The sequence below is a fragment of the Vicia villosa genome, unplaced genomic scaffold (genome assembly GCF_029867415.1).
Source record: "Vicia villosa cultivar HV-30 ecotype Madison, WI unplaced genomic scaffold, Vvil1.0 ctg.004926F_1_1, whole genome shotgun sequence".
Classification (NCBI taxonomy): Eukaryota; Viridiplantae; Streptophyta; class Magnoliopsida; order Fabales; family Fabaceae; genus Vicia; species Vicia villosa.
Window position 1 is genome coordinate 15,517 of NW_026706543.1, and position 72,089 is coordinate 87,605.

At 34.8% G+C, this 72,089-nt stretch overlaps 1 protein-coding gene and 1 long non-coding RNA gene across 2 annotated transcripts; both read left to right on the plus strand.

Annotated features, from left to right (window-relative positions):
- The first annotated feature begins 23,836 nt into the window (after positions 1-23,836).
- LOC131642397 (putative lipid-transfer protein DIR1) lies at positions 23,837-24,160 on the plus strand. Its single transcript, XM_058912648.1, has one exon. The coding sequence runs from the start codon at positions 23,837-23,839 to the stop codon at positions 24,158-24,160; it is 324 nt and encodes a 107-aa protein (XP_058768631.1).
- A 6,093-nt stretch (positions 24,161-30,253) lies between these two features.
- On the plus strand, positions 30,254-32,731 carry LOC131642398 (uncharacterized). The gene is made up of 3 exons (XR_009295873.1): positions 30,254-30,366; positions 31,702-31,844; positions 32,454-32,731. It is a non-coding gene; the product is annotated as an uncharacterized LOC131642398 (long non-coding RNA).
- The last annotated feature ends 39,358 nt before the right edge of the window (positions 32,732-72,089 follow it).

Sequence of the window (72,089 nt, forward strand, 5' to 3'; positions counted from 1 at the left end):
CCATTTCCTATGCACCAGAAACCAGTACTCAACATAGGTTTCATGACCCTACAGATGGCCTTCCAAAGGCTAGAATCGTTGCTTCTGCTACACGGAAAGTTCTGCACTGTAACCTCTCCATATAGACCTTTTAAGACTTCACACCACTGATCCTTAGAGTTGTTCATCAAGTTCCAGTTCAGCTTCATCAAACAAGCTTTGTTCATAACTTCTATATTCCTCAAACCTAGCCCACCTAGCTTCTTTGGCATCTGCAGTGTATCCCACTTGACAGCATGAAACCTTTTTTTGTCGACTATATCGCCCCATATGAAATTTCTTTTCATTTGGTGAATTTCCTCAATACACGCTTTAGGAATCAGATCTGTCATCATGGGATAGATGGGGATGGATGCAATGACGCTTTTTGTTAACGTAACCCGACCTGCAAAAGACAAAACGTTAGTTTTCCAAGTCGCAAGCCTCGACGAGACTTGCTCCACCAAATACTGATAATCTATTCGCTTCAGTTTCTTTCCACTTAACGGAACACCGAGATATTTTCCAAATTGCGATGTCTCCCTAAACCCAGATGTTTGCAGCAATTTCACTTTAATACTTTTAGGCACATTGTTTGAAAACATCATACTTGTTTTCTCAATACTCACCTCCTGCCCAGATAAATGATAGAACCTCTGGAGCACTTGCATAACGCTTCGCATTTGGCTTTCCGTAGCTTCTCCAAACAAAAGTAAATCGTCCGCGAACATTAGGTGCGATATACTAGGCCCTTGCTTTCCCATTTTGATACCTTTCCACTTATTCTCCAACACCTCTTGCTCGATCAGGTGGGATAACTCATCCATACAGAGCACAAAGAGATATGGAGATAAGGGATCTCCTTGACGAATACCTCTCAGAGGTCTAAAAAATTGACTCCCGTTACCATTCCACATAACATTCGTCTCCACACTGCTAACGGCGTGCATAATTAAGTCAAACATATTCTCTGGTAACTTTAATTCCTTTAAAATATGCGCAATGAAGTCCCAGTTAAGCTTATCATAAGCTTTTGAGAGATCAATTTTGATTGCAAATAGTCCTTTCTTTCCCTTCTTCTTCTGTAGGATGTTCATGGCTTCTTTAGCAATAATAACATTTTCATGAATTGTTCTCCCTGGCACAAATCCGGTCTGGAAAGGAGACACCCACGCGGGCATGCACTCCTTCAACCTTTCCACTAAAACCTTACTAACAATCTTGTATATCGTATTGCACAGCGAGATAGGCCGAAATTGAGCTACCGTTTGAGGATGGCACACCTTTGGAATCAAACAAATATCAGTCTTGTTCACCTCCGCAATACTCCCCGGATTATTCCAAGTCTGCTTCACAAAATCACACACCTTCTTCCCAACAATACTCCAGGATTTTTGATAAAACCCAGCTGGGAATCCATCAGGTCCTGGTGCCTTCCTAGGCTTCATAGCAAAAAGAGCTTGTTTCACCTCTTCATCTTTGATAGAATCATCGAGCCTTTGCATAACCGAATCTTGCATACAAGGGAACGTGACCTTTGTTAGCTCCGCAGTGCTCCAATTGACTTTGATCTTGAACAACTTTTTGTAGAAATTGTTAACCAACTCTTTCAACTCATCCTTATCTTCAATCCATGCACCACTATCATTCTTAAGCATGGTAATTTTATTTTTCCTTCTTCTATTTATGGTCTTCAAATGATAGTATTTCGTATTCCGGTCACTGTCCACTAACCATTCTGCCCTAGATCGTTGGTACCACATAAGTTCTTCCTGTTTGAGAATAACATTAAGGTCTGCCTGCAACTTTTTTCCAGCTTTATTAACCTTAGAACATACCTTCTTTGCAAACAACTTTGAATACCTTTATATATAGTTACATTTGTCCTTAAACATAAGATTATTTGAATACATTACAAAAATCAAAAATATTGATTATAGTATTAAATTTGTTGACAATTAATATAATTTTACAAAGGTAAATTCTTTGATATTCATAAACTTAAATTGGATACCGATAATTTGTGTTAAAATTTTAATTTATTTTAAATTAAAATAAAAAAATGGCATGGCATTGAATCATATTATTGATTGGATGATTAGTACTCAACTAAATTCAAAGATACAGAGTGTTTATCTTTTATAAATTTATATTTAAAAAGAAAATAATTAATTTTTTTATAAATATTTTCCTATACATTATAAAAAAACATAATTAATCATATTAGTGATAAAATAATATTTAATCTATTTGAGTGATTGGAGAGGGACGGCAGTTCCAACTTCTAAAGTGAATGAACCAGTTATTTCTAACAATATTTGACCATACACTCAAATATTATTAAATTATCAATATATAAAGCCAATGAAAAGTTTTTTTTACTCTGTATTTGTGCACATAATTATTCATTGCGTAACGCAGCCTTCCGCCATCATAAATTGTTTTTCTAAAAAGTAATGGGGTGGTCGTGGCCTTCCCCGGTCACCCTTGGCTCCACCACTGCGTACAACACGTGTCAAATCCTAATAAGTGATGGAAAAGTCAGACAAATGTCACTAAAAAATTGTCTTTTTCTTTGCTTTGACACTCTTTGAATTAATGTCTTACACCCATATAACACTCATACAACACTTGCCGGACAATTCAGACAAGTATTTTTAAAAAATTTGTTATTTTTCTTTGCATCAACACACCTTATGTATTGTTTGAATAAATCTCATACACATATAAAAGGGTTAAATATGTATTAAAGTAATATTATCCATCAAGAATTGAACACATTAATTTTGATTAGAATATTTATAAGTCTCTTAAAAGATAAATGGATAATCAAAGATAAAAGTAAAACAAAACCATACATAATCAAAAGTAAAACAAAACCATACATAATCAAAAGATAAAAGTAAATTAGCAGACTAATAGAAATTTTCTATAGCTGCAATTGTGAAGACATATGTCCTATTACATTATACATCTTCTACACAAACATAATTCAACACAGCAGTCCTTGCTCTCCTAATGATTCTTTAAATGTCAGGCTGTTTTATGATTCTCTGCAGCACAACAGTCCTTGCTCTCCTAATGTCCCTGCTACAAACATCAACCTGAAAGATTTAAAAGATAGACATTAAAACATCAACCTCTCAAGGTCCTGAGTTCGAATCCTGCTAGGTGCTATCAATCCTTGAGTGGGCCAGTCCATACAGAACTTTGTTCTAGCTTTAAACGGGGCCCCCGCTATTGGACGGTGGGATTGGTCCCTCTTGGATTAGTCGGTCGCAAGGCCGGATACCAAGATTTCCAAAAAAAAAGTTCTTGCATAACATTTATCTCCTAGTTCGGATTCTTCCTCGAACCGCTGAATCGCTATGAGAATAAGCAATTGACAATCCCTAGCTCTTTTTAAACACTTTTCCAATCCAGTGTATGTAAACTATTTTCGAAATATTCATCCACTAAATCAAACAGTTCCTAACATTTCCATATATCTTTGTTGCACTCCAAGATAACTCTGACAACTTCTTTAATCATCTCAAGAAGACTTTCTATAATTTGTTTAAGCAATTCGAATGAAAGAGTTCGAACTTTGAAGAAGAAAGTGTGTTGATCTCTTGATTAAAGTGAGGTATCAAATGCCTGCAAATGCATATAGCTTTGTAGGATCTGAGTTCCTTTTGATAGTGCGCTTTGTAGGATCTGAGTTCCTTTTAATAATGCAATTTCGTTGTTGTGAATTGATCAGTAGATAATGCTTTTTTAATCTTTTATTCATATAACTCCCTATTGCAACTTCAAGTAACAACAAAAAAACAAAACGATAAGGAACAACAGAAAACAAAAGACATGAGATTATATACGAAAACAAGTTTAAACCTTTGAAAGAAACGGAATACTGTAATGAATGGCTGTAATGTTTTTTCTAAAAAGGTAAAATTGGATAATGTATTTTTTATTTTTCTTCAAGATTCTGATTTCATTTTCTCTGCACTAGACATGTCAGCATTTTTAAATGAAAAATTTAAAAAAAAGAGCAAATTGTTTGTAAGAATTTTAAAAGTTATTAAAAAAATATGATGAATACTAGTAAGAAACCCGTGCTATCGCACGGGTCCTGTCTGGCTTTACATCACATGTCTACTAAACTATCATTTATAAAGTTTGAATTTATGATTATCTAACTAATTATATAAAATAATTAGTTAGAAAGATTTAAAAGATAGACATTAAAATGAACACTCTACAGTAGGTATCTATGTTTTAAGGACCTTCAATACAATGAACAATCTATAGCTGTTATATTGAAAAATAATGAGAAATAAAAATAGATCGTATCTATGGTAAAAAAAATGAATTATGTACTGAATTAATATAAAACAACATCAAAATAAAGATTTAAAAGATAGAAATTAAAATGGGGCGACCTGGGCGTCCGAAGAAAACGGTGCCCCCGCCGCCGGCATCTGGTAATCTAATTGTATCTTCTTCGAACTCTAAGGATGATTCGATTTCTTAGGGTCGTTCGACATCTCAGGTGTCTCTGACTGTAGCTAGCTCGAGCAAAGAGGTTGAATAAGTTGTTGTAGAGAGTCCTAAACCTATTGAAGTTGCTAAGACTGCAGAAACCCTAATTCCCAAATCTGATGAAGATAGGAAATTATGGGTTGATGTTTTGAATGATAATAGGAATCCTGCAAAGGGGAGGACTATGTCTTTCATAGCTCCAAAAATAGTGAATGGGGCGATTGAGGTAGAGATATAAGTTGAAGATATCTCTTGTGAACTCAAATTCTGGGAATCGTCGCTTGTCTTATATGCTCTGGGTGGATAACTTAGCATGAATGATGTCAAAAACTTTATGGATAAGAGTTGGAACTTTGTTCATCTTCCAGATATGTATTACCATGAAGAAGGGTATTTCATCCTTCGATTTAAGTCCTTTCGAGATCGTGATGAGGTACTTATGAGAGGTCCTTATACTATTTGGAGTATGCCTCTTCTAATTCGTGAATGGCGGCTGGATTTCAATCTTAAAGATGATTTACTGAGAACTCTTCCCATCTGGGTTAAACTTCCTCTCTTGACTTTGTATCTCTAGGGGGAAAGAATTCTTAAAAAGATTGGGAGTGCGCTTGGAAACCCAATTGTCACAAATGAATGCATAGCCAATCGTCTTCGGGTTTCTTACGCCAAAATATTAGTGGAAATGGATATTACAAAAGACTTGCCTCAAACCATCACCATTAGATATAAAATGGAGACAAGATGTTGCAGCCAATAGAGTATGAATGGAGACCTCTTTTATGTAGTTCTTGTTAAAAAGTTAGTCACAACTTGATAAACCTAAGTCAAAAGGGATGCAGTGGAAGCCAAAGTCTAAACCTGTTGAGGTGGATAAAGCTAGAAGTTCTGTAGTGGTTCCAGCACCAGCCATACCAACTGTGGTTCCCAGCTCTGTGAAGGAAGCTGTTACAAATACAACTTCTGCCCAAGGCCTTGAGATAGTCAAAGATTCTGAGAAGTGGATTGAAGTCACCAAGAGTGGGAAGGATAGAGGTAAGAAACTGATTCAGGAAGGTAATTCTAATATGTCTGGAAAGTTATCATTTGGAAATGGGTTTGATGCTCTCGGGATTTTGAATGATCTACTTGAGCTTCAAAAATATGGTCAATGATAATAGCTTGGAATATTAGGGGCTTGAATAAATCCACTAAGATTAAGGAGATTAACTCCCGTCTCCGATACCTTAGTGCTGATATTAACATTTTGATTGAAACTAGGGTGAAAGCTTGTAAGGCCATTACTATTAGAAATAAGTTACAATTAGGTGACAGCTATATTGATAACTACTTATCCCATGGAAATGGTAGAATTTGGATTCAATGGAATAATAAGAGTATTATTGTGAAAGCTATTAGTCAAACCAGCCAGATGATCCATTGTTCTATCTATGACATCAATGGGAATTTTAAGTTTTGGTTGGCTGCTATATATGCTTTGAATAAACTGGAACAGAGGAAAATACAGTGGAATGATCTTCTAGCCTTAATATTCAGGGGCCTTGGTGCATCCTCAGAGACTTTAATAATGTTCTTAAATCCCAAGACAGAAATGGTGGGAATGCAGATTGGTTTCAAAATCATCTGAATAGTACTCTTCACATTCTTCCTCCCCATACATCTGACCATGCTTAGCTCCATATTACTAATCAGAAGCCTTTTTACAGGAAAACTAGAAGATTCAAATTTATAAACTCTGTTTCTAAGGTTCCTAGTTTTTTGGATGTAGTTAAGAAGAGTTGGAATGTGAATTTTGATGGCAGACCCATGGAGATTCTTTGGTACAAGTTAGAGAGACTTCAACCTATTCTTCATAAGTTTCACTCTCCTCTCCTGCAGGCTAAGACCCACATTATAAATGCAAGAGCTAATCTTGACCAGGCTCAGCGGGATTTACAAGTGGATAGGTTGAATAGAGATCTGATTGAGAAGGTTAAGAACTGTATTGATGAGCTTCTTTATTGGCATTCCATTGATGAAGATATCCTAAAGCAGAGATCGAAAATTGATTGGCTTATGTTGGGGGATAGTAATAGCAGTTTTTTTCATGCTTTATTTGAAGGTAATGGGACTTGCATTAATACCCCTGCTGACATTGAAGATACTGTTCTGAATTATTATAAGAAGCTAATGGGTACTAGGTTATCTCTTCTGCCTAGTATCAATGTACCAGGTATAAGATATGGTAAACAGATGAATGTGGCCTAAAGAGCTAGCCTGATCAGTCCTGTTAACGATACTAAAATTTATGAAGCCTGGAAGGAGATTAATGATCTATCTGCTCCAGGTTTCGATGGCTACAATTCTTTCTTTTTCAAATGCACTTGGGACATAATAAAAAGTGATTTGATTGCTGCTGTTCATGAATTTTTTGATAGCTCTTGTCTGCTCAATTTTTACTGATTCCTAAAAGTTCTTTTACAAAGAATATTGAGGAGTATCGGCCAATTGCTGTTTGCTCTACGTTCTACATAATTATCTCGAAGATTATGACTAAAAGGCTAGGTGTGGTTGACTGGTTAGCATTGGAGCATATTATGCAGGAAGTGAGTATTCCTAAGAGATTCATTGACTGGATTATGGTTTCTCTTAGCACTGTCACCTCAGGTTCAACTTAAATCGTAACGTCCACATCCACACGTGGATCTATGCTTACATCTTTTCTTATAAGCAAACATTTTGATATTTCCTTACGAAATGCTTCTAAGTCTTGTCAACTACGAAATGCTAAAAATAGAATGTAGATCAAATTATACAACATAACAACAATGTTATAGTCATTAAAATGACCAGTCAATAGTTGGTATCTCATATCCGTTCACATCTACCTGTCAATTCAGATGAGTTAACAAATATCTCAAATACATTCACATCTACCCGTCAATTTAGATGATTTAAAAAACCCCAGTTGAATTCAAATGAGTTAATTCTAAAAATTTATTAAACCTATTTGAGATATTAAACCATTTTTACAAGCATAAAATGTATGACAACTCTCCTTAAAAGTTTCTAAGTTTAATGTATATTATTATAATAATTACAATCATTACAATTAATGTATACTATTTTCTATGTTCTTATAAGTAGACAAAACTTACTTTTGATGCGGTGATAAAACATTATGTTATGTGTACTAATTAAATAAAATGATACTATATAATTGTAGAAATGTAAAAAGAATGATAAATTTATCTTTTTCATAACAAATTTATGTATTTTCCTATCATAATTGTCGCATGTTCTTTTATCGTACACAAATATTTATAACATTTTCTAGTAGTTTTGATTATAATTTTAATTAGTAGTTCTTCTATCATTATATTTTTTTGATAAATTGAAATTTTAATATAATCTGTTATATTTTAATAGTAATTTTAATTATAGTTAATATATTACTAAATTTTACTAAAAAATAATTAAATAAAACTTTAGTAAATCACTAAAATATTATTTTAGTAATAAAGTATAGGTACAAACATCATAAACGGATTGATTTGCATAAAAAAACATAACGCATGAAATTTAATTTATTGTACCATCATAAATCATAATATGATTTAATTTATTATACCATCATAAATCATAACATGATTTAGTTTCCAATTCAATAATAAGGATTTAATACATTGGTATTCCAATATCCAATTGGTTATGGCTTTCTCTAATTATGGAATAAAAATATATTTTAATTGAAGAAAAATTATTGGCACATACAAATTTAAAATAAACGCTATCATTTAATCTAAGGTGCTATTTATAAATATTATTTTTTATGCTATTTATACATACATTCGGGTAACATGTTGACCCAAATTCTAAATCTAAAATTACACTATTTTGACTTTTTTTTTCATTAAAAAATATAATTTCTTTAAAAATATAATTATCTAAAATGTTAAAATGTTGATTAAGCTTAAATCTATCTTAAAATTATTTTTATCAAAACTAAAATAAACATAATAAAAAAACAATTCAATAAAATTTAAATATAGTATTATTACAATTTTCAATAATATATTCCTTTAAAAGTGCTTTGAACTTGTGTGACAATTTATAAAGCAATTTTTAATTAATTCATGTTAAAAATAATTGTTTAATACTTTCCAGTACCATGCATTAAAAGACTTTCCAAAAGATATTTTTATATATTTTTTAAATTATAACATTATTTAATTTATTCTTTATTATTATTATTATTATTATTATTATTATTATTATTATTATTATTATTTCAATTATTATTTCTCAATCCCTTTTAAAACTTTAGAATGGAAATCATCTAAAAAAATTACTTACAAAAAAAATAAATAATTCTTTTTGACTTCAGAAATTCTGAAATTAAGAAATAAATAATAATTATGAAAAATTATTTAGTTTTCAATTCAATAATAATTATTTCATTCACTAATAACATTTCGTAAGGTCATTAACCGATAATTTGACTATTATTATTGTAATTGTCATTTAATTGTCTTTAAGATTTAAGAAAATAATATTTTTTAATTGAAATTTCAAAAAATTGGGTTTCGAGACTTTTCAAAAGAAATTTATTTTTTATAAATTCTAACATTATTTAATTTATTCTTTATTCTTTTATTTTTTTTCAATTATTATTTCTCAATTCCTTTTAAAACTTTAAAATGCAAATCATCTAAAGAAATTATTTAAAAAAAAAGACTTTTGACTTTCAAAATTATGAAATTAAGAAATAAATAATAATTATGAGGTGTTATTTAGTTTTCAATTCAATAATTATACCATTATTATTGTAATTAATATTTAATTACCTCTAAGATCTAAGAAAATGAAAAAATTTGAAAACCCAAGACTTCACATCTCCCCTTGAATTTGCATTGAAAAGTGAAAAAAAAAGAGTTTTAATAGTTTTTAACATGAATTAATAATATAGCATTTTCATTGTTAAAAAATGCTATATTATTAATATAGAACTAAAAGTTAGAAAAAACAAATAAAATAGTCACCCGTAATTTATGTCATCCACTAAATTAAACAGTTTCATATATTTTTCTTGCACTCCAAAATAACTCTGGAAACTTCTTTATTCATCTAAAGAAGACCGTCTATAATCTATTTCAGCAATTTGAAAAGAGCTCGAACTTCGAAGCCACCAGAAGAAAGTGTGTTGATCACTTGATTTGTTATTGTTTGAAGTGATGTATCAAATGCCTACAAATATGAATCGGTTTTACAGATAGCTTTGTAGGATCTGAGTTCCTTTTTAGAGTGCATTTTCATCGTTGTGAAATTATCAACAGATAATTTTTTTCAAATCTTTTTACTCATATAACTTTCCATTGTAATTTCAAGTAATAACAAAAATCAAAATGGTAAGGAACAAAAAAAAAAAAAACAAAAGACGTGAGATTATATATGAAAACAAACTAGTGAAACATGTGACAATAAAAATATAAGAAAAGTTAAAACCTTTGAAAGAGATGGAATATGGTAATGAGTGACAACTACGATGATGAAGGTAATGCTAATGTGTGCTCTAAAGGCACATGTTAAGAACTAAATGTAGAAATGTTTTTCTTGGAAATTGTGCACTGCTTTTATTAAATATTTAAAATTTATTTGTTTATTTATTTTTTCAATACAAAATTTCTATTTGTAAGTTTCTTAACATATGCCCTTAGGGCACATGTTAGCATTACCCGATGAAGGTAATGCTAATGTGTGCCCTAAAGGCACATGTTAAGAACTAAATGTAGAAATGTTTTTCTTGGAAATTGTGCACTGCTTTTATTAAATATTTAAAATTTATTTGTTTATTTATTTTTTCAATACAAAATTTCTATTTGTAAGTTTCTTAACATATGCCCTTAGGGTACATGTTAGCATTACCCTAAAAATAAAGCTGATATCAACATGTATGAATTGAGTTTAATGACTATATCTATCTAAGGATTTTAAAAGTAAATATGTTAAAAAGAAAATCAAATCTTAGAAAATCAAATGTTCGAAAATCCACACTAAATCAAATCTTTATTGATAAATATTAATTTAGTGTTTATCTTGTAAGTTCCAAAAGATTATTGGGTAATGCTAACGAGTGCCCAGGGGCACTGGTTAAGAGATTAAAAAGATAAGTTAAATATTATTTAATAAAGTAAAAAAATATATTTTTACCTAAAATATATGTATTAAACGAACTGAAAATATAAATGATTAACTTTTTAAAGAAAATTAGGTGTATTCAATGCATTGAATCTAAATTATTTTCTTAATTTGGAATGCTTAACCAGTGCCCCTGGGGCACTCGTTAGCATGACCCAAGATTATTTTAGTAATTACTTACCAAAATCATGTATACAAATGACCGTTAATGTATCTTATAAAAAATGAAATAATATATTATAAACTAATATTGAATTTTACTAAATGATTAGAGACTATATATTGTATATGAATAGTATGTTTAGATATTTCTTAAGCGACAATTTTTCAAAAAAAAAAATTCACAAAAGATTAAATAATTATATTCTTATGCAGTAGTTTTTTAAAATATGGAATTCCTGCGTAACTCCCAACTAAATTGGTTTAATAGGACCAACAAAATTAAATTATAATAATTACTAAAATATGCATCATTTGTCAGCCAAATTTTAAATATGAAAAAACTATATCATTTTTTTTTTAAACAAAGAGGGCCGAAGCCCAAACAACAAAGAAAAGACTACACACACCAATCTGACAGACGAACGACCTCGTCTGTCATCCTCTAACACACTCACAATACTAGTTGGAGCTGTCGAAAAAACAATATAATCTGGCCTAATACTACAACCAATATTAGCTAACAAATGCGCACATCTATTCTCCTCCTTGTACGAATGACACAAACAATAATCCTCTAGGTTCTCCAATAAACTCCTTATTTGATTAATGATTGTCAAACTTTCCCGCATATTCGAGTACCCCCTCTCAATAGCCTGCACCACCAGAATAGAGTCCACATGAATTTCCACCTTAAGGTATCCCAAAGATACAATAAGCTTGTTTCCCTCAAACAGACCCCAAAGCTCTGCTATAAAACAATTACAATCTCCAAGAAATCTAGCGAAACCTCCCACCCAAACGCTATGTTCGTTCCTAATAACTCCGCCACAACCTGCAACATTATTGTCTTTCATAGCTCCATCTACATTTAACTTAACCCAATCTCTCTTCGGAGGCGACCAAGCAATCACCTTAGTTTCCATATTCCTCCCCATAACAATTTTATTCATACTGATAGCTTCCGCATACTCCTTAACTTTCTGAAAAACAAAAGTTCCTGGATCAAACGGACGGATATAAGCCGCAACATGCTGCTCTTTATTACGCCACATCCAAAGGAAATAGCACCCGAAGGCCCAGATATTCTTCCAATCTCTCCCATTTCTACTCCTTATGTTGATATTAAGAGAACTCCAAGCATCATAATCCAAAATAAAAAAGTTGCTCACGATTTCGTTTGGCACTATCGTATTCCACAACTGCCGGGCCTTAGCACAGTCACGAAACACATGCAATGAATCTTCGCACACGTTTCCACACATCAAGCAGGCTGCCGTCCCCATACCTTTTCTGCTTTTGCTGTAGTTTGTTAAAATCCTGTCATGTTTCATAAGCCAAATAAAACTTTGGACACGCTCTGACGCTTCAATTTTCCAAATATTCGACCAATCCGGATCAACCGAATCCTCGCCATAGTTTGCAAGAGAATTATACATCTCTTTTACCATGTAGCACCCTGAAATCGTTCCTGCTATAATAAATTTGTCATCATTTTGCATATCCTGAGGAGGCATAACAGCATGCAGCTTATTAATCAAACCTGCAGGCATCCACTTCTCCAATTCTGCCCAATTCCAATTGCCACTGTCACTCAATAACGCCTACACCTTAGCATGGATCAAAGCCTTAGGAACATTAACATCAAAGTCAACAATGCACACACCAGGCTCAATCCAACAATCCTCCACCACATTTGTGATCTTGCCGTTACCTAAACTTCAGAAACCAGTTTCGGCCAACTTCGGAATTGTCTTGCATATAGCTTTCCACACACCAGAATCCGACCTTCGACTTTATGGAGGGATTTGAATGTCAATATCCTTGTATAGACCTTTTAGAACGCGACACCACAGCTCGTCGGGATTATTTAACAGCTTCCAACCTAACTTCATTATGCACGCGTTGTTCATAATTTCGAGATTTCGCAAGGACAGTCCACCCAACTTCTTAGGTTGAGTAATCGTCTCCCACCGCACGGCATGATGTTTCTTTTTGTCAACCGTATCTCCCCAAATTAAATTGCGTTGTAGCTTCTGAATTTCCTCTAGACACGATTTCGGCACCAGATTTGTCATCATAGGGTAAGTAGGAATAGCTTCGATAACGCTCTTAGCCAACGTAACTCTACCTGCAAAAGACAAAAGGTTAGTTTTCCAACTCGCAAGCCTCGACGAGACCTGATCCACTAGATACTGATAATCCTTCTTCTTAAGGCCTTTTCCACTCAACGGCACGCCAAGATACTTCCCGAAGTGGTTAGCCTCTCGGAATCCAGAAGTATGAAATAACTTCACCTTATCACTCCTAGACACATTGTTAGATATCATCATGCTAGTTTTTTCCAGGCTGACCTCCTGCCCCGACATCTTGCAGAATTTCTGAAGAGTTTGCATAACACACTCCATTTGCTTCTCATACGCTTCTCCAAAGAGAAGTAAATCATCCGCGAACATAAGATGAGAGATACTCGGCCCCTGACTTCCCATCTTAATAGCTTTCCACTTTTTCTTCCTCACTTCATACTCGATGAGGTGCGACAACTTATCCATACATAGCACAAACAGATACGGCGAGATGGGATCGCCTTGGCGAATACCTCGTTGAGGTCGGAAAAACTCACTGCAACTACCATTCCACATTACATTTGTTTCCACACTACTGACAGATTGCATAATGATATTAATCATGTTATCAGGAATATTAGCTTCCCTGAGAACTTGCGCTATGAACCCCCAATTAAGTTTATCGTAGGCTTTTGAGAGATCTATTTTGATGGCAAAGATTCCTTTCCTACCTTTCTTCTTCTGCAGAATGTTCATAACTTCTTGAGTAATGATAATATTCTCATGGATCGACCTTCCGGGGACAAAGCCCGTTTGATACGGAGAAATCAAGGAAGCTATACAAACTTTCAGCCTTTCCACAATCACCTTACTAACAACTTTATACAAGGTATTGCACAAGGATATTGGCCGGAATTGAGCAACATACTGGGGCTGATTTACTTTAGGAATCAAACATATGTCAGTTTGATTCACCTCAGAGATAATCCCTGGGTTATGCCACACCTTTTTAACAAAATCACATACATTCTTTCCAACAACATCCCAGGATTTCTGATAAAACCCTGCAGGGAAGCCATCCGGACCAGGCGCTTTCCACGGTTTCATGGAGAACATTGCTTTTTTAACCTCCTCATCCGTTATAAGATTACTTAAATTCTCTCTATCTGTATCCTGCATGCGAGGGAAGGAGATATCGGTATTCTCGGGGATGTTCCAGTCATACTTGATAGTAAACAACTTCCTGTAGTAATCATTCACAAGAACCTTAAGCTGCTCAATGTCATCTATCCATTGTCCTTCATCATTTTTTAACATCGTAATTCTGTTCCTCCTCCGTCTATTAATAGTCTTCAGATGATAATAATTTGTATTCCGGTCTCCATCACTTAGCCATTCCGCACGCAATCTCTGAAACCACATCAGCTCTTCTTTTTTAAGATTATTATTGAGATCCCTTTGTAACTTCTGCTCCAGCTTTCTCAAACCTGGCTTGTAAAAGTTTCTTTGTAAACACACTTGAATGCCATTGAGTCTTGCCATAATTTCTTTCTTCAATTCAATAACTTGACCAAAAGTGTGTAATTTCCACCTGTTGATGTCATCTCTCACATTCTGCAGATTAGTAACCACACTACTCTCTTTTCTCCAAATTCCATAAATCATGTCCTTATAGCTAGCATCCATAAGCCAAACACTTTCAAAGCGAAATGCACGAGGCCCCTGATCTCTGAGTTTCTTTGTAAGGCTAATTAACAGCGGATGATGATCCGAAAAATCAACTCTGGTTAGAACTTTAAGCTGTGCATCGGGGAAGAGAAAGTTCCAAGCTTCATTGCTCAACACTCTATCGAGTTTTTCATAAATCCGTTGTCCCCCATGGTAGATGGGGCCCCTCCAAGTAAACTTTGGACCTGCAGCCTTCATGTCCATAAGCTTACACTCGTTTATTCTATCTCGAAAGATTCTGCATTTGCTCATAGAAGCGGGTACGCCTCCCTTCTTCTCTTCTTGGCTGGCAATATCATTGAAGTCTCCTGCTAAAATCCACGGATCCTGACTTTGAGAACCCAAATTCTTCAAATCTTCCCATAAACTCTTTCTGCTACTAGCATTAGGACGAGCGTAAATTGCCGTGAACAATCACGCTTTACCATTAAGCTCACTAATTCTCAAATGCATATACTGGTGCGCTTTGCAGCACAGATGCACCTTCAATTTAGATTTCTTCCATGCAACAATTATTCCACCAGAAAATCCTTGATTCTCGCTAGCAAGACTTTCATAAAACCCCAACTTGTTTAAAGTTTTGTTGAGCTTGTCAAGGTCACATCTTGTTTCCAAAATAATAAACATGCTTGGTTTGTATAGATCCAAATAATGTTTACTATATCGATAGAAAGCTTTACTCGCCGCACCTCTACAATTCCACACAAAAATTTTATCGTCGTAACTAATCATAATAACTAAACAGAAGGGTGGAACATCATCTCTACAATACATCACTGACTTGAGGACAATTAGGTTTCCTCAACCGCTTCGTTACTTTCTGCTATTGTTTTGATAAATGTTTTCAAGCTCAATAAATACTCGAATTATTCTAGAGCGAAATAGAAAATATGCAGTAGATCGATGAAGTCTTCGGTGTAAGGTCTTTTACACGATGATGAAAGTCTCTAGCAATCGAAGATGGAAGTATACCTGCAGGTTTAACATTCAGACGTCTAAATCACCATAGTCAGAGATATAGAGCCAATGATTGAGATGGAGCATTGTCTCGCTCTAATGGAGAGCTACCTCGTGAAAGTGCACATGTTTACTGGCTTCAGTGGGCTTGAAATTGGATTGAGTCTCCAACTTGAGCCATTCTTATTGGGCTGATTGGCCAGTCTGGAATAGTTTCCCATAAGTATTTGCTATTAAACATGAAGCTTGGATTTTCTGTGGAAATCCTATGACCAACCACAAGGAGGTAGTTCCATTCTAGAGATATCTTCTTTGTTGAAAACGTTAATCGAAGAGAGGAAGAACCTGTTGAGGGGTTGAGTTGGATTTGGTAGTTTTGGGAACACAAACATAAAATGTTTGTTATATCATCGAAATGTTACTTCTGAGAGGACATTCACGTGAATATAGGCGTGCATGGTAGGGAAGCAATACCCTTAGGATGCTTAAGTACATTCTAGTGCCATTACAAGATCAAGGCTTCATCTCGGCCGTTGATCGCGAACTTTTACATTTTCTCGATTCTTGACTATAGGTCTCAATGCTCCTGTTTTCCAATAAATTAAGGGAGTGCAATTTGTTGTTCTTTTTCGTTTTCTTTGCTTTAGAGTACTATCCATTATTTTGTCTTCCTTACAATCATCATAATCTAGAAATATTTTTGTATTCTTTGATCTTCATTCCTTCTTGTGAGATATCTCCTGTGTATTTGATGATTTCGTTTCTCAATCCTTGAAAATAGTCGTGGTTCAACTTTTTGACTTTTATGTATCAAATATCTATCTTCCAATTTTAGTTCGTCGATTGATATCTGACATTATCTCTACTTTCGTAGAGATGTTCATTAATAGCTTAAAAGCAAAAGTATCACTAAAGTTCTCCTGGCAAGGTATGGAAATAAGATTTATATTGGGTCAAAGGTCCGAAAGCCATTATAGTCGCAATTCCCATTGTGGGTAGGCTGTTATGCTCTTTATTTTATGCCAAAACTTTTTTTATTTTGGAGAGGCTCGTGGGCTATTATGGTCGTAGTGTCCATTATAGGTTGGTCGTTATTCTTGTCGTTTTAATTAGAAATCTAGTTATTCTTGCACCTAAAGACCTGAGACCATTACAACTGTAATATCCATTACTTGCTACATTGTTCCTCAATTTCTTCGGGAATCTCCAATCTTAGCCTTGATCATTTGGATATACGTCACAGCCTTTCAATTTTCATTGTTTTCTGAAATATATGAAAGCAACAACCATCATGGAATAAAATAGAAATAAAATCAAATATCATATGCAAATTCTAATGATAACAAGTTTAAAAACACTAAAAATCTGTCTGATCAAACTCTTTCATGCTTGAATCATTGTTTGTCTTCAAGCAATTTGCTTAAATAAGAAATATAGAGACACATAAATTGTTTCAAGAATTTAGACACATATGCAAGTACAAAGTTTATTCAAAATTCACAAGGCCATTATCCTAGGATTTAGGTCAAAGGTTCTTATTAAACTTTTCATTAGATTCTTCCTCAAAGACTAAGTTTCTGCCATAGGCTTAACCATAAACCTCTCGTTGCAATTATTTATCTTTATGAACACAATCATGATTTTTTTAAAAAGACATTTTTGCTAAGATATTTAGACAATATTTCTTACTTTGTGATGTAACTTCTTGAGTGAAATACATATTTTTCATTTTCTCTTACTTAGGGACCAATCAAACTTTGGAAGAATAACGAAGTGAGGGTTATACTACTTACTATGTTTGATATCCCTTTTTTATTTGTAGACATTGGGGATCAACTAGATTTTAGGTTGAATAACCAAGAGAGGGTTATACTACTTACTATGTTTGATATCTCTTTTACCGCCTTTCATTCATATTCAATTTATTTATCAGCTTAAAAAACAATACACAATCTCATATAAGCAACAAAATTTCATATAAATCTTAATTCCAAGCTAAATCATTCATGCTTCAAGAAAGAATTGGTATGAACAAAGGTTACAAGTAAAAGTTCTAGTAAAAACATAACCCAATTAGAAGGATCAAATGGTTGTTAAAATAAGAACAGATGGTCAAACTAAAATTTCCTAAACTTAGGATAGGTTTTCGAGTGAAAGTTTAATTTTTTTCCATACATGTGCATATGGTCTTAATTCAAAACAACTTCAATAAAGGGAAAGTATAATAATTCTATTCATGAAAAATAAAAAAATCAAACATAGAAACTATTAAAATAGAAACATACAAAAAAAGACCCCCATGCTTGAACAATACATTATCTCCAATGTAAATAATCAAAGAAAAGGAAGAAGACAACTCCCAAAATCATGGATGTGGAGGAAAATGCCCTTGTGAAACATGTTAGTTGAACATAGGGATGACAACGGGTCGGGTCGGGTGCGAATTACACACTACCCAAACCCACACCCGAAATCATCATCCGAACCCGAACCCAAAGACTATTTAGGTGGCAAAATAACACCCAGACTCACACTCGTTGGGTTCAAATTTTTTCACCCAAACCTGACCCGCAGCAAAATACATAAAATACTTTTTTCCTATAATTTTTTTTACAACTTTCCATAATATATATATTACCGGGTGTGATTTTGGGTTTCAGGAGCGAGTTTCACACTACCCAAACCCGCACCCGAAATATTGGGTGGCACCCGAGCCCAGTCAAGCCGGTTTTCACTCTATGACTCGGGTTCGGGTGAGAGAGGTCACCGTGGGTTTGGATTTGCTTGCCATCCCTGGTTGAAAATGTCCTTCTTCATCTCATTTAGCTCATACAACACATGGCTTGCCTATGTTGTTCAACCTCCATTTAGTGCAACCACTTCTGGTTTGTTTCTTGTGCAGATGCAGTTTCTTCTACACGATGAGGTGGGACCTACCACTCAAATAGGAACATTTTAGATTTTTGGTAGCTACTACCGTAATGCCCATTATGGACAACCCAAAATGTTGCTAGGATTTTAGTGCGTATGTTCAAGCGTAAAGTCATTAAGAATGAGGTTAGGTGGTCGTTTGAGGAGTCGTCAAGGTTTAATATTTGTGTAAAGCATTTTTTGTCTATGAACAGTGAAAGATATACGAGGAATAAGGTGCCACCACCGACACTTGACTTTCCTGGTGATATTTTTAAATATCCTAGGCGGACAAAGAAATTCTAGGAAGTCTTTTCTTCTACATCTATGACAATAGAATGAAGTTCACTCACTGAGATGTTAGACCAACATCAGATTTGTGAGTAACATTCCCTTGAAATGGTAGATATATATGTAGTTGATATTAAATGTCTGCATTGCCTCTATACAAGTGCTTATTTTGTAGGATGAGGTTCATTATCCCTTTTAATGACTTTAAAGTTAAAGTTATGAATCATTTAAGAATTCCCATTCACGTTATAACTTGGGCCAATGTGAGGGTATTCCAACATTGGTATAAATATACGAACAATGTTCCTACATTGACGTTATTCTTCCATTTGTTCTTTGTTTTGAGAAAGTTTGTTGATTCCAACCATCATCACGGGTTGATATCCTTGAAGAAATATCACAATTTTTTTTTTGAAATATATATGGATAGATTCAAAGGATTCAAATATAAGTACAATTTATTTCCCCCGCCCTCTCAATCTTGCCACTCATGAAAGTATCTACAATATTCCAGCTAGGGCTTTTGATGGAGGAGAAAGGCGATGGGTAAGTTGTGAACACATAGTTTCTAACGATTCTTTAATGGTCTTATTGAGTCTGGAGAGGGAACTAGATTACACTATAGGATACTCCCCATCTTCCTCCAATACACTTTCCATTTTCTAATGTTCTCGACACGAAACCATTTTCTTCAAGGTCCATGTCGTTATTTACAAAGAAAGTGAATCATCTAACGAGGAGGAAAGATTGAAAAAGGCCATTACAAATTTATGCCATAATCTTGAGAGTATTGAAGATGTTGACAATGGGGGTTTCAAATCACCCAAGAAGAAAAATGTTATATTAAAAATTGCACCATGCTTGAGGCGGCACTAAAGAAAAAAGAAAAATATTTGTTAAGGAATGATCCCACTGATACATATTGTTTCGTTTGCATATACTTTGAATTATTTTAGTGTGATTATGGTTTTGAATAAAGGAGGGAAAATCACTCCTACCCCATTTATGACCCTAGAGAGATTTACTAAAGCTGATGTCAAGGATGTCATGCAGAAGAAAGGTCTGATGGATGCGACTTTGAATGAGATCTTGGAGGTGGTAGACGCTTAGAAGAAGGATCAATCCGATAAGAAGGGTGAACCCGAGAAGAACAGGAATGACAACTTGAATATTAGTATCTGGAGGAAATAAGATATTCCAAAGAAACCTATTACTGAATTGGTATCACAACCTATTAAGAATATGTCGTCAAGAGCTATATCTAGTTTATTGTTGGATATCTCTAATGCGTCCAGCCAATGGCCTTCCCCCAAGGGAAAATTTGGTTTGAAGTCAATATTTGTAAGGGTGTTACCGCCTTTTCTCTAGAGTGGATAGATTCCAAAGGGGCAATTATCCAAATGTACCACCTATATCTTCTAGGTTTATGGTGTCTTTGTTTGGTGCATCACCTTTGTGTGAATGTTTTATGTCTTCGAATGTGCACCACTTGCGTATTTGAAGTTTATAATGTCTCTAGTTTTTTTCTCGTGCTGCAACACCTTCCTTCACATTCAAATTTTTGTATCAACACGAAGGGTGTAAAGTTACCTTTTTATTCACACAATAATGGAGCAAAATCAATGGTGAAAATATCATTTATTCAAACTTGTTCGGTAAAATATTATAATTTGGAGATTTACACAAAATTAAAATGAAAGTAGGAAAAAGACTTCATTATATTAACATTTCATATTGGCATCATTCCATGTCCTTAGGACGAGTTCCCCGTGGAGGTTTTATATCATATATGCTCCTTTTCCAGTGTTGGTTCATACACGATATGAGTGTTCCTAATTTGGTATCAGCTTGCCTTCCCTGACGTTCATTCTTCTTATGTCATCTATTCGAAGGATAAGACCACTAGGGTACGTAGAACTCCATGGGCATAACGGTTTGTACTAAGTTGTTATGGCCTATTTGATTGCATCATTAGTAAGGGATTCAAATCATCTACTTTATCTAGGAAGTTTAGCTCTTCTCCGATCACTTATAAGTTCTCTTCATCGTGAAAGAGATATTGTTGGGTGAGAATATAGAGTATTCAACGGTCTAAAGGGGGTGAATAGACCTCCAAGTTAAATCCTTAGTGGAAAATAGTTTTGAAAAACTTTTATCAGAGTTTTAAAAACAAATGCTTTTCATGAAGGAAGCTGATTTTGGTGTATAAAGAGATTATGCTTATAAATTAGAATTTTCACAAAATCACTTAGACGATACATAGAGTAATGAAGACCGAATTGTAGAATTCACCAAAATATACAAACTAATGCAATGTATTGAATTTATACCAAAATTATACAAGATGTATGATTTTAAAATATCAATACTACGTAGATTCTACAATCACATTTTTTAGCTTAATCAACAACACGACAAAATTAAAGTTCCAATTCTAACAAAACCTAAACTCATCAACTAAATTGCTACAAAAGACGAACCTAGCAACATTTGTTCCTATGGAAGCATTAAAGAACAACCTAACATAAGATTTCTACGAAATTGAAAAGGAGATAGAGAAATTGTGTGTGTGTGTGTGTGTATGTGTGTCTGAGAGAGGGGAGAGAAACATACACCGAAATTTATAGTGGTTCAGCTACCGTCCTCATAATACCTAATTAATGTTGAAAATAATTAAAAAATCTTAGATCCCTTGATTCGTAAGCAACACTCAAACTGAATTCTTTGAAAAATCTTCGTGAGAAATCATCTTTAATATTCTAGACCCAACAACCTGCTCTAAAGACACTGTTCTGCGGCGGTCTTTACTTGATCTTACCAGTATCTTGAGCGTTGGTCTGTCTGATGATTGAGAAGAATTCCCACCTTGTCTGAAAGCTTTCACACATCACTACAAAGATGAACATGGAGAGAAGAACCTCCTTCTTTTTCACTGAAGGCATCCACAACACCACACACCTTGCAAACCTCTGAAATCAAAACCAATTCTTCAAAGAAACATTAAATTCAATAACGAATCTCCTCAATAATAAAAAATCTCCAAATATGAGATTTTGATCCATGCAAAAATGGAAAAGGAATGAGGGAGAAGATGAAAGAAATCGTTTGTAATTTTTCATAAAAGATTCAAAACTCTTTTAAAAATATGAAAGAACGAGTGATTTATGAATTTTCAAATCAATATAGGAAATGTATGTTTTCTAACATTATGAAGGTTTTTAGAGAGAACGGTATTTATATGCTGAAGATCTAGCACAAAAATGAGAGAAAAATAGTGTATTGTTCGAGTCAAAATCAAGAATTATGATTGGAATCAGAAAACTAAGTGATTTGAATAAAGAAACAAAATCTACATGAAACCCATTTGTGTGATTCGAGTCACAAGATTTATAAATTGAGTAACTTGATTTGAGTAAGATAAACTGGTGATTCTAATCAGATATCCAGAAGCAACTAAGAGATTTTCCATTTCAGTGTGATTCAAATCAGACAATTTGTGAATTAAGTCAGGCTGCTTTGATTCAAATTAGACATATCTGTCAATCAAATTAGGAAAACTAAAAATGCATTCCTAAGCTCTCGGTGAGTCTGATTCGATTCAGACTAACCGTGTGATTTGAATCACACAAGCAAAATCTCATTTTCACAAATTTTCAAAGGATTTTTTAGATTCTACAATTGTCATGACTTGAATCATGCCCAATCATAGTTCTTGACTCAAAAACTTAATAGATTGATTTCAATCATAATGCTTAAGATATAATCAAACACTTTGATTTATGTATGCTAAAATATGAATCTAAAACACAATCCATAAATGCATGATTGACGAGGAGACTCAATGACATAAAAACTAACACCAAAAGATTAAAAGATAAGCAACAAAATCATAACCCTTGAGGTATCAGAGACATGGAACTTCGAATGTGTGTTCTCCAATTGATTTTTCCAACTTTAACTTTTCCAACTTTAACTGGAATGACAACCTCAACGTCGTATATAAGCCTCAAAAGTAACTTGAGGGATCTCTTGTGCCTAGTTGCTCTTGGATCCCTCTAGTCTACTCTATTAATGCATTCTGGTTGGCCATTAGTTTCAGGGTATTCCACTACTGTAAACTAGTGTTTGACCATAATATCTTAGAAGAGTTTCTTCAATTTTTATCTATAAATTTGGTACATTTATCTATGATGATGGTGTTCGGTGTAAGTGTAAGTGGTTAAGTCTCACACCCATTATGAATGAGTGAAATATTAGATTTATAAAAGGATAACTCATTACCTAATGTCATAAAGTTTTAGATGAAAATGTGACGTATCTCATAGTCTTGGAGCATTAGGCGCCCGTTGGTCCTCCCATCTTCCCGATCTTCCCAAGAGACGGAGTGTGGAATTCCAAGGCTAGTATTTTTATATTTTTTGAAGAACTTTTAAACGTTAATGGATGGTCTTTGTTAGTGCCGGAGCTTTAGTCCATTTGGTGATGTAATTAATCGCCATTGTCAAAAACTTTGACTACCCTAAAATAAGTGGGAAGAACCAAGGATATTCATGCTCTAATGGGGAAAAGGTCCATCGAAAAATTAGAGTATTAAGTTCATATGGAAGCACAATATAAACATTTTTGGACCTTTGAGCCCGAAAAAGAATTTACATCTATTATTAAAATAAATGATAACATAAATATAATAATTATTTAATTTTTATGCCTAGATAGTAGATATACAAGATCAAAATAGATTGCCTAATCGATGCATCTTTGAAACATGACATATATTATAGTTACTATAGTACATTTCTTGCCTTTTCCAATCCATTAACAATGTTATGAAATTTTCCCCATGAGGTATCGAATGAGTAAAAACGTTCATTCGCATGATTATAGAGCATGGACAGCCCAAAGTATTGCCAATTGGCCAAACAATACTCGATTTTTTCACATCCAATATATATAGTCACCATTCTGATAAAAATAGTGCAGTGGAAAATAAGAGTGAAAGTTTAAGCAAAGTGATGGAAGCATACAAGAAGGTTTTAATTGTTGGAATGTTGTTAGCCATTGCTAATATTATGTTTGCTAATGGTGTAACAATTTGTAACATGACAAGAGACGAACGAAAGGCATGCGAGCCTTATGTGAGTAACGAGAAGAATTACACTCGTGTTAACTATAAAGTTCCATCCCATGCTTGCTGTTCTGCTACTGCCAATGCTGATCTTCAATGCTTCTGTGGTTATAAGGACTCAGGATTGCTTTCTTTATATGGTATTAATCCTAAACAAGCCTTGGAACTTCCTGTTAAGTGTAAGATTGTGGACTCTTTCCATTGCAAGTGATTGTGTGTAGTAGTGGAAACTCATGTATATGCAATAAATTGATAGTATATTTAATCCGTGATTTTGACTTTTTAAGATGTCTCACTTTAATTATTCTTTAGGGATGGTATTTATGTTTTCTTTTGATTTCTTTTGTGTTTGTTAATGTCATGGATATGGCATGGTTGTATGTTGCTGTCAACCATGTTTTGCCTGTGCTTAAAAACCACTTCTAGAATATGCATATTAATAAACCAAATTTATACTCCTCCGTCTCATAATAAATTAATAAATCAAAATTTTCATAACAAATATTTTATTTAAAATCGGCGTGGTTTTTAAGAAAATAATTAGATATGTTAGTTTTGATGATAAAATTGATATCATTTACTAAAATACCTTTATTTATTATAAGTAGTGGAGTAGTTCAAAAAAGTGAAAATTAATAAATAGAGGTATAATAGTAGAAAAAAAAATAAATGTTAGTATATTGGTTTTTAAAGAAACATTTATTTTGAAATATAAAAAAAGGGAAAAACTAACATGTGCCCCAAGGGCACAAGATAATGAGATATTTATAGAAATATTTTCTTGAAACGCGTGCATTCAATGTATCGAAATTTTAAATATAACTTTATTGCATTTAATTATGTTTAATTTTTTCTAAGTATAGTAGAAAATTTCTTCACCCACCTCCTAACCTTCTTGCCCACCCCTGGTGAATTTACCACACTACCCCTTGTTTCGGAAGTTCATTTCCGAAAAGGTACTTTTTTGTTAAAAAATGTGTTTTCGGAAATGTATTTCCGAAAACGTGTTTTTTTTAATATAAAATATTGATTTCGGAGATGCATCTCCGAAATAAAGTTACTTTTCAGAAAATGTAGTGTTTTCGGAAGTTCATCTCCGAACGCACCCCCTTGGAGGAATTCGGAAATGAACTTCCAAAATATTCCAAGACCAAATTGGTCTTGGAATGTTTCGGATATACGCTTCCGAAATAATTAATAATTATTAAAAAAATTAAAATCAAGGTGAATGAATACAATTAATAGGTATAAAATCAAGGTGAATCAATAAAATGAAGGTGAATCAATAAAATCAAGGTGAATCAAAACATCCTAAACTATTTGAAAGTTAAAAATTATTTTACTAACTTATATAAATCAAAAACATTTTAATTCCATAAGTAAATTTTGAATTATATAGAATTAAATATAAAATTTATTCATTAAATAAAATTAAGACAAAATCTTTTAATTTTTTTAAACTAAATAAAAATTATCTCATTTTTAATTATGAATCAGAATAGAAATATATAAATATATAATAATAATTATTAATTTTGTAAGTGAAATATATAAATATATAATATATAAATATATAATAATTAATATATAAATATATAAATATATAAATATATAATAATTATTATAAATTAAAACACTCATTTTTTTAATTTTTATAATTATATAAATATATAAATATATTTACAATTAATATATAATAATTATTATATAAATATATAAATATATAATAATTTTTATAAATATATAATAATAATTATAATTATTATATAAATATATAAATTAAAACACTCATTTTTTTAATTTTTTTTTGTAGATACATAATGATTATTATAAATATATAAATATATAAATAAAAAATTATAACTCATTTTGTAAGTGAAATTATTTTAATTTTTTTAAATAAAATTATTTTAAATTTTAAAATATGAATCAGAATAGAAATATATAATAATTATTATTCATAACTAATAAATTATATCAAAATATATAATTATTATTATTTATTACTCATAAATTATATCAAATTTATAATATATAAATTAATTCATATCCTAAAATTAATTTTTGGAATTTTTAGATTTTTTTTGTTTTTTCGGAGATGGATCACCGAATTAATCAAAATCCCAATTTTTGGGATTTTTTCGAAAATGCACTTCCGGAGTCTGAAAAAATTTAAAAAAAAAAATATTTCGAAAATGCATTTTCGAAGCAGGGGTAAAATGGGATTTTCGCTGGGGGTGACCCCCATAGGGAGGTGGGTAAAGAAAAAACCTTATAGTATCTTAACATGTGCCCTTAGGGCACATATTAGCATGACCCAAAAAAAATGTAAATGAGACACTTATTATGAGACGGAGGGAGAGAGTAACTAAATGAGAGAAGGCAGAAACAAAGAAAATAAATTTCAAATCACCTTGCAATTGATGAAGAGAAATGATATTTTTACACTATTTCATACATCTACACCCAATACACTGTTCACAAATATGTGAACAATGTTTTTTTAAAAACTTTTTGATAGATTTTTCTATGATTTTTTTAAAAAAAATTACTTTGGTTAATGAAGTATTCAGAGTTTGGTTAGTATACATTCTAACATAAAAAGTATTTTTAAATTATAAAACAAAGTTGGTTAATTGAGTATTATAAATTGGTTAATATAGTTCATAGTTTGGTTATCGGTGTTCTAATATGAAATATTAAATCTTACATAATAAATCAACCTTGATTAATATTATGTATTAAGTTGGTTAATACAGTTCATAACTTGGTTAATGAGTTCTCAAATAAAAAAAATTAAATAGTAAAACAAAGTTGGTCAATGAAGTGTAAAAGTTGGTTAATACATTTATAATTTAGTTTCAAAACATAGTTAATCATATATATTTTATTGGTTAATGAAATAGTGAAAGTGGTTAATAAGTTATAAGTAAAATAAATGGTTAATGACGTATATTTTTGTGGTTAATGCAATTGTGAAGTTGGTTAATGACATAATTTTATATTTGTATTATAAAATAAATTTTAAAAATAAATCTTTTTTTGTAAAAAATTAAAAATAATATTATTTTAATAAAAAACCATTGTTCACCGTATAAATACGACGAACAATGTATACAGTGTAAGTATTTGGTGTAGGAAATGGTGTATAAATAGCATTGCTGATTGATGAAATATGTATTAGGCTGTGAAATATGAGAAATAATATTCCTACACAACACCCAATACACTGTTCACAAATATGTGAACAGTTTTTTTAAAAAAAAACTTTTTGATAGATTTTTCTATGTTTTTGAAAATTACTTTGGTTAATTAAGTATCAGAACTTGGTTAATAAAGTTCAGAGTTTGATTAATATATATTCTAACATAAAAAAATATTTTTAAGTTATAAAGTAAAGTTGGTTAATTGAGTATTATAAATTGGTTAATATAGTTCATAGTATGATTATCGGGTGTTCTGATATGAAATATTAAATCTTACGTAGTAAACCAACTTTAGTTAATATTATATATTAAGTTGGTTAATACATTTCATAATTTGGTTAATGAGTTCTTAAATATAAAAGAAATTAAATAGTAAAATAAAGTTGGTCAATGAAGTGTAAAAGTTGGCTAATACATTTATAATTTAGTGTCACGAAACAAAATCTGAGTTATGAACAAGAATAATAACAGCAATAATCAACGTGCAGAAAGTAAATAACACAACGATATGTTTACCCAGTTCGGAACAATCCTTCCTACTCTGGGGGCTACCAAGCCAGGATGAAATCAATATTTGATAGTATCAATTCGAAAGTAAACAGTCCCAGTTTACCCTTCTCACTTAATCACTACCCTTCCTATGACTTCTACCTAAGACTCACCTAGGTATGAGGCCCTCCTCAAATCCGTTCCAATCACAATCCCTGTGACAAAAATTAAGAACAAAGAAAAATAACCAGAAGATACTCTTCCAAAACCAACTACTCCTCGATGCTTAAAAGCTTACGAGGATGCATATACTCTCCTTGCTTAAAAGCTTCGGAGATCATAACAACATCCAACACCTAAAGGTTTGTGAATGTACACATATGGAACCCTTAGTCCATAATTACTTGGAACAAAAGCTGTGCGTGAAAATAAGGATTCGCTGAGCCTTTATAGATCGGCAAATGCTAGAAATCTTGGTCACAACCTTGGGCCAGTAAAAATAGGATTCTGAACACCTAAAAGGGCTAATAGCGCAGCTAGAGCACAACGTCAGTTTAAGCAACTGACAACCCAAACCCGAAAAATAGAAACTAGCTAAAAAGTTTCAAAAACCTGTAATGTCAAGACATCTGCTTTGACATCTTCGCAAAGCTAAGCTAACAATATGTTTTACCAAAATTACTGTCAACAAAGAACCAACACTAACTCTTTAGAAATTAAAGAGTTTGGCGAAGATTTTTATTTTTCTTCGGTTGATGACTCGGTTTGGCTCGTCGATTATTTTTGTCTCCTTTGGTCTTTGAGAAGTTAAGTATGTGTATTTTGATTGATCCAGATGGTCCTATGATGGAGGGGTTTCCCTTTGCTCGCCATGTGGGTTAGTGGATTGATTTTCTTCTTCAAAGTGCCCGTCTGTCGTTAGAGAGTCTTTGCTTGCATCCCTTCCTTGTTTTCCTATATTTTGCAAAGAAATTTGAAAGTCCTATGTTAGGGAGCGAATATCCCTCAAGTTCTTGTGGTAGGAAGGTGACTTACGAAATTTCTTACCATTCAGAGGAAAGGTTCAGGTAAGCATATTCAACTATCTCTTAATTGTTCCTTATGTTAGAATAAGAATTGTTCTGATCAATATTCTTAGTTTTGATGATAACAATGTATATGAATTTTGTATAAGACAATGTGGTACTCTAATCCTACGCATTTTCCATTTCAGGAAATATATAAAGAGTGTGCACAATTCAGCGCAAGAAGCACTGACTTAGAAGGTTCAAGTATGCAACATCAGAACATGCTCTCACGAGACATCAAAAGATGGTCAAGCAGAATCAGAACATGGTCTATTGAAGCATCAGAAGAACTTGAGTTCAGAAGCAGAAGCACTGAAGTTCTTATGGTATCACGCTAGAAGCACTTCAAAATCAGAAGACAAGAAGATGCTCTGCACCAAGCTGATTGACTCTGATTAATTCAAACGTTGTATCTACAAAGATCAGATCAGAAGCAAGTACAAGATGACAGGCTACGCTGACTGACAAAAGGAACTTTAGAAGCTATTAAAGGCAAAGTCAGTTAAAGCAGGAAAAGCAAGGCTCGAGGTAGTTGACAAAAGAGTGAAACATTAAATGCAATGCTGTACGGATCACGCAACGCATTAAATGCTCCCAACGGTCATCTTCTCAAAACGCCTATAAATAGTGAAGTTCTGATCAGAAGCAAGGTTACCAATTTACGAACAACTTTTGCAAACTTGCTGAAACGCTGTTGAATCAAAAGCTATCAAACTTCATCTTCAACCTCACATTACTTTTGTAATATCTTAGTGAGATTTAAGCTTAGAACTTAAGAGAAATATCACAGTTGTGATTATAGCTTATTAAGAAGCATTGTAATACTCTTGTAAGAATTTGTTTACATTAATTTGTAAAAGGTTCCTAGAGTGATCAAGGTGTGATCAGAATACTCTAGAAGACTTAGAAGGTATCTAAGTGGAAAACCATTGTAATCAAGGTTGATTAGTGGATTAAATCCTCAGGTGAGGTAAATCACTCTAAGGGGGTGGACTGGAGTAGTTTCGTTAACAACGAACCAGGATAAAAATCATTGTGCAATTGTTTTTATCTTAAGAGTTTTTAAAGTTACACTTATTCAACCCCCCTTCTAAGTGTTTTTCTATCTTTCAATTGGCATCAGAGCGCCGGTTCTAAGGTGCAAGCACTTAACCGTGTTTAGAAAAGATTCAGGAAGAGAAAAACACTAAGTCAAGATGGTTGAAACTCCACCACCACTACCAAAAAACCGCCTAATTGCGGGGGTTATTTTAAGGAGGTTTGCAATAACCCCCTCAATTTGAAATATAATTTTATATTCGTTATTTTATGAAATAATATTAGATTATTTTGGGACGGTTTTAAAAACCCCGTAATTTGTTGAAATCTCATCGTCACTATGTACGATACTTTAGCCATTTTTAGGGGCCCACATTTTTTGACAAAAATTGAAAAATAATGTTTTTTTTCTTTTGACGTTTATTAACTATAGTAATTTAATTAAAAAAAAGGAGAAACTCTTCGTGTCTCAAAAAAACTCTTCAATGAAATTCAGCCACCACTAGCTTGAACCCTGGTACGTTGCTCTCTCTACCATCTCAATCTCTTCGTGTCACGCCACCCTGTTTGCCGTCTCCATCTGCCGCTTGCTGTCAATAACTTTATCATGATTAAAGGTTAGTTTCTCTTCTCCAATAGAAATTAGGGTTTTTCTTAATACTTGAATCCTCTTTTGCATAACTCTCAGATTCTCGTAAAAATTGGATTTGATTTAATTGCAGAGCTTTGTTGAAGATTATTCAGAAAAAGTGTTTTAGATCTCCTTTAAAAGTTAATATTTTCTGGGTTTCCTTCACTTTCTTTATTCATTTGAAACGTCATGTTATGTTTGATGCATTTCTTGCTTTGTATGCTTAGCTTATGTTTTTCAGCTAGTTTTTTTATGTGACCGCTGTTATAGTTTCTTGGGACATTGGTCAATATTATTGTCTATCATATTTCATTTGACTCTATTAAGTATCAATCAAAAATTTAGTAGGAAATTAGTTCAAGGTACCAGCTATTGTTAAAACGGATGAGTCTTGCGATTTATGTATGTAACTTGTTGGTACAGAAATTAAATCGTTGCAATCAAATTTAACACTGGAACAGATCTTTGAAAAAGAACCCGAGAATGGAGGTAGTTAATGTGCATTTTGACATTGTTGAATTGGAGTTGGAGATTTGGAATGTTTCGACTAAGATATAGTTCTTGTATGTTATCTTCTGCTCCAGGTTCAAGAATTAGAGAATAAGTTGAACAAGTTACGCAAGTGTTACTTTGGTGAAGCCAGAAGAATGCGAGTTAGTTGAAAGAATGTTGTCAGAGAAAATGAGTTCGTGGAGAAAGCGCAATAGAATGTTGTCAGAAAAAATGAGTTCGTGGAGAAAGTGTAAAAGAATGTTGTCAAAGAAAATGAGTTAGTAGAGAAAACGCAAAAGAATGTTTAAGGATCACCTAAGGATCCCAAGGAATATTTCAGTAGGAGCTTGGAATAGAATATGATGAAGATATTGAGGTTAGTGTGCAGTCATACAGTGGCCTGATCCCTTGAGGTAAGAAGTGGCCAAGGGGACATTAATATATTTATTGAAACTATGAAGTCTGTCCTTAATCAATAAACATAGGTACATAGATTATTTGGAGTTTTTAACTTACTGAACATGAACGCAAATTACATAGCCAATGTAATTAAGTCTTTATAAGTTAGACTCGGTTTTCGGGGTTTAAAACACTTGCCGTTACAAATGTAATACACTTGTAATTTCATTTGATATTGTACTTGAAGACTATAAAATATAATGTCACCTTGCATTTATGTATGTAACTTGCGATTTCATTTGACATTGTACTTGAAGACTAGAGAATATAACATTGTTTTGTGAACTTCATTCAATGTTCTATTATTGTGAGAGGTGAGGATGATTCAAACTGCAATGTTTGAAAATTCTAACTCACTATTAATATGCAGTGATAAAGAGAAAATTGGGGCTGTTATGAAAGATGAGATTCAGCCTGATGCGATTTGGGAGCAGAAAGTGAAAGACGTTGAAGTGGAACGCAATTGGAGTGAAGTGAAAGATGAAATTTATTTGGAGTTCTTCTCTGCTACAGGTCTTCTTTTTTCCTTATCATCTCTATGTTTCTCATTTTCTTATTCAGAGTAGTTACATTAAGGTTTGTCCATTTTTTAATTCTAATAATTAATAATGATTTAGTTTTAGCTTTGTTTATAAACACAAGCTTATAATCATTCAATTTGCAGATTAAGTTATAATTGTGATAAAAATAAAATGAAATTGTTTTAATATAATGCATAAGATTTTTTATAACCTATCCTTGAAAGTTAATGGAAATAAGTTTAAAAGAGTGTTCGAAGCGCTTATGTCTAAATTTCAAATATATCAATTAAGAGAGACTCTAAGTTGGAGGGCTTTTCTTCCTATCATGGAAATTACTATTTGAAATAGAATTATAATTATTAATAAGGTTTGTATTTTCATATAGGGACTCCATTTGGATGCTAATAGAATTAATTTTGACCATGGTTTTATGAAATTTGTTCACCATATATCCTGTTCATTTTTAAATGGTTTGTGTTTTATGCCATCTAAAGTTTAAAATTGGAATATGTTTTTGTTTGGCGATAGCTTCTAGGCACTTTTGACACTGTATTTTTCTGTTGACATACTATGCATGTGTGTCTTGTGATTGCTTCTGCAGCTAGTATGTTAGAAGCCTTGAGTGCTCTGCTAAAATAATGCCTGAAGAATGTCTGAGTCTGGACACTTTATTTTGCTAGGGGTATGCCTTTGTTCTTGAATTGGAAGTACTTCACTTAGTTGGTCAATTCTTGTTTGCCTCTGGTTTCTTGCCCATCTGCAAGAATCCTACTTGAAGTGTGGGTAGTTTAAAATCTAATTTACTTTGTTTTTGTTTTGTAACTTGAAAAAGGTCATGTGAAGTTTTGGAGAAAAGAGTCTTGATAGATAGGGATTTTGTTATTTATATGATTTATTTGTAGGATTCAATAACTCAATAAAAATCTTTTGTAGGATTTATTTGTTACCCTGTTACGATTTCATTATTGTATTTTATATATTATTTGCTTAGCCTTTATCTGCAGGAATATAGATAGAAGTCTAAAGAAGTAATCTATCTAAAATGAAACCGATGAAAGATCTTTCAGTTCTCTAATGACCATAGTAATGAATTTTTTTATTCAATTTAAACAATTTGCGGGGGTTTTAAACCTCTGCAAAACAAAACCCCGCTATTTGACACGATACCAGCGGTCGCTAAAAACTCCCGTAAATAATTTGTGGGAATTGTATAAGCGGCAGTTTTCATAACTCCCGCAAAAAAATTTGCGGAGGTCAAAAACTCCCGCAAAATGGTTTTAAAACCCCCACAATATAGCGCGATTTTTTGTAGTGCACCTACATCTACATCTGGCTCTGCTGAGCAATACAATGGAAATGGTAACAATGGCTACACTAGACCACCAGTATTCGATGGTGAAAACTTTGAATATTGGAAAGATAAACTCGAAAGTTACTTGGATTAGATGGTGACTTATGGGATCTTCTGGTAGATGGTTACAAACATCCTATGAAAGCTAGTGGAGTAAAGCTGACAAGACAAGAAATGAGTGATGATCAAAAGAAGCAATTCAAAAATCATCACAAGTCAAGGACTGTTTTGCTAAATGCTATCTCTCATGCTGAATATGAAAAGATATCTAACAGGGAAACTGCCTATGACATATATGAATCATTGAAAATGACTCATGAAGGAAATGCCCAAGTCAAGGAGACTAAAGCTCTTGCTTTAATCTAGAAATATGAAGCCTTCAAGATGGAGGATGATGAAAACATTGAAATAATGTTCTCAAGATTTCAAACTCTAACTGCTGGATTAAGAGTTCTTGACAAGGGATACACAAAGGCTGGTCACGTCAAGAAGATCATCAGAAGCTTGCCAAGAAGATGGGGTCCTATGGTGACTGCATTCAAAATTGCCAAGAACCTGAATGAAGTCTCTCTTGAAGAGTTGATCAGTGCTCTGAGGAGTCATTAAATTGAGCTAGATGCTAATGAACCTCATAAGAAAGGTAAGTCTATTGCGTTAAAATCTAACTATAAAAAATGTACTAATGCATTTCAGACTGAAGAAGAAGATTCTAAAGAATCAGAATCAGAAGAAGAAGATGAACTGTCCATGATCTCCAGAAGGGTAAGCCAACTCTAGAAGAGCAAGCATAGGAAGTTCAAGAACTTCAAAATTTCTAAGAAGCCTGAAAAAGGAGAATCTTCTGGAAGCAGAAGATATGACAAGAAGAAGGTCACGTGCTTTGAGTGTAATGAGCCAGGTCACTACAAGAGTGAGTTTCCAAAGCTTCAGAAGGAGAAGCCCAAGAAGAAGTTTCATAAGAAGAAAGGTCTTATGGCAACTTGGGATGATTCAGATTCATCAGAATCAGAATCAGACTCTGAAGGCGAGCAGGCAAACATTGCGCTGATGGCCACAGTTGATGATGGATCAGAATCTACATCAGAATCAGATTTTGAAGAGATATTTTCTGAACTATCTAGAGAAGAGTTAGTTTCTAGTTTAACAGAACTTCTAGAACTCAAGGCTCATCTTAGTATCAAATACAAAAAGCTAAAAAAGCTATTTGAATCTGAAACTAAGAAGCTGGAAGTAGAAAATTATGAACTGAAGGAAAAAGTTTTAAAATTATCCAAAGATGCTGGATCTCCTTCTGACTCAGAAAAGTCTATTCCTAGTCTGAACCATATTCTTAAAGAATATGACTTGAGCTTTAGGAAGTTCTTATCTAGAGGTATTGGAAGAAGTCAACTTGCCTCTATGATATATGCTGTTAGTGGAAACAAGAGAGTTGGCATATGATATGAGGGTGATACCCCATACAAACTTGAACCTGTAGATGATATGAAAATCACATACAAGCCATTGTATGATCAGTTCAAGTATGGTCACTCCCATGATATTAGGCTCACATCACATGCTAAAAGCTTTCACATTACACACACTAAGAAGCATGTGACACAACCTAGAAAATATCATGTTGCTCAACCTAAGGAATATCATGATGTACCTCCTGTTAGTTATCATGCTAAACCCAAGTTCAATCAGAACTTGAGGAGAACTAACAAGAAAGGACCCAAGAAAATGTGGGTACCTAAGGAAAAGATTATTCCCGTTGCGGATATCCTTGACTGCAAAGAAGACAAAGGAAAGCATGTCATGGTACCTGGACTCTGGGTGCTCTCGACACATGACGGGAAGAAGGTCTATGTTCCAAGACCTGGTGCTTAAATCTGCTGGAGAAGTTAAGTTTGGAGGAGATCAGAAGGGCAAGATAATTGGCTCAGGAACCATAAGTACTGGTAACTCTCCTTCTATAACTAATGTTCTTCTGGTAGATGGATTAGCTCATAACTTATTGTCCATAAGTTAATTAAGTGACAATGATTATGACATAATCTTTGATCAAAAGTCTTGTAAGGCTGTAAGTCAGAAGGATGGCTCAATCCTATTTACAGGCAAGAGAAAGAACAACATTTACAAGATTGATCTTCAGGATCTTAAGAATCAGAAGGTAACTTGTCTTATGTCTGTTAGCGAAGAGAAATGGGTCTGGCACATAAGATTAGGCCATGCTAGTTTGAGAAAGATTTCTCAGATTAACAAACTAAATCTGGTCAGAGGACTCCCTAATCTAAAATACAAATCAAATGCTCTTTGCGAATCATGTCAGAAAGGGAAGTTTTCTAAACCTGCATTCAAGTCTAAGAATGTTGTCTCTTCCTCTATGCCGCTAGAACTTCTGCACATTGATCTGTTTGGCCCAGTCAAAACAGCATCTGTCAGAGGGAAGAAATATGGATTAGTCATCGTAGATGATTATAGTCGCTGGACATGGGTAAAGTTCTTGAAACACAAGGATGAGTCTCATTCAGTGTTCTTTGATTTCTGCACTCATATCCAATCTGAGAAAGAGTGTAAAATCATAAAGGTTAGAAGTGATCTTGGTGGCGAATTTGAGAACAGATTCTTTGAGGTTTACTTCAAAGAAAATGGTATTGCCCATGATTTCTCTTGCCCTAGAACTCCACAGCAAAATGGAGTTGTAGAGCGAAAGAATAGGACTCTACAAGAAATCGCCAGAACCATGATCAACGAAACCAATATGGCTAATCATTTCTGGGCAGAAGCAATAAACACTGTATGTTATATTCAGAATAGAATATCTATTAGACCTATTCTTAATAAGACTCCTTATGAATTGTGGAAGAACAGAAAGTCCAACATTTCATATTTTCATCCTTTTGGATGTGTTTGTTTCATTCTGAATACTAAAGATCATCTGAGTAAGTTTGATTCTAAAGCACAAAAGTGTTTCCTTCTTGGATATTCTGAACGCTCTAAAGGCTACAGAGTATACAATACTGAAACATTGATTGTTAAAGAATCAATCAATATCAGATTTGATGATAAGCTTGGTCTTGAAAAGGCAAAGCAGTTTGAGAATTTTGCAGATATAGATATCTCAATTTCAGAAGCTGAAGAACCAAGAAGCAAAGTATCAGAAGCTAAAGAACCCAGAAGCAAAGGATCAGAAGATCAAGTTGCTGCTTCTTTAGAGAATCTCAGAATTTCTGAAGAGCCAACTGTCAGAAGATCTTCTAGACTCATCTCTGCTCACTCAGAAGATGTTATTCTTGGAAAGAAAGAAGATCCTATCAGAATAAGAGCATTCCTTAAGAACAATGTAGAATGTCAATTAGGTCTTGTTTCTCTAATCGAGCCAACTTCTGTTGATCAAGCTCCAGAAGATGCAGACTGGATAATTGCCATGCAAGAAGAACTAAATCAGTTTACAAGGAATGATGTGTGGGATCTTGTTCCTAGACCAGAAGGATTTAACATCATTGGTACGAAGTGGGTCTTCAGAAACAAGCTAAGCGAAAAAGGAGAAGTTGTAAGAAACAAAGCCAGACTGGTGGCTCAGGGCTATAGTCAGCAAGAAGGTATTGACTATACATAAACATTTGCACCAGTGGCCAGGTTAGAATCTATTCGCTTATTGATTTCTTTTGCCACTCAACATAACATCACTCTATATCAGATGGATGTTAAGAGTGCCTTCTTAAATGGTTATATAGATGAGGAAGTCTATGTCCACCAACCTCCTGGTTTTGAAGACTCTAAGTCTCCAGATCATGTTTTTAAACTAAAGAAATCATTATACGGATTGAAGCAAGCTCCTAGAGCTTGGTATGAAAGATTAAGTTCTTTCCTTCTGGATAATGGTTTCACTAGAGGAAAAGTGGATACTACTCTCTTTTGTAAAACCTTTAAAAATGATATTTTAATTTGCCAAATTCATGTTGATGATATTATATTTGGAACATCTAATGCTACACTTGGAAAGGGGTTTGCTAAGTTTATGCAGGCTGAGTTTGAAATGAGCATGATGGGAGAAATCAAGTACTTTCTTGGGATCCAGATCAATCTAACATCAGAAGGAACATATGTTCACCAAACCAAGTACGTGAAAAAACTTCTGAAGAAGTTTAATCTTTCTGAAAGCAAAGAAGCAAAGACTCCTATGCATCCAACGTGTATCTTAGGTAAGGATGAGGTAAGTAAGAAGGTAGATCAGAAGTTGTACAGAGGTATGATTGGATCTCTTCTATATCTCACTGCTTCTAGACCTGATATTTTATTCAGTGTCTGTCTGTGTGCAAGATTCCAATCAGATCCTAGAGAATCTCACTTAACAGCTGTTAAGAGAATTCTGAGGTATCTGAAAGGTACTACTAATGTTGGTTTAGTCTACAGAAGATCTAAAGAATACAACTTAGTAGGATTCTGTGATGCTCATTACGCTGGAGATAGAATTGAAAGAAAGAGTACTTCTGGAAGTTGTCAATTTCTTGGAAGTCATCTGATCTCCTGGTACAGCAAGAAGCAAACTACCATTGCCCTCTCTACAACAGAAGCAGAATATGTTGTTGCTGCTGGATGTAGTACACAGATGCTCTAGATGAAGAGTCAGCTAGAAGATTATCAGATATATGAGAGTAGCATTCCTATCTTCTGTGATAATACTTCTGCTATCTGTTTATCTAAGAATCCAATCTTGCATTTCAAAGCTAAACATATTGAGATCAAACATCATTTCATTAGGGACTATGTTCAGAAGGGTGTTCTATCTTTGAACTTTGTTGATACAGACCATCAATAGGCTGATATCTTTACAAAACCCGTTGCTGAAGATAGGTTTAAGTTCATTCTAAACAATATCAGTATGGATTTATGCCCAGAATGAGAAGATGAGAAGTTCTGACGTATGGATTAGTTCTGAAATGAAGTTGTTTTATCTTCTTATAAGAAGTTCTGATGTTGATCAATTAAAAGTTCTGATTCTGTTATTACTAACGTTTCATTATCTAAGTTGATTCAGAATCTCTTTTAAAGCAAAACAGCTGTCACCAGCTTTCCAGAAGATGAACACGTGTTCACTCTATTTGGACAAGTACGCGTGCAGTTGAGGAGACGCCGCCCTAGGTAACTGTGCAAATCATTTCAAATATTACGTTATCTCTCGTAACGTTATTTCTCATTAAATGCATTTGATTCTATGTTTTTCTGTAATCCTGTTCATTCAAACGCATATTGCATTTCATTTCAAATGCGTCTCTATTTAAACTCATCTTCATAACAATTCATCTCTTTACATTCTCTCTCTTCATTCATTGTCTCTTTGATAAACCCTAGTTTTTAAGCTGAATCTCAGAGTGAATTCATGCTTTCATCCTCAAGTACTCAACACAAAATGTCTTCAGCACATCTCGTTCAACACAAATATGGATATCATCCCTTGAAGACTTGTTTTATTCCACATGAGGAACTGGAAGTTCTATGTGAAACAATGGTGGATTTTGAAAATCTGTTGGAACATGATTTCAAAACCAAGGCTGCAATGCGGGTACAAGGTTGGTCAAACTACTTTGAAATATTGATTGGACCAGTTTATCCTCTCTTGGTTATGGATTTCTGGACTCATGCAACAGTTACTCCAACTGCTATCATCTCCTTCGTATTAGGGCATGAAGTTGTTGTGACTGAGAAGATAATTAGGAAGCTGTATGGTCTTGATGACTCATATGGAATCACAGGTGCTCTTCCTGGTAGAGTTGATTGGGAGAAAGTTGATAGAGAATTGTCTTCTTCTAGATCTGCATCTCATCAAACTACTTCTTTGAAGCCTTACTATAGAGTTTGGGCTGAGATTATTCTGGGATCTCTCTATCATAGAAAACGATCTCTTACTGCTACATATGTAAATCAGGATCAGAAGTATGTACTTTTCTGCACTGGAAAAGGTATACAAGTTAATCTTTCTAACATTCTCTTTCAACATTTGAAGACAAATATTGAAGAATCAAGAGATGAAGAACGTAAGAAGAATCCAAATTTCAAGAAGAAGACTATTCCTCTTGTCAGAATGATTTCAGATATTCTGATAGAAAGTGTCTTGATGGATCTTCTAAGAGCTGTTGGTTCGCCCAAGTTCTTAACTGTCATCCAAGGACACATTCTGAATGCTGTTGATTTACAAAGAATGCAGCGGATTGAGAAGGTAACTTCTATTCCAAGAATATTTCCAGATATTCTGACTAGAAGAATCCCTGTTGAGAGTTTCTCTCACTTGTTCAAAGAAGAGCTAGACAAGTCTGTTAAGCGCTATTTAAAGTCATGTGTAAAAGCTCAAACTTCTGTTGATCCTGCATGGATTTGAGGGAGAACTCTTCCATCATTGGATGAGTTGAGAAAGAAAGAACAAAAGAAGAAGGAAAAGAAGCTGAAGAGAAAGGCCTCAGAAACAGGACCTAATGCTAAGCCAGCTAAGAAGCATAAGCAACTCTATGATCCTCTTAAAGTTCAATCTGATGAATACCTTGATAAGCGCCTTAAGAAAGCTTTTCGTGCAGATTCTTCTGTCTGTTCCTTTTAGCAAAAGCCTCCTCCTTCTGAACCCCAAAATTCCTTCTCTATCCCAAACAATTACCAACCACCTCCTTCTACACATATTCTGAACCCTGAACCACTAAATGCCTTTCCTCAAACACCTTCTGAAAATTCATCTTCATCCACCTTCACCACAGATTCCCCATCTCCTTTAACTCATTCTTTACCTTCAAGAAAATCCAAACCCTATTGCCTTTTGTACCCTGATTATCGTTTCACCTTTAATTCTCCTGAACCCTCTCTTGATGTTTGTTTTGACCTATTCAAGCTTAAGTTCAGAACAAGGATGAAAACTTTGAGAGCTGCTCATGACTCCAAGTTGGATCATGTTACTATTCGAGGCTTATGGAAAATCTTTAAAAAGGACTTTCAGTTTGATGCTATGAACATCCAGAAGAGATGCGTGGCTGAGGCATCTGGTTCTTCTGGTTACTGCTTGGAGCTTGATGATGGTAAGTACTATCATCCAATCAGAAATTGGAGATCTCTTGAAGAGAAGAAGTTTATAGAAGAGCTGGAAGATGAACCATGCCTTGAATTGGTTGTATGGAAGCCTCAATTCATTGTTATGACTGGAGACTTTCAGTCATTATTCAACTGGCTAAGGGAGAATCCCTCAGAGAAAGCACCAGATATGGTATATCCAGTTGTTGAATATCCTTCAGAAGTTGCTGCTCCTACACCTCCAAGGAATCTGACTGAGATTCTTCAGGCTCTTGAGAATGAAGATTCTGATATCCTTGCTCCAGAATATGCTGAAGATGCTTCAATGTCAGAAGCTGGTGCTAAGAAGCAAATTGCTGAGAATCATCCTGCTGAGAAACTTCCTGTTCAGGAAAATCAAGATGATGTTCTCACGATTGATGCTATTGTTGAGCAAGATAATCCTTTGAATGACAGCTACGAAGCTTCTTCTGATGAACCTTCTGTTCTGGTGAACTCCATGAAGGCTCTTCAAAAGAATCAGGCTGATCTTGCTTCTCGTTTGGATAAGCATGAAGATACTCACAATGAGTTTCGCTCATTCATGAAGACGCAGTCTGCAAGCACTTCTGAGATTCAAAACCTTCTGGCCAAAATAGTTTCCAAGCTAGGCTAGTTGTAGTCTTTTGGTCTTAGTCGTTTTCTTTTTTCTTGCATCTGTTTCTTGCATCTGCTTCTATCTTTTGTACTTCTGATATTTTATTGAATCAATGAAATATTATCTTCTTCACTCATATTGTTTTTCATCTGAATCTTTTAAATGCTTTTTGATGTTATGACAAAAAGGGGGAGAAACGTGATAATTGATTTGGTTTATTATATCAGTTGCTGGGATTAAGTCTCAACATTCCTAACATTATTTGCAAGTTCTATGTCTTTGAGATTTTTTGCAGGATTGAAGATATTCTGAAAAAGCTCAACATGAGAAGCAAATACATGAGGAAAAGCAATTCTATAAAGAAGCATGTTCTTGGAATTGAAGCAAGCTTAGTGTTGTGAAGCTTCAAGATCAGAAGCAAGAAGAAAGAATGTTCTGATATTCTCGTGGCAGAATATGCACTAACACATTCTTATCTCTCATATGCTCTGAAACATATTTCTTTTAAGAACTTATCAAAGTTAGCTCTGATATTTTTTCTAGCATTGCTCTGATACATGTTCTTTCTTAAAAGAATATTCTGATTCATTCATGCTCTGACTTTTGTCGTCTAGTTTGTTCTGAAACATTTCAGGATGTAAAGATGCTCTGATGATGCTCTGGTACATTCAAGAATGTTCTGATACAATCAAGCATGCTATGATTCAAGAAGAAATTCAAAGATCTGAAGCTGTCCTATGGAAGCAAGAAGCAAAAGCTCTGAATGTTCTGAAGTTCTAGGAAAATGTGAACGTCTCGACTGAAATGGAAAATACTCAGGGAAGTCTTTTATTTATAAATTCTTCCAGTATTTATTTCAGGGGGAGATTGTTAATCTCAGGGGGAGACATATTCACACACTATGTTAATATGCTTATGCTATAACTGTGTAATTGTCTTTGGTCATCTAATATTCTGATTGCAAATTCATATCAATTATATATGTTTTTGTCATCATAAAAAAGAGGGAGATTGTTAGAACAAGAATTGTTCTGATCAATATTCTTAGTTTTGATGATAACAATGTATATGAATTTTGTATAAGACAATGTGGTACTCTAATCCTACGCATTTTCCATTTCAGGAAATATATAAAGAGTATGCACAATTCAGCGCAAGAAGCACTGACTCAGAAGGTTCAAGTATGCAACATTAGAACATGCTCTCGCGAGACATCAGAAGATGGTCAAGCAGAATCAGAACATGGTCTATTGAAGCATCAGAAGAACTTGAGTTCAGAAGCAGAAGCACTGAAGTTCTTATGGTATCACGCTAGAAGCACTTCAAAATCAGAAGACAAGAAGATGCTCTGCACCAAGCTGTTTGACTCTGATTAATTCCAACGTTGTATCTACAAAGATCAGATCAGAAGCAAGTACAAGATGACAGGCTACGCTGACTGACAAAAGGAACGTTAGAAGCTATTAAAGGCAAAGTCAGTTAAAGCAGGAAAAGCAAGGCTCGAGGTAGTTGACAAAAGAGTGAAACATTAAATGAAATGTTGTACGGATCACGCAACGCATTAAATGCTCCCAACGGTCATCTTCTCAAAACGCCTATAAATAGTGAAGTTCTGATCAGAAGCAAGGTTACCAATTTAAGAATAACTTTTGCAAACTTGCTGAAACGCTGTTGAATCAAAAGCTATCAAACTTCATCTTCAACCTCACATTACATTTGTAATATCTTAGTGAGACTTAAGCTTAGAACTTAAGAGAAATATCACAGTTGTGATTATAGCTTATTAAGAAGCATTGTAATACTCTTGTAAAAATTTGTTTACATTAATTTGTAAAAGGTTCCTAGAGTGATCAAGGTGTGATCAAAATACTCTAGAAGACTTAGAAGGTATCTAAGTGGAAAACCATTGTAATCAAGGTTGATTATGAAGGATAGAAAAACACTTAGAAAGGGGGGGGGTTTGAATAAGTGTAGCTTTAAAAACTTGACAGATAAAAATAAATTGCACAGTTATTTTTATCCTGGTTCGTTGTTAACTAAACTACTCCAGTCCACCCCCGCAGAGATGATTTACCTCAACTGAGGATTTAATCCACTAATCGCACGGATTACAATGGTTTTCCACTTAGTCAGCAACTAAGTCTTCCAGAGTCTTCTGATCACACACTGATCACTCCAGGAACAACTGCTTAGATACCCTCTAAGACTTCTCTAGAGTCTACTGATCCACACGATCACTCTAGTTACAACCTGCTTAGATAACCTCTAAGACTTCCTAGAGTATTCTGATCCACACGATCACTCTAGTTCCTTACAACTTAATGTAATCAATTCTAAGAGTATTACAAATGCTTCTTGAAAGCAATAATCACAAACTGTGATATTTCTCTTAATCGTTTAAGCTTAATCTCACTAATATATTACAACAGCAATGTAGTGAGCTTTGATGAAGATGAAGATTCTGAGCTTTGAATTTGAACAGCGTTTCAGCAAGTTAATAGGCGTTGTCTTTTTTCAGGATCGTTAACCTTGCTTCTCATCAGAACTTCATATTTATAGGCGTTGGAGAAGATGACCGTTGAGTGCATTTAATGCTTTGCGTGTTCCGTACAGCATCGCATTTAATGTTATACGCTTTTGTCAACTACCTCGAGCCTTGTTCACGCTGTGTCTACTGACGTAGCCTTTAGTAGCTTTTAACGTTCCTTTTGTCAGTCAGCGTAGCTTGCCACTTGTACTTTCTTCTGATCTGATGTTTGTGAATACAACGTTTGAATATCATCAGAGTCAAACAGCTTGGTGCAGAGCATCTTCTGATCTTCTGACCTTGAAGTGCTTCTGAGCGTGATACCATTAGAACTTCAGTGCTTCTGTTCTCTTGTTCTTCTGATGCTTCCATAGACCCATGTTCTGATTCTGCTTCGACCATCTTCTGATGTCTTGCCAGACCATGTTCTGATGTTGCATGCTGAACCATTTGAGACAAAGCTTCTGAGCGCTGAATTATGCGTACTCTTTATATATTTCCTGAAAGGGAAATTGCATTGGATTAGAGTACCATATTATCTTAAGCAAAATTCATATTATTGTTATCATCAAAACTAAGATAATTGATCAGAACAAATCTTGTTCTAACAATCTCCCCCTTTTTGATGATGACAAAAACATATATAAATGATATGAATTTGCGATCAGAAAGAACAGACGGCAAAAGACAAATTACACAGCTATAGCATAAGCATATGAACATGTCTCCCCCTGAGATTAACAATCTCCCCCTGAGATAAATAATCTCCCCCTGAAATAAATACTCGAAGAACTTTAATAAAAGACTTCCCTGATTATTTCGGTAGAGACGATCATATAAGCTTTTGTCTTCAGAGAATTCATAGCTTCTGACTTCTGCTTCCATAGGACAGCTTCAGAACTAGAATTTCTTTAGATCCCTAGAACACTCACAGCTTCTGATTCCTGCTTCCATCTAGGACAGCTTCAGAACTTGAATTTCTTTGATCTTCTGAACATTCACGGCTTCTGATTTCTGCTTCCATTCAGGACAGCTTCAGAACTTGAATTTCTTTGATCTTCTGAACATTCACAGCTTCTGATTTCTGCTTCCATTTAGGACAGCTTCAGAACTTGAGTTTTCTGGATCTTTAGAACATTCGCAGCTTCTGATTTCTGCTTCCCTCGGATAGCTTTAGAGCTTTGAATTTCTACCAACATCACTTCATGCTAGATTTGTATCAGAACATTGTTGAATGTACCAGAGCATCATCAGAGCATCTCTACATCCTGAAATGTTACAGAACAAAAAACTAAACGACAAAAGTCAGCATGAACGAGTCAGAACATAAAATGTATATTCGAACACATTATATGTATCAGAGCTATAACATTATATGTATCAGAGCCATATAGGCTAAAATAATGTATCAGAGCAAATAGAATTTTGTCAGAACAAATAGACAAATATGGATCAAATTCTATTATCAGTGCTTCTGATTCATTCTTCTTTCTTGCTTCTGATCTCTGAAGCTTGACAGCACTCGGCTTGCTTCAGTTTCCATGGTTTTGCTTCTTGTGTTTGCTTTGAAGATTCTCTTCACTCCTTTATACCTGCAAAACACTTAAACCATATAGAACTTGCAGTTCTTGTTAGTGAATGTGTGGGAGCTTTACCCAGCAACTGATAGATTAATCAAATCATTTATCATTTATCTTCTCCCCCTTTTTTGTCATATCATCAAAAAGCATATTTTAAAACGATTCAGATGATTAAAACGACAAATAAAATCACTGGAATGTAAAAACAAAGAAACTTTTTTTATTGATAATCAAAATATATTACAAAAGGTTCCTATGTTTAACAAGCAGATGCAACAAGGAAAGAAAAACTACTAAGACCAAAGCCTAAGACCCTAGCTAAGACAAAGTCTGTGCCAGCATGCCATGAAGAGTTCATGATGGATTTGCAGATGATGAACAACTAGGGTTTGATATGAATGCAAAAAGGATAGGGAAGGACAACAAGGACAAAGTGTAGTAGAGAAAATATAAGAGGGAAAGAGAAGCGTTTGAAGAGTATTTAAAAGAAAATAAAATGAAACGAATGATGAATAGCATTTAATGTTACGTGACATGAGGAGAGATAATAATGACAAAAAACGTGATTTGCACAGTTACCTATGGTCGGCGTCCCTTCAACTGCACGCGCGCTTATCCATGAATAGTAACGACAGGTTTACCATCCCGAGATAAAACGTTACAGCTGTTTTGCTTTAAAAGAGGTTCTGAATCAACTTAGACAATGAAACGTTAGTAATAACCGAATCATAATTTCTAAAAGATTTCAATCAGAACTTCTGATATAAAAAATAATCCATTTTCATTTCAGAGGATACTCATACATAAGAACTTCTCATCTTCTCATTCTGGGCATAAATCCATACTGATGTTTTTCAGAATGAACTTAAACCTATCTTCAGCCAGGGGTTTTGTAAAGATATCAGCCCATTGATGGTCTGTATCAACAAAGTTTAAAGATATAACGCCCTTCTGAACATAGTCCCTTATGAAATGATGTTTAATCTCAATATGTTTAGCTTTTGAATGAAGAATAGGATTCTTAGATAAACATATAGCAGAAGTATTATCACAGAATATAGGAATGTTACTCTCAAATATCTGATAATCTTCTAACTGACTCTTCATCCAGAGCATCTGTGTACTACAACCAGCAGCAGCGACATATTCTGCTTCTGTTGTTGAAAGAGCAATAGTTGCTTGCTTCTTGCTATACCAAGAGATCAAATGACTTCCAAGAAATTGGCAACTTCCTGAAGTACTTTTTCTTTCAATTCTGTCTCCAGCATAGTCAGCATCGCAGAATCCTACTAAGTTGTATTCTTTAGATTTTCTGTAAACTAAGCCAACATTAGTAGTACCTTTCAGATACCTTAGAGTTCTCTTAACAGCAGTTAAATGAGATTCTCTAGGATCTGATTGGAATCTAGCACACAAACAAACACTGAACAGAATGTCAGGTCTAGAAGCAGTCAGATATAGAAGAGATCCAATCATACCTCTGTATAACTTCTGATCTACCTTTTTACTTACCTCATCCTTACCTAGGATGCAAGTTGGATGCATAGGAGTTTTGGCTTCTTTGCAGTCTAGAAGATTAAACTTCTTCAGAAGTTCCTTCACATACTTGGTTTGGTGAACATACGTTCCTTCTGATGTTTGATTTATTTGTATTCCAAGGAAATACTTGAGTTCTCCCATCATGCTCATTTCAAACTCAGCCTGCATAGACTCAGCAAACTCCTTTCCAAGTGTAGCATTAGATGTTCCAAAAATAATATCATCTACATATATTTGACAAATTAAAATATCCCTTTTAAAGGTTTTACAAAAGAGAGTAGTGTCCACTTTTCCTCTAGTGAAACCATTATCCAGAAGGAAAGAACTTAAGCGTTCATACCAAGCTCTGGGAGCCTGTTTCAATCCATACAATGATTTCTTTAGTTTAAAAACATGATTAGGAGACATAGAGTCTTCAAAACCAGGAGGTTGATGGACATAAACTTCTTCATCTATATAACCATTTAAGAAGGCACTCTTAACATCCATTTGATAGAGAGTGATGTTATGTTGAGTGGCAAATGAAATTAATAGACGAATAGATTCTAACCTGGCCACTGGTGCAAAGGTTTCTGTATAGTCAATCCCTTCTTGCTGGCTATAACCCTGAGCCACCAGTCTAGCTTTGTTCCTTACCACTTCACCTTTCTCACTCAGCTTGTTTCTGAAGACCCATTTTGTACCGATTATATTGAATCCATCTGGTCTAGGAACAAGATCCCAAACATCATTCCTTGTAAACTGATTTAGTTCTTCTTGCATAGCAATTATCCAGTCTGGATCTTCTAGAGCATGATCAACAGAAGTTGGCTCGATCAAAGATACAAGACCTAATTGACAGTCTGCATTGTTCTTAAGGAATGCTCTTGTTCTGATTGGATCATCCTTCTTTCCAAGAATGACATCTTCTGAATGACCAGAGATGAGTCTGGATGATCTTCTGACAGATGGTTCTTCAGAAATGCTTAGATCCTCCAGAGAAGCTGATACTTGATCTTCAGATTCTTTGCTTCTGAGAAGCTCTGCTTCTGATGCGTTGCTTCTTGGCTCAACAACTTCTGATATATCAATATCACAATCTGCAAAATTATCAAACTGCTTTGGTTTTTCAGAACCAAGCTTATCATCAAACCTGATATTGATTGATTCTTCTACAATCAATGTTTCAGTATTGTATACTCTGTAGCCTTTTGAGCGTTCAGAATATCCAAGAAGGAAACATTTTTGTGCTTTGGAATCAAACTTACCAAGATGATCTTTAGTGTTCAGAATAAAGCATACACATCCAAAAGGATGGAAATATGAAATGTTGGGCTTTCTATTCTTCCACAATTCATAGGGAGTTTTATTTAGAATAGGTCTGATAGAGATTCTATTCTGAATATAGCATGCAGTGTTTATTGCTTCTGCCCAGAAATGCTTAGCCATATTGGTTTCATTGATCATGGTTCTGGCCATTTCTTGCAGAGTCCTATTCTTTCGTTCTACAACCCCATTTTGCTGTGGAGTTCTAGGACAAGAGAAATCATGGGCAATACCATTTTCTTTGAAGAATTCTTCAAAGGATCTGTTCTCAAATTCACCACCATGATCACTTCTAACCTTTATGATTTTACACTCTTTTTCAGATTGAATCTGAATGCAGAAATCAAAGAACACTGAATGAGTCTCATCCTTGTGTTTCAAGAATTTTACCCATGTCCAGCGGCTATAATCATCTACGATGACCAATCCATATTTCTTCCCTCTGACAGATGCTGTTTTGACTGGACCAAACAGATCAATGTGCAAGAGTTCTAATGGCCTTGAGGTAGAAACAACATTCTTGGACTTGAATGCAGGTTTGGAGAACTTGCCCTTCTGACATGCTTCACAAAGAGCATCTGATTTGAATTTCAGATTAGGGAGTCCTCTGACCAGATTCAGTTTGTTAATCTGAGAAATCTTTCTCAAACTAGCATGACCTAATCTTCTGTGCCAGACCCACTGCTCTTCAGAAACAGACATAAGACAAGTCACCTTCTGACTCATAAGATCTTGCAGATCTGTCTTATAAATGTTGTTCTTCCTCTTGCCTGTAAATAGGATTGAGCCATCCTTCTGATTTACAGCCTTGCAAGACTCTTGATTAAAGATTATATCATAACCATTGTCACTCAATTGACTGATAGATAAGAGGTTATGTGTTAATCCTTCTACAAGAAGTACATTAGAAATGGAAGGAGAGTTACCAGACTTTATAGTTCCAGAGCCAATTATCTTGCCCTTCTGATCTCCTCCAAACTTGACTTCTCCTCCAGACTTAAGCACCAGGTCTTGGAACATAGACCTTCTTCCTGTCATGTGTCGTGAGCATCCAGAGTCCAGGTACCATGACATGTTGTGCTTTGTCCTTTTTGCAGTCAAGGATATCTGCAATAGGAATAATCTTATCCTTAGGTACCCACATCTTTTTGGGTCCTTTCTTGTTAGATTTTCTCAAGTTCTGATTGAACTTGGGTTTAACATTGTAAGCAATAGGAGGAACAGCATGATAATTTTTAATGTGAGTTTCATGATATTTCCTAGGTTGTGTCACATGCTTTTTGGTGTGTGTTATGTGAAAATTTTGAGCATGTGAAGTGTGCCTAATATCATGGGAGTGGCCATACTTGAACTGATCATACAATGGCTTGTATGTGAGTTTCATTTCATCAACAGGTTCAAGTTTGTATGGGGTTTCACCCTCAAAACCAATGCCAACTCTTTTGTTTCCAGACACAGCATATATCATAGAAGCTAGCTGACTTCTGCCAATACTTCTAGATAAGAACTTCCTGAAACTTAAATCATATTCTTTCAGAATATGGTTTAGACTAGGAGTGGATTTTTCTGAATCAGAAGGAGATCCAACATTATTGGATAATTTTAAAAGTTTTTCTTTTAATTCAGAATTCTCCAACTCAAGCTTCTTTGTTTCAAATTCAAATAGCTTTTTCAGCTTTTTGTATTTGAGACTAATCTGAGACTTGAGTTCCAGAAGTTCAGTTAGACCGGAAACTAACTCATCTCTAGTAAGTTCAGAAAATACCTCTTCAGAATCTGATTCTGATGTAGATTCTGATCCGTCATCTTCTGTCGCCATCAGCGCACAGTTAGCCTGCTCATCTTCAGCGTCTGAATCATCTTCTGACTCATCCCAGGTTGCCATAAGACCTTTCTTCTTATGAAACTTCTTCTTGGGATTTTCCTTCTGAAGATTTGGACATTCATTCTTGAAGTGTCCAGGCTCATTGCATTCATAGCACATGACCTTCTTCTTGTCAAATCTTCTGTCATCAGAAGATTCTCCACGTTCAAATTTCTTTGAACTTCTGAAGCCTCTGAACTTCCTTTGCTTGGTCTTCCAGAGTTGATTTAGCCTTCTGGAGATCAAAGACAGTTCATCTTCTTCTTCAGATTCTGATTCTTCAGGATCTTCTTCTCTAGCCTGAAAAGCGTTAGTGCATTTCTTGATATTAGATTTTAATGCAATAGACTTACCTTTCTTTTGAGGCTCATTTGCGTCCAGCTCTATTTCATGACTTCTCAAGGCACTGGTAAGCTCTTCCAGAGAAACTTCATTCAGATTCTTTGCAATCTTGAATGCAGTCACCATAGGACCCCATCTTCTGGGTAAGCTTCTGATGATCTTCTTTACGTGATCAGCCTTGGTGTATCCCTTGTCAAGAACTCTCAATCCAGCAGTAAGAGTTTGAAATCTTGAAAACATCTTTTCAATGTCTTCATCATCCTCCATCTTGAAGGCTTCATACTTCTGGATTAAAGCTAGAGCTTTAGTCTCCTTGACTTGAGCATTTCCTTCATGAGTCATTTTCAAGGACTCATATATGTCATAGGCCGTTTCCCTGTTAGATATCTTCTCATACTCAGCATGAGAGATAGCATTCAGCAAAACAGTTCTGCATTTATGATGATTCCTGAAAAGCTTTTTCTGATCATCATTCATTTCTTGCCTCGTCAGCTTTACGCCTCTGGCATTTACTGGATGTTTGTAACCATCCATCAGAAGATCCCATAGATCACCATCTAGACCAAGAAAGTAACTTTCCAGTTTATCTTTCCAGTATTCAAAGTTTTCACCATCAAATACCGGCGGTCTAGTATAACCATTGTTACCGTTGTATTGCTCAGCAGAGCCAGATGTAGATGCAGGTGTAGACTTTTCATTTTCATCAACCATCTTTTACTGAAGCGTTTTTCTCTTCCTGAATCTTTTCTAAACACGGTTAAGTGCTTGCACCTTAGAACCGGCGCTCTGATACCAATTGAAGGATAGAAAAACACTTAGAAAGGGGGGGTTTGAATAAGTGTAGCTTTAAAAACTTGACAGATAAAAATAAATTGCACAGTTATTTTTATCCTGGTTCGTTGTTAACTAAACTACTCCAGTCCACCCCCGCAGAGATGATTTACCTCAACTGAGGATTTAATCCACTAATCGCACGGATTACAATGGTTTTCCACTTAGTCAGCAACTAAGTCTTCCAGAGTCTTCTGATCACACACTGATCACTCCAGGAACAACTGCTTAGATACCCTCTAAGACTTCTCTAGAGTCTACTGATCCACACGATCACTCTAGTTACAACCTGCTTAGATAACCTCTAAGACTTCCTAGAGTATTCTGATCCACACGATCACTCTAGTTCCTTACAACTTAATGTAATCAATTCTAAGAGTATTACAAATGCTTCTTGAAAGCAATAATCACAAACTGTGATATTTCTCTTAATCGTTTAAGCTTAATCTCACTAATATATTACAACAGCAATGTAGTGAGCTTTGATGAAGATGAAGATTCTGAGCTTTGAATTTGAACAGCGTTTCAGCAAGTTAATAGGCGTTGTCTTTTTTCAGGATCGTTAACCTTGCTTCTCATCAGAACTTCATATTTATAGGCGTTGGAGAAGATGACCGTTGAGTGCATTTAATGCTTTGCGTGTTCCGTACAGCATCGCATTTAATGTTATACGCTTTTGTCAACTACCTCGAGCCTTGTTCACGCTGTGTCTACTGACGTAGCCTTTAGTAGCTTTTAACGTTCCTTTTGTCAGTCAGCGTAGCTTGCCACTTGTACTTTCTTCTGATCTGATGTTTGTGAATACAACGTTTGAATATCATCAGAGTCAAACAGCTTGGTGCAGAGCATCTTCTGATCTTCTGACCTTGAAGTGCTTCTGAGCGTGATACCATCAGAACTTCAGTGCTTCTGTTCTCTTGTTCTTCTGATGCTTCCATAGACCCATGTTCTGATTCTGCTTCGACCATCTTCTGATGTCTTGCCAGACCATGTTCTGATGTTGCATGCTGAACCATTTGAGACAAAGCTTCTGAGCGCTGAATTATGCGTACTCTTTATATATTTCCTGAAAGGGAAATTGCATTGGATTAGAGTACCATATTATCTTAAGCAAAATTCATATTATTGTTATCATCAAAACTAAGATAATTGATCAGAACAAATCTTGTTCTAACAGATTAGTGGATTAAATCCTCAGGTGAGGTAAATCACTCTAAGGGGGTGGACTGGAGTAGTTTCGTTAACAACGAACCAGGATAAAAATCATTGTGCAATTGTTTTTATCTTAAGAGTTTTTAAAGTTACACTTATTCAAACCCGCCTTTCTAAGTGTTTTTCTATCCTTCACCTTATTTATTGATGTGGTGTCTGTTAGTGACCCAACTCCAAGTTTAAGAGACCCAGTAATAGTGGGATACACTCGGTCATATTTTACTTGGTTTCATCAAGTGATTCAAGCTAACTTCCAGGCACATAGTGATGACGATCTTTTGAAGTTTGTGTTCTCCACTAGGATGATTTTCATGTCTTAGTCAGGTATAAAGAGGTTGGGTTCTCCTTTTCTCAAGAGGATTCTTTTGTGGTTAGGAATCTGGTGTAAGAGAGAGATGTTTTAGTTAAGCGAGTTAGATAGGCAGAAGGATTCCAATGATTGTTGACTCCTTCAAGGTTAAAGTTTATGGGGGTAGTATTAAGAAGAGGAAGGTGCGAGTGTTTGTCAAGGATCTTGATTTAGACTTTTTAAGAATTCAAGAGGATAATATTATGGAGGTATATGGGTTTTTGTGTAGTTCTTTGTGGGGGGGGGGGGATACCGCTTGCAATTGGAGTTTATCCCTTTTGGAGGGATCTAGATGTTGGTTGATTTATATCTGGTGTAGTGCGAAAAGGAATGTGATATTCTTATTTCTTAGTCTAATTTATCTTGGTTTTTGTATTGAGTGGGCGAGAACGATATGCCCTATTCAGTTGCGAAATTTTATGCTAAGTGCTCTTTGGAGGAGAAAAGGTTCGTGTGTAATTGAAGGATAGAAAAACACTTAGAAAGGGGGGGTTTGAATAAGTGTGACTTTAAAAACTCTTAAGATAAAAACAAATAACACAGTTATTTTTATCCTGGTTCGTTGTTAACGAAACTACTCCAGTCCACCCCCTTAGAGTGATTTACCTCAACTGAGGATTTAATCCACTAATCAATCTTGATTACAATGGTTGTCCACTTAGAAACTCTCTAAGTCTTCCAGAGTATACTGATCACACCTTGATCACTCTAGGAAATCAACACTTAGAAACTTCTAAGTCTTCTAAAGTCTACTGATCACAACTTGATCACTCTAGGAACCTTTTACAAATCAATGTAAAATAAATGTTTACAAGAGTATTCAAATGCTTCTTAGAAAGTTATAATCACAACTGTGATATTTCTCTTAAGTTCTAAGCTTAAATCTCACTAAGATATTACAAGTGAAGTGAGGTTGAAGATGAAGTTTGAGAGCTTTTCAAATTGACAGCGTTTCTGTATTTTGCGCAAGAGTTGTATATTCAGCTTCTCATCAGAACTTATATTTATAGGCGTTTGAGAAGATGACCGTTGGGAGCATTTAATGCGTTGCGTGTTCCGTACAACTCTGCATTTAATGTTTCACTCTTTTGTCAACTACCTCGAACCTTGCTTTTACTGCTTCTACTGACTTTGCTTTTTGTAGCTTCTAACGTTCCTTTTATCAGTCAGCATAGCCTGTCATCTTGTACTTGCTTCTGATATGATGTTTGTAGATACAACGTTTGAATAATCAGAGTCAAACAGCTTAGTGCAGAGCATCTTCTTGTCTTCTGACTTTGAAGTGCTTTAGCGTGATACCGTAAGAACTTCAGTGCTTCTGCTTCTGATCTCATGTTCTTATGATGCTTCATAGACCATGTTCTGATTCTGCTTGACCATCTTCTGATGTCTTGCGAGAGCATGTTCTGATGTTGCATACTTGAACCTTCTGAGTCAGTGCTTCTGGCGCTGAATTGTGCGTACTCCTTATATAATTCCTGAATTGGAAAATGTAAAGGATTAGAGTACCACGTTATCTTATACAAAATTCATATACATAGTTATCATCAAAACAAGAATATTGATCAGAACAAATCTTGTTCTAACAATCCCCCCTTTTTGATGATGACAAAAACATATATAATTGATATGAATTTGCAATCAGAATATCAGATGACCAAAGACAATTACACAGTTATAGCATAAGCATATAATTAGAATGTGTGAATATGTCTCCCCCTGAGATTAACAATCTTCCCCTGAAATAAATACTGGAAGAATTTATAAATAAAAGTCTTCCCTGAGTATTTTTCATTTCAGTAGAGACGTTCACTTTGCCTAAAACTTCAGAACATTCAGAGCTTCTGCTTCTTGCTTCCATAGGACAACTTCAGAGCTTTGAATTTCTTCTTGATTCATAGCATGCTTGATTGTATCAGAACATTCTTGAATGTATCAGAGCATCATCAGAGCATCTTTACATCTTGAAATGTTTCAGAACAAACTAGACAAGAATAATCAGAGCATGAATGGATCAGAGCATTCTTTAGAGAAAGAACATGTATCAAAGCAAACTTTGATAAATTCTTAAAAAGAATAAGTATCAGAGCATATGAGAGAGGAGAATGTATCAGAGCATATTCTGCCATGAGAATATCAGAACATTCTTCTTGCTTCTGATCTTGAAGCTTCATAGCACTAAGCTTGCTTCAACTTTCCAAAAAACATGCTTCTTTATAGAATTGCTTTTTCCTCATGTATTTGCTTCTCATGTTGAGCTTTTTCAGAATATCTTCAATCCTGCAAAAAATCTCAAAGACATAGAACTTGCAAATAATGTTAGGAATGTTGAGACTTAATCCCAGCAACTGATATAATAAACCAAATCAATTATCATGTTTCTCCCCCTTTTTGTCATAACATCAAAAAGCATTTAAAAAGATTCAGATGATAAAACAACATAGAGAAAAATATAATATTTCATTGATTCAACAAAATATCAGAAGATACAAAAGGATAGAAGCAGTTGCAGGAAACAGATGCAAGAAACAAGAATACAACTAAGACCAAGACACATTACGACTAGCCTAGCTTAGAAACTATCTTGGCCAGAAGGTTTTGAATCTCAGTAGTGCTTTCGGTCTGCGTCTTCATAAACGATCGAAACTCATTGTGAGTATCCTCATGCTTATCCAGACGAGAAGCAAGATCAGCTTGATTATGTTGAAGAGCCTTCATGGTATTCACCAAAACAGAAGGACCAGCAGAAGAAGCGTCAAAGCTATTGGCCAAAACAGTAGGATTCTCAACAACAGCATCAATCATGAGAACATCATCTTGATTTTCCTGAACAGGAAGTTTCTCAGCAGAATGATTCTCAGCAACTTGATTCTCAGCATCAGCTTCAGCATAATCAGGAGCAGGGAGTGCAGCTTCTGAATCCTCAAGAGCCTTAATAATTTCAACCAAATTCTTTGGAGGTGTAGGAGCAGAAGGTTCTGAAGGGTATTCAACTTCTGGATATACCATATCTGGTGCCTTAGCAGAGGGATTCTCCTTTAACCAGTTGAATATTGACTGGAAGTCTCCAGTCAGAACACTGTAACTAGGCTTCCACATAACCATAGCAAGTGGATACACTTCCCCGAGCTCATCAACAAATGGCTTCTCCTCAAGAGGTATGCAGTTTCTGATAGGATGATAGTACTTACCATCATCTAAATCCAAAAAGTAACCAGAAGATTTAGGTGCAGCAGCCAAGCATCTCTTCTGGATGTTCAGAATATCATTCTGAATGTCCTTCTCAAAGTTTCTCCACAAAGCTCTAGAAGCAGCATGATCCAGATTGGAGTTATAAGCAGCTCTCAGAATATCCAACCCTAATCTTACTTTATCCATTAGCAAGTAATAACTAACACCAATCGATGGTTCAGGAGGGTTGAAGGTGAAACGATAGTCAGGGTAAAGAAGACAGTAAGGTTTAGATTCTCTGGAAAGCAAAGCAGGGGTGATGGAAGAGGTTAAAGAAGATGGAGAGTATTTGGTGGAGGTGGATGAAAGAAAATTTTCAGAAGGAGTTTGGGGGATAGCATTTAGTGGTTGAGGGTTCAGAATAGGTGTAGAAGAAGGTGGTTGGTTTTTGTTTATGGTTGAAGAAGAGGATGGAGTTACAGAAGGAGGAGGCTTTTTCTGAGGTGGAAGGGCAGAAGAATCTGCAAGAAAAGCTTTATGAATGCGCTTTTCAAGGTAATCATCAGATTGAACTTTGAGAGAATCTATGGGGTTCTTCTGCTTCTTTGCTGGCTTAGCATCAGGTCCTACTTCTATGGCCTTTCTCTTCAGTTTCTTTTCTTTCTTTCTTAACTCATCCAGAGATGGAAGAGTTCTTCTCGTCAGAATGTCTGGAAACATTGTTGGAGGAGTAGTCACTTCTTCAATAAGCTGCATCCTTTTTAGAGAATGAGCATCTAGAATGACTCCTTGGATAGTAGTCAAAAGCTTAGCAGGACCAGCTGTCCTTAGAACTTCTATCAACCCACTCTCAATCAGAATATCTGAAATCATCCTTCCAAGAAGGATAGAATTCCTTTTGAGGTTGGGATTCTTCTGATATTCTTCATCTCTTGATTCTTCAATGTTAGTCTTCAGATGTTGAAACAGAATGTGTGGTAAATTGACTCTCATTCCTTTTTCAATGCAGAATATTATGTACTTCTGATCCTGATTGACATAAGTAGAAGCGCTTGATTGTTTCCTATGATAAAGAGATCCCAGAATGATCTCAGCCCATACTCTATAGGAAGGCTTCAAGGCAGTGTTGAATGGAGATGCAATACTAGAAGAAAACAATTCTTTATCAACTTTTTCCCAATCAATTCTTCCATGAAGAGCACCAGTGATTCCGTCCAAACCATCAAGACCATACAACTTCCTTATTAGTTTCTCAGTTACAACAACTTCATGCCCTAGCACGAACGAGATAATAGCAGTTGGAGTAACCGTGGCATGCCTCCAGAAATCCTTAACCAACAAAGGATAAACTGGTCCAATCAACCTCTCAAAGTAGTTAGACCATTCTTGTATCAGCATTGCAGTTTTGGTTTTGCAATCATGTGCCATAAGACTTTCAAAATCCACCATGGTTTCGCAGAGAACCTCTAGTTCATTAACAGGAATCGAACAAGTCTTCAAAGGAGTAAATGTAGATCTCTTTTGTTGGACATGATGTTGCGAAGATACCTTACGTTGAACATTTGAAGATGAAGCCATGGATTCACACTGAGATTCGGTTTAGAAACTAGGTGTCATACCCCAAAATTTACCCATACTATTTCTCTTGTTCAAACTCAGATCAAAGTACAAGGCTCAAAGACATCCCTCCTAAAACAATGACTCAAGGGACTAGGTTTTTTGTTGCTCTAAAGAAAATCAATGGATCAAAAGCTCCAAGGCATCCCATATGGTCTATGATACCCCATACTACCTCCATGACAAATTTTAGGTCTCAATTCAAAAGATTGATCACTCAATTGTTCAAAAAGTCAACAGTCGACTAAGTTGACCTAAAAGTCAACTGTGATCAAAGTACAGTCAAAACTCCTGATTTTTTTTCAACATCCTCATATTGAAGTATCATTCACCATTTGATCAAGAATTGATCATGGTTCATCAAGAAAAGATCAGAAATCAAGAAATTCAAAAGTTGCTAAATTAGGGTTTTAAAGAGAAAGTCAACCCAACTTTGACCAACCATAACTCTCACATGGAACATCGAAAATTTCCCAACCAAAGCTCATTTTGAAGGAAATTGAATTCTCTATAAATTTGTCTATCACAAGCCAAGGCCAAAAATGCACCATTTGAGAGATATGAGCTAATACATTACGGGTCCTTCTAGAAGATCGCAAAAAAGCAGTTTTTTGTCAGGAGGAATGTCATCAAGATAAAATCTCCAAATGAAAAATATGTTCCAAAGTGGCTTGTAGAGGACATCCTGGGCTTTCCAAAAAGTCCTAGAACATGTTCATATGATAAAAATTGAAGGAGATACGAGGCGCAGAAGTTGGTCAATTTTCAAGAAAAAAAGCAAACCCTAATTAGCATATTTTCAACTTTTGAGTAATGGGCTTATATTTTTGAGTTTCACACGTGATCTTAAGCCCAAAGAAAGTCCATTGGTCAAATAATATTATTTTATGATATTATTTTATTTATATTTGATTTTTAATCATTTAAAATTCAAATAGAATCAAATAAAATCATAAAAATATTATAGGATTGATACACCTAATTTTTCCTTGATTCATTCACATAAAATCCAATCCAATGGCCATGATTAAAAGTAAAATATGCAAGAAATTAACATGGAGCCAAAATAGAAAGGTTATGTGCAAGTTTTGAATCAAATCTTTTTCCAATCAAGTAATGATTTCTCTCCAAATATTGTAACCTAATTCACACACTATATATGCCTAAAGCAACTCAGATGCAGAGGGGTTTTTGGGAGAAGGATTTGCAGACTACCAAGGCTTGAATTTCGTTCTCAAAAGTTAAGGAAAAACCAAACTCGAATTCGGAATTCTAGCTCGATTCGAACAATGAAAAAGTTCTCAATCAACTCCTTGGAGAATTCTGGACGCAATTCAACCTTCTCCTTCGACAGAAGTGTGCAGATTCAGACCTCCATAGCCACGGGATGGTGTTGCACCATGTTTAGGGTTTCGTGTTTCTAAGAAGAGGAACGCTATTCAGGAGCGACTTTAGGGCGAAATTGAGGGCTCCGTCGGATTCATAGGGACGATTATGGTCGATTAGGGTTACTCGTGTGTGTCCGTATCGTGTTAATGCAGGTTCCGCCATGGACGAACAGAGGGAGATGCGTGAAATTGGCTGTGTTGGTAAAGGCGTTCCAATGCTATGCGTGAGGGGCTGGGTTCGAACCCTACCCTCCACGCAATAATTTTGGCAAATTGTTTATTATGGCTTGCAGGTCAATCTGGTGTTCACGCTTCCACCAAGCCCACGGTGCGTCGCCATTTACTAGCCTTAGGATCTCAGCAGATTCTGATCTGACGCCCAGAGAGGGATGCTCCACCCTACACCTCCAGGGGGTTGCTACACTGGATAAAAGCTGAGTTTCTTTCTAATGTTTTATGGTTAACTATATAAATATTTTTTATCTTATTTTCTTATTTTCTTTCTTCTATTATAATAGTTATCATTGTCTATAGTTTTATGTTATCTTGATAAATCATTATATTATAACAAATTATATTTATTTATTTTATCAAAAGTTCGAGTTTTTCATAATTTTACTCATAATTGTGTTATGATCATTATTTAAAATTCAAATTTATTTTCAAATGAATTGTTTTATCAATTAAATGATTAGGATTACATCCAATAATTATTTAATCGATATATTGATTCGAACTCTCGTTTTTTCTCCATAACTTTGATATTATTTCAATTAGTTTATTATTTTATTTAATTTGCGCCCAACTCAGGGTTTGCGAGAATTTGCCGTACACTGAAAAATATTCTTTTGTGCACTTTTTCAGGAATAGCAACAGGGTTTCTTCCGACTACGCGCCGCGCCTGTTACGAAGCTAAGTCCTGATTTAATTCTTATTTAAATATTTGTTATTTAGTTAAAATTAGGGTCTGCTTTCAAATATAATGAACTCCGCCTACACTCACTTCATTTTCTGTCTTCCTTTGCTTTGCCAATTTTTCAGGGTTAACCCCGAGACTACGAACCATATCAGATCAAATCAAAGCTAAGTCTTTTCCATATTTATTTAATTTCTTTTTGTCATTTTTTATTAAATTAGGGTTAGCCTTAATTGTCATTGAATTAGCCATACACTCACTATTTTCTGTTTATTTCTCCTTTTTCCAATTTCTAGGGTTTGCCAACCATCAAAGCTCAATATTCGGTAACCCTAAAACCCTGATTTATTTTAATTATTACTTGTGTTAGACCTGTAGTACTATTGATCTGCTGGCTAAATTCTCCCTTTCCCCCGCTGGTTTCTTTTTCCCCTTCCCCATATTAATTGATGTGGTTAGTAATCCTAGGGAGTGATAACCTTGAACTGAATTAGCATCACTAATTATAAGATTAAAATTCTGAATTAATCACATGATTGTTGCACCCACGCACACTTTTTTGGTAACCCCTCTTGTTGCCTGTTGCCTGTTGCCTGTTGCCTTGTTGCCTTGTGTTTTTTGCAGAATAGCCATGTCCCTCGAATACGAGGATACCTCAGCCATGTTGCCTCGACTAATGCAAAGATCATAAGTCCCTAATGATGTTGCCTTCGATACACTAATTATGATCTCGTCCCTCGGAAGTTGCCAACGAAGGGCTGAGGTATCCTCTGGTTGCCTAATGAAGAAGGCTATTCTGATCCTTCCCTTAGACTACCTGCCCCTCTATTGCATGGGACAGTCTTAAGGCGAACGATAATTCGATGTCCCGTTAACATCCAAACAATAGACTTCCTTCCCTCTTATGGTATGGATAGACCCTTTCACCCTGAAAGGCTAAAGAACATTTTTCATCTAACCAGGTAATTGCTCCTAATTGCCTTGCTCTAGCTAAAATATTTTTCTACACTTTTTTCGTAAACCTTCAAAATGGCTACGCTCATTTACGAGCTAAAGTCCGTATTCTCTTCTTCTACATTTCTTTCAAAAGAGCAAAGCAATTAAGAGCCCATGGATAACCATGGATGCAAAGGGTGCCTTACACCTTCCCTTTGCATAAATTACCCCCCGAACTCAGTTTTTTTATTTAAAAGGTTTTTCCTGTTCTTTTAGCCTTTCTGATAATTTGGATAAAATAAAAGTCGGTGGCGACTCATGCTTAACCACGACATTTCGATTAAAGTCAGTTCACCGTATTACACTAGGGTTTATGTAAAGACACGAGAGAGATGAACACAAAAGAATAACAACGAACAAAGAGAGAGAAAGTAAAGAGATGAAATGTTATGGGAATGAGTTTATATAGGCACGGATTTGAAATGAAATGCAATATGTTTCTTAATGAATAGGATTACAAGAAAAGAAAAAAAAACATAGAATCAAATGCATTTAATGTTGATTGACATAAGTGTAAAACGTGATATTTGAAATGATTTGCACAGTTACCTAGGGCGGCGTCTCATCAACTGCACGCATGCTTGTCCAAATAGAGTGAACACGTGTTCAACTTCTGGAGTAGCTGGTGACAGCTGTTTTGCTTTAAAAGAGATTTTGAATCAACTTAGACATATGAAATGTTAGTAATAACAGAATCAAAATATCTAACTGATCATCATCAGATCTTCTTATAAGAAAATAAAATAGATAATTTCAAGTCTAATCCATATATCAAAACTTCTCATCCTTTCATTCTGGGCATAAATCCATATTGATATTCTTCAGAATGAACTTAAACCTATCTTCAGCAAGGGGTTTTGTAAAGATATCAGCCCATTGATGGTCTGTATCAACAAAGTTCAAAGATAGAACACCCTTCTGAACATAGTCCCTAATGAAATGATGTTTGATCTCAATATGTTTAGCTTTGAAATGCAAGATTGGATTCTTAGATAAATAGATAGCAGAAGTATTATCATAGAAGATAGGAATGTTACTCTCATATATTTGATAATCTTCTAGCTGACTCTTCATCCAGAACATCTGTGTACTACATCCAGCAGCAGCAACATACTCTGCTTCTGTTGTAGAGAGGGCAATGGTAGCTTGCTTCTTGCTGTACCAGGAGATCAGGTGACTTCCAAGAAATTGACAACTTCCAGAAGTACTTTTCCTTTCAACTCTATCTCCAGCGTAATCAGCATCACAAAATCCTACTAAGTTGTATTCTTCAGATCTTCTGTAGACTAAACCAACATTAGTAGTACCATTCAGATACCTCAGAATTCTCTTAACAGCTGTTAAGTGAGATTCTCTAGGATCTGATTGGAATCTTGCACACAGACAAACACTGAATAAATATCAGGTCTAGAAGCAGTAAGATATATAAGAGATCCAATCATACCTCTATAGAGCTTCTGATCCACCTTCTTACCTACCTCATCGTTACCTAGGACACACGTTGGATGCATAGGAGTTTTTGCTTCTTTGCTTTCTGAAAGATTAAACTTCTTCAGAAGTTCTTTCACATACTTGGTTAGATGAACATAGGTTCCATCAGAAGTCTGATTGATCTGGATCCCAAGGAAATACTTGAGTTCTCCCATCATGCTAATTTCAAACTCAGCCTGCATAGACTTAGCAAACTCCTTTCCAAGTTTAGCATTAGAGGTTCCAATGATAATATCATCAACATAAATTTGGCAAATTAAAATATCCTTTTTAAAGGTTTTACAAAAGAGAGTAGTATCCATTTGTCCTCTAGTGAAACCATTATCCAGAAGGAAAGAACTTAACCTTTCATACCAAGCTCTAGGAGCTTGCTTCAGGTCATACAATGATTTCTTTAATTTGAAAACATGTTCTGGAGACTTAGAGTTTTCAAAACCAGGAAGTTGGTGGACATATACTTCCTCATCTATATAACCATTTAAAGAGGCACTCTTAACATCCATCTGATATAGAGTGATGTTATGTTGAGTGGCAAAAGAAATCAATAAGCGAATAGATTCTAACCTGGCCACTGGTGCAAAGGTTTCTGTATAGTCTATGCCTTCTTGCTGACTATAGCCCTGAGCAACCAGTCTGGCTTTGTTTCTTACAACTTCTCCTTTTTCGCTTAGCTTGTTTCTGAAGATCCACTTGGTTCCAATGATGTTGAATCCTTTTGGTCTAGGAACAAGATCCCATACGCAATTCCTTGTAAACTGATTTAGTTCTTCTTGCATGGCAATTATCCAGTTAGCATCCTCCAGAGCTTGATCAACAGAAGTTGGCTCGATAAGAGATACTAGACCAAATTGACATTCTGCATTGTTCTTAAGGAATGATCTGGTTCTGATATGATCTTCTTTCTTTCCAAGGATAACATCTTCTGAGTGAGTAGAGGTGAGTCTAGAAGATCTTTTGATAGTTGGCTCTTCAAAAATTCTGAGATTCTCTAGTGAAGCAGCAACTTGATCTTCTGATACCTTGCTTCTGGGTTCTTCAGCTTCTGAGTTAGAGATTTGAATATCTGCAAAATTCTCAAACTGCTTTGGCTTTTCAAGACCAAGCTTATCATCAAATCTGATATTGATTGATTCTTCAACAATCAATGTTTCAGTATTGTATACTCTGTAGCCTTTTGAGCGTTCAGAATATCCAAGAAGGAAACACTTTTGTGCCTTAGAATCAAACTTACTCAGATGATCCTTAGTGTTCAGAATATAACATATACATCCAAAAGGATGAAAATAAGAAATGTTGGGCTTTCTGTTCTTCCACAATTCATAACGAGTCTTATTAAGAATAGGTCTGATAGAGATTCTATTATGAATATAACATGCAGTATTTATTGCTTCTTCCCAGAAATGCTTAGCCATATTGGTCTCGTTGATCATGGTTCTGGCCATTTCTTGTAGAGTCCTATTCTTTCGCTCTACAACTCCATTTTGTTGTGGACTTCTAGGGCAAGAAAAATCATGGGCAATACCATTTTCTTTGAAATAAATCTCAAAGAATCTGTTCTCAAATTCGCCACCACGATCACTTCTGACCTTTATGATTTTACACTCTTTCTCAGAATTGGATCTGAGTGCAGAAGTCAAAGAATACTGTATGAGACTCATCCTTGTGTTTCAAGAACTTTACCCATGTCCATCGGCTATAATCATCTACGATGACTAATCCATATTTCTTCCCTCTGACAGATGCTGTTTTAACTGGGCCAAACAGATCAATGTGCATAAGTTCTAGCGGCCTAGAGGAAGAAACAACATTCTTAGACTTGAATGCAGGTTTGGAAAACTTCCCTTTCTGACATGCTTCGCAAAGAGCATCTGATTTATATTTTAGATTAGGGAGTCCTCTGACAAGATTTAGTTTGTTAATCTGAGAAATCTTTCTCAAACTAGCATGGCCTAATCTTCCGTGCCAGACCCATTGCTCTTCGCTAACAGACATAAGACAAGTTACCTTCTGATTCTTAAGATCTTAAAGATCAATCTTGTAAATGTTGTTCTTTCTCTTGCCTGTAAATAGGATTGAGCCATCCTTCTGACTTACAGCTTTGCAAGACTTTTGATTGAAGATTATGTCATAACCATTGTCACTTAATTGACTTATGGACAATAAGTTATGAGCTAATCCATCTACAAGAAGTACATTAGTTATGGAAGGAGAGTTACCAATGCTTATGGTTCCTGAGCCAATAATCTTGCCCTTCTGATCTCCTCCAAACTTGACTTCACCAGCGGACTTAAGCACCAGGTCTTGGAACATAGACCTTTTTCCCGTCATGTGCCGCGAGCACCTAGAGTCTAGGTACCATGACATGTTTTGCTTTGTCTTCTTTGCTGCCAAGGATATCTGCAACAGAAATTATCTTCTCCTTAGGTACCCACATTTTCTTAGGTCCTTTCTTGTTAGTTTTCCTCAAGTTCTGATTGAACTTGGGTTTAGCATGATATACAATAGGAGGTACAGCATGATATTTCTTAGGTTGAGCAACATGATATTTTCTATTTTGTGTCACATGCTTCTTAGTGTGTGTAACGTGAAAGCTTTTAGCATGTGAGGTGAGCCTAATATCATGAGAGTGACCATACTTGAACTGATCATACAATGGCGTGTATGTGATTTTCATATCATCTACAGGTTCAAGTTTGTATGGGGTATCACCCTCATAACCTATGACAACTCTCTTGTTTCCACATACATCATATATCATAGAGGCAAGTTGACTTCTACCAATACCTCTAGATAAGAACTTCCTGAAACTCAAGTCATATTCTTTAAGAATATTGTTCAAGCTTGGAATAGATTTTTCTGAACCAGAAGATGACTCAACATCTTTGGATAGTTTTAAAACTTTTTCTTTAAGTTCAGAATTTTCTAATTCAAGCTTCTTAGTTTCAGATACAAAGAGCTTTCTCAGCTTTTTGTATTTGATACTAAGCTTAGCCTTGATTTCAAGAATTTCAGCTAAACTGGAAGCTAGCTCATCTCTAGATAGATCAGAAAATACCTCTTCAGAGTCAGAGTCTGATTCTGATGTAGATTCTGATTCAGAATCCACAGTAGCCATCAGCGTTATGTTGGCTTGCTCGTCTTCAGAGTGTGATTCTGATGAATCTGAATCATCCCATGTTGCCATAAGACCTTTCTTCTTTTGGAACTTCTTCTTGGGTTTCTCCCTCTGAAGCTTTGGACACTCACTCTTGTAGTGACCTGGCTCCTTGCACTCAAAGCACGTGACCTTCTTTTTGTCAGATCTTCTGATTCCAGAAGATTCTCCTCTTTCAGGCTTTTTAGAACTTCTGAAGTTCTTGAACTTCCTTTGCTTACTCTTCGAGAGTTGGTTTACCCTTCTGGAGATCATGGACAGTTCATCTTCTTCTTCTTCTGATTCTGATTCTTCAGAATCTTCTTCTTCTGCCTGAAAAACGTTAGTGCATTTTTTATTCAAATATTTTAAAGCAATAGACTTAACTTTATTTTTAGGTTCATTAGCATCCAGCTCTATTTCATGACTCCTCAAAGCACTGATCAGCTCTTCCAAAGATACTTCATTCAGATTCTTTGCAATCTTGAATGCAGTCACCATTGGGCCCCATCTTCTGGGCAAGCTTCTGATGATCTTCTTGACGTGATCATCCTTTGTATATCCCTTGTCAAGCACTCTTAATCCAGCTGTTAGAGTTTGAAATCTTGAGAACATTGTTTCAATGTTTTCATCATCCTCCATCTTGAAGGCTTCATACTTCTGGATTAATGCAAGAGCTTTTGTCTCTTTGACTTGGGCATTTCCTTCGTGAGTCATCTTTAATGATTCAAAGATGTCATGGGCAGTTTCCCTGTTTGATATCTTCTCATATTCAGAATGAGAAATAGCATTCAGCAGAATAGTCCTTGACTTATGATGATTTTTGAATTGTTTCTTTTGATCATCACTCATTTCTTTTCTTGACATCTTTGCTCCACTAGCATTTACTGGATGTTTGTAACCATCCACAAGCAAGTCCCATAAATCACCATCTAAACCAAGAAAGTAACTTTCCAATCTATCTTTCCAGTATTCAAAGTTTTCACCATCAAATACTGGTGGTCTAGAATATACATTTCCATTTCCATTGTTGTGTTGATCATTTGAAGTAGAAGTAGTAGGAGTAATAGCATCAACCATATTGACTTAGTGTTTTTCTCACCCTGAATCTTTTTCTAACACGGTTAAGTGCTTGCACCTAGAACCGGCGCTCTGATGCCAATTGAAGGATAGAAAAACACTTAGAAAGGGGGGTTTGAATAAGTGTGACTTTAAAAACTCTTAAGATAAAAACAAATAACATAGTTATATTTATTCTGGTTCGTTGTTAACGAAACTACTCCAGTCCACCCCCTTAGAGTGATTTACCTCAACTGAGGATTTAATCCACTAATCAATCTTGATTACAATGGTTGTCCACTTAGAAACTCTCTAAGTCTTCTAGAGTATACTGATCACACCTTGATCACTCTAGGAAATCAACACTTAGAAACTTCTAAGTCTTCTAGAGTCTATTGATCATAACTTGATCACTCTAGGAACCTTTTACAAATCAATGTAAAATAAATGTTTACAAGAGTATTCAAATGCTTCTTAGAAAGCTATAATCACAACTGTGATATTTCTCTTAAGTTTTAAGCTTAAAGATGAAGTTTGAGAGCTTATCAAATTGACAGCGTTTCTGTATTTTGCGCAAGAGTTGTATATTCAGCTTCTCATCAGAACTTCTATTTATAGGCGTTTGAGAAGATGACCGTTGGGAGGATTTAATGTGTTGCATGTTCCGTTCAACTCTGCATTTAATGTTTCACTCTTTTGTCAACTACCTCGAGCCTTGCTTTTACTGCTTCTACTGACTTTGCTTTTTGTAGCTTCTAACGTTCCTTTTGTCAGTCAGCATAGTCTGTCATCTTGTACTTGCTTCTGATCTGATGTTTGTAGATACAACGTTTGAATAATCAGAGTCAAACAGCTTGGTGCCGAGCATCTTCTTGTCTTCTGACTTTGAAGTGCTTTAGCGTGATTGTTATACCCCAAAATTTGCCCGCATCTTTTTCAGAAAGAAGGAAACAGACTTCTGTCTAAAAATTGGGAGTTTCATATAATCTTGGATTTTATTCCATAAATATCCTGATTTTATGAATACTCAGTTTTTAGAATTTTTTCTTATACGGTATTTTGGTTCGCTGTTGAATTTATTCTTACACAAACGCCAATTACTGTTTATCACTTCACACACGCTGTTTATTTGAGATTTATTTGCAGATAAATAGTACTGACACAATTGGTGCAGAATTAAATTTTTGCAGGCGCAGAGTCCGGGGATTCAGACTGTACTGGTAACGAGTAAATTATTATTAGTTTTTTGTTTCCCACTAATTTTTGTACTATATTCTATTATTTTCAAAAATCTTTTCCTTTCTTTTCAAATCTCTTTCTTTCAAAATCAAATCCTAACTTTATTCTATACATCTCTCTTTTCAAACCCTACCATACACTTTCTTTCAAATCCTACTACCACTCAAATTTTCCTTTTTTTGTACGGAATCACTTCATTCCCCAACGTCTCTATCCTTCTTTTCACTCTATAAATACCTCTCATTTTTTCCATAAATTCTCACATCGAATTTCAACTGATCTCTCAAATTTCTACCTCATATTTATTTTCTCTTCTTCCCCGACAAAAAATGGCAAAGTGGATGGATACGTGTTTTCTTATGGTCATCACCGTCTTGGTGGTGATCATGTCCTTTTTCTGTCTGCATAGTCTTGAAAAATGTGGACCTGGGTTGCTTACACTCCCGATCATCTATATGTTGTTATTTATAGCATGGGTTTTTAATCGTCATTTTTAAAGTTTGTCGTATTTTTTGCTTTCAAATAATGTACCGTTTATTTGTCGTACTGTTCATTATATTATGTAATATTTGTACTGTCAATATTAAATGTCGTACTATCTGTCGTACTGTAGTTTAATTATCCAGATAATATTATGTGTGTTTTCTGCTAATTAAATATTTTTTTTTTGCACATTAAATATTTTTCAAGGTTATTATCGGTAATTTCGTTCGCGTACAGTGTATTTTATTTATTTATTATGTTTTGTGTTTTTCTAACAACTCATGTAAATAAATTTTCACCATTAACACAACAAAAAAAAAGAAAAAATTAACTTTAACTGTTGAATTTTCACTTTAACTGTTACGTTAATGCCTGAACAGCCAGTTGACAGTCAAACCCGCTGACAGCACGATTCTCCGTGTTTTGTACCATCAATCAGATCAATCTTTTGCATTTCAAAATTCCAAGATTTTTGTTCTAGAAGTCTTCTGATAATCACATGATCAGCAGAGACTCAGCACTGCACAAAAATCAGGTACGCTTAACTGTCTCCTACACAAACAGTCCCTAACTAGGGTTTTTGTTTTTTTCAGGAGAACAAGTTTTTTGAGACCTCAAATGGATTTCATGGACCTCCATATATCTCAAAGTACCACCATACAAATTTTCAAACTTCAATTCGCTCAGACGCACAGTCAGCAGCTCAAACAGTCAACAGGCGACCAATTTGACCGAAAAGTCAACAGACAGTCAAAAATGAAATTTTTTGTCAACATCCATATTTTGTCAAAAGATTCATAATTTGATCATTGGTTGATCATAATTCATCAAGGAAAGATCAAAAATCAACAAAACCCTAAGTTTCAAAATTAGGGTTTTCTCCTAAAAAGTCAACTGAACTTTGACCGGCCATAACTCTCTCCTCATTCATTCAAAAAATTCCAACCAAAGCTTGTTTTGAAGGAAATTCAATTATCTTTCAAATGCAATTGATCCCATGGTCATTGGATTCACCATTTGAAAAATATGAGCTCAGACATTACAGGTCATTTTCAAAGTCAACAAAAAGTGGTTTTTTGTCAAAGGCCATAACATCAAGATAAATTCTCCAAATTAAAAAAAGTTTCCAAAGTAGCTTGTAGAGGACATCTTGAGGTTTCTAAAAAGTACAAGAACTCCTTCATATGATAAAAATTGAGGGATTTATGCCTTGTTGAAGTTGGCTATATTTTGGGAAAATGCATGAAACCAACATTGATCAAAAATGTTTTTTTTCCAAAAGGGGCCAAGTTTCCATGATCCAAACATGATTCTAATGATGCTAAGGGCCTCCCACGACCAACCTAAGGCCCATAGCATTTTTATTTCTTTTTTGGTTTAATTTTATTACATTTAAAGTTAAATTGAAAAGGAAATGGTGAAGGATAATGATACAATGCTTGATTCTTAAGCTAAAGCCACCAAGAATGATTCAACTCTGCAACAAGAGAAGTACATAGTAGGCCTAGAGCAAGAGGTTGAAGAAAATTCAAAGCCATGGCCAAAGAATTCAAGATTTTTTATATTAAAAAATTTAAAGTTCAAAGAAGCAATCAATGCTTGATAGCTTCAATTTTAAGCACTTCATTGCTTATAAATGAAGTAGAACACTTCAGTAAGACAAGACACACGAATTCAGAACCAATACTATGCTTATACCACTCTTGTAACAACTTGTAGTTTTGAAGAAAATTTGAAATTTGAATTTTAAATTCAAGCTCACTTCAATAAAAACTAAACACTCAAACACGTTCCCTAACCTTCATTGAATATATCCCAATCATTTTCAACAAGCAAAGCACTCAGAATCAAGCTCCATAGCTCACGGTTTGCTCAAACAAAAACTAACCAAAATCTCATTATACATGCATATTTAGCACGATGTAATCATATATTTGAACTTGGTTTAATGTTCTGATCAAGTATTCACGAAGCCGCCATTTTAGGGTTCTTGATCTCAAAATTAGGGCTTCTCGAATTAGGCAAAATTACAGGTTCAAAGTGGTCTCATTGAATTCGTATGAACCAGACGAATTGAACCATGGCCTCGCGCCAAATTTCTTTCACGTTTTGCTTGTATTCGTTGTTGTACAGGTGTAATAGGTTGAAGTTTTTTACAACACCTGCAAATGAGCGGTGTAAAAGATCAATTCTGATGAGGAAGACGAGACGTGGCATCCTCTGAGTGGTTGGTTTGCGCGCGCGTGTATTTTGAAGTTCAGACCAATCATGTGCTTCACGTTCCACTATCATATCATGTGCCCTATGTTTGCAGCCATCTGATTTCATTAATTCAAGATCCAATGCTCACGAATGCACATCGATATCATGGACTCCACTGATTATCACACAGGATCACAATTAATATATTTTTCTATTTTATTTAATTTTCTTTCAATAATTATTTAAAAAATAGTTTTAAAAATCAGAAAAATATACAAAAAATATTTTTAGGTTTATAAAATAATCTATTATTTTTTGACATAAAAATATTTTATTTTTTCTTGATAATTAAAATATTTTGTTTAATTAATTAGTATATATTTATATATTTGCTTTTTAATTATTTCAACCTATCAAAAAATCAGAAAAAATATGTTCTTTTTATTAAATTAGGTTTATATATTATAGACTAATTTTGTATATATTTAGAATATTTTTCTCTTTAAGTTTAAATTATGTGTGTAATTATTTGTATAATTATATGTTAATTTAACTTAATAATTTCCAAAACAACTTCAAAAAATCCAAAAAAAAAAAATAGTTTTATTTTAAAAATTAATTAACAAACAATATGAACATATTTTAGACTTAATTTTTAGGTTTAAATTTTATTTCTACCTTTTTATCATTTTAATTAAATTAATTATGCATTAATTCTAATTAAAATCAACCATCTAAAAATCCAAAAAAATACTTCCTTTTATCTTATTGCAATTTAAATTCATAGATAAGTGTATAGGTTGTCAAAATCATGTAAATAGCGTAGTTTACATTTCCCGCACAATCGATGTAATAGCGTAGATTTACTTTCCGCATTTTACATTCCTGCACTTTAATTTCTGTACATATAAAACTGCGTGTATGTGATCGGGAAATAGCAAGTGTACTATTTTTACCGATGTAGTAATAATAGGATTTATCCCAAATATCGATCTCGTGGACTGCGTAGGAAATATAAGTTATTTTAATGATTCAATTGAACAAAAGATCATGGGGGTTTTGTTGTTTGACTAGAAATAATGATAAATGACAACAAATCAATAAGAGACGTAAATGTGACTTTAAAACAATATGAGAGAATATGCTAGGGTGAGTGTATGAATTGCCTTGCAATGACCCTTAATCCTTAGTTATAAAATATCAATGTACATGAACTATTACCGAATCTCAAGAGTTATCTTCCCTAATTCCTCAGAGGAAAACCTTTTGATACTTTCTTGTATCCTAATTCCTTAGCAATTCAAGAAGTAATCAAGCGCAATATAATTTATCAAGATTATTATGGTTACTACGAAGCATCCTCATTCCTAAGCAATAGCAATCGTAATATAATTTTGCAAACAGCGATAAGGTGGTTTGTCCGACCTAAACCTTAACCGTAAATCAAAAATCTATTTGTCAGATAGATAGAGCAATAAGCACTTTGCACAATAAAATAATTTCACACACATAAATATTCTCTAACATAAAGGAAATTAGGTTCAATGACAATAGCAATTCAGGGACACCCCCTAGCATTGGGGGGTTTAGCCGCTCATAATATTCAAAGAAAATACAATAGGAAGATTAGACATTACAAGAAAATAGGATTGCTTTGATCTTCAATCGCAATTGCTCTTGAAGATCTCTGTTCTCCAAAACCCTTGAGAGCTCTCCTCTTTCTTCTGCAATTCTTTCGTACGTCAAAAAGTCCCCTTCTCTTTGCCCTAAGGTTGTTCTTATAACTCGCTTCCATTCAGGTTGAAACTGAAGTACCAAAAATACCCTTACTGGTCCCCTTCAGGTGAGAAAAATAATGAAAATAAAATCAGCACGCTTCAACAACACGGGCCGTGTTGCTGCACACGGGCGCCCGTGTTGTTTCTCTGCTCCTGGGCCAAAAACACACGTTCCCTGCATCTTTTCACACG

Coding starts and splice junctions, on each gene's coding strand:
- LOC131642397 (XM_058912648.1), top strand. CDS start 23,837: ATGGAAGCATACAAGAAGGTTTTAATTGTTGGAATGTTGTTAGCCATT.